Consider the following 71,475-nt stretch of genomic DNA (forward strand, 5'->3'; position numbering starts at 1 on the left):
ACAATAGCACTATGTCAAGTTAGATTATAGGGCATATCATGAAAATGTGGTGTTTTTAATGGTGTTTAAACAAATTACTTCAAATATCTTTTAATGTTTTTACAACATTATTCAGATTATACATTTATATGAAGATCTAAAATATATGAACTCCGTCAGAAAGATGAATGATGTTCAGTTAGTTTATAAAAGAATATATGAAAATATTTTGAAATGAATAAACAAGATATGTTGTAGCTTCAAATAGATTTTCTGTTTATTACAAAATGAGTGCGTTCTTTATATTTCACAGATATTAGCAAATAATTTAGATTTATTTCTATATAATTGGTTTTGTCATTAAAGCAAACAAAACGTCACACTGACTGACTTAGTGTTTGTCCATTTTTGTTCTCATTTTGGCCTCAGGCATTTATTTAAAAAACGTATCAGCACTTTATTTTAGTTCATTAATTAATTTATTGCACCTGTCTGAGTACAACACATCACTGGGAATAGACAAAAAAACTGCAAGTTATTTTTGATGCATAGTTCCAGTCTGGATGGATAAGTGAATAATGTCCAGTGTTTTTCACTGTGTTCAGTCATTTTTAGAATATTTCATCTCTTCTAATCTTCAGACTGGTCAAACCTGGTTGTAACCTCAGAGACTCACTTCTCACAGCCTGAGCTCTCTGCTGGAGACAGAAGGTGAGATCTGTTTGTTTAGAGGGACACACTGCCACCCAGTGTTACAGGCTGTGAGGCAGGAAGAACTGAAGTTTTTTTTTTTTTTATTATTTAATTTTCTCATTTCTGATACCAGTCACTTAAACAGCATACTTCTCAGTATTAATGATCCTAACTGATGTTAATTTAATCCAGAGGCTGTTGAGAATTATCCACTAATATGAGCTGTACACGTTAGAGTGAAATGAAAGACTCTGTTCCTCAACAGGTGTATAACTTCTAGGCCAAGAGTTAACATAGTATGTATCCACATCCAAATCTGTCTCTGACTCTGGCGACAGCATCAGTACTGGCCTATGATGCACACAGGATGACTGTCTGACTCAATGTCTGTGATCATCCTACCAACAGAGGGCAGCAATGTCACAAATGTTAAATTCCACAAAAAGAGGCTTTAAAGTAATTATTATAAATTAAAAGGATCCCGTCTCATGTTTACTTTTGACCAATAAAAAAAATAAACGGCGAGAATAAAGGCATGCACTTGTTTCCAGTCTTTATGCTAATCTGAAAAACTGCTTGCTCGCTCTATCTGCATTTAGCATCTGGATGTTAGTGTGGTACAGAGTGGTTCTTATATAACTTGCAGCAAGAAAGCAAATAAGTCTATTTCCCTGCAACTATTTTTCTTGAACCCTCAATGGTCCAACTCTTATCTAAAGTTTTATCTTCAGAGTGAAACAGGAGTCAGCAGGGTTCTGTCCTTGCTCCACTTCGCTTCAGATTATATAAAATGATTTAACAGAATCATGCATGAGGCAGGTTTTCAGATGTACGCAGATGAAGCTGTTGTATATGTATATGGTCAGACTAATCCCAGTGGGATCAAACAAAATGACTTTATTACATTTTCTTATATTAGCTTAAATAACTGTGCTCTTAAGGTTCTCAGGGAACTTGGTGATATCTGGTTTCCAATTTATTTGAGTAAGTTATCATTTTGGGTACTATTTAAAATAATACCCTAATAAATACGCTAATTTCAGCTAATTGCTGAAATGGATTCATGTTAATGAGTAGTACACTCCCTGACAGCTGCTATGGATGAAACCGAGGAGTGCTGTGTTTGTCAGTCAGTATATTTGAATATGTGTAAATCAGTCACGAGAAACACTCAGAGCTGACTCAGAGGTGCCTCAGAGACTTCATCATCAGTCAGTAAAATGGCTGCCGACTTCAACAGGTATCCAACCTGCCTCCCACAATGAAACCTTGATGGTTTCAGTGCATATGTGTCACAGATGCATAATGTTTCCTGTGAAGCCTGAGTGGTTCAGGTGCAGCCTTCCATCTGTTAGTCGAGATTCCTCTGGGTGTATTTGACAAAATTGAAGTGTGCGTGTCACTGCTTTATTCTGGCATTTCCACATCACATCTTTCAGACTGCTCATAATCTTAATACATCTGTTTTCACCAAATTTTGGAAAGATGCACACGCCCTTGTTGAATTATATTCTTAAAATTCACTGGTCAGCTCAGAGGAGTTGGTGGATTTTTACTAAACCTTGGCTGAATGATCATCACTCAACACCTGCATCTCGTGTTTAGTCAAAGTCCAAAGTTATTTATGTGCCATTCCATGTCATAAAATCTCCAGCAAAACTGATGTGATACTGACAAAATGTTGGAAATACTTCATCTCAGTTGACAGTCGTGTGGGGAAATAAACAGCTGGAAACTAGGTGAGTACATCTTTATATTCTCAGTGAAGTATTATTATTAGTAGTAGTATTAATAGTAGTATTAATCATAGAGAAATGATAAATTATGTTGTCAAGTCCTGTTATTAATCCACAGACCTTTTTCACAGCATCAACTGCAGAAACGATTATTTTATATATCATATTATTAATTATATTATTTAACACACAACTACATATTTGTCCGCATATTAATGGAGTGATAACCATAGCAGAACAATTACCCAGATGTTAATCTAAAACAGACATTTGTGTCCTGTAGTCAGTCTATTTCAGAAGGTCTGTTTTTTCTCTCTAATATAAAAACTATATCATTGATTCTGTTTCCAAAGTGTTTATTGTAATCACTATAATAAAAGCAATGCTCCTTTTTCAGACTGACTCATTAGACCTTAACTACCTCAGATCAGTTCCATTCACTCGTCGCTCACTGCTGCTGTCTGACTCAAAGGAACCACCTCAGTGACCCCCAGTGGTCACTTATCCAATCACTTGTCGAACATCAATATAGTCTACAGCCAAAATTTAAGAAAATAGAAAGAAAATAAAATAAAAAATAAAAAAAAAAAAAAAAATGAAATGAAAAGAAAGAAAATAAAGCCCACACTGACTTCAGATTTCACATTACAGAATCTTAATATTTTACTATCATATTATCACTGTAAAACACATTTTTTATGTATAGAACATGTGTTCATTTATTTTTTACATGTGCCACTTCCATCCAGATTCCTCTGCACTGTAATAAATTGTAATCTTGTAATGACTATAGTACTTTAAACTGGCTTGTGTAAGCCCTATCTGTACATTTTCAAAGATCTGAGAGAGCAGAGCAGACTATCTGGCTCTTAATTGATTCTTTTGTTCACCTCAATCCCCATCAGCAGGAGCCTAAACCTCTATTATTGGCCAAGAAAAGAAGGAGGGATGGAGAACTGGACAGATAGAGCATGAAGAGAGATAGTTAGTGATGGGGAGAGATAACGAGGAGGGCAAAGTACCCTGTAGGATTAGCAAAAAGGGTGGATAATAGGGAGAAAGTGTGACCGCAGATACAGTAGCCTATCAAGTGGGAGTGAAAAATGGGGGAAGGATTGGAAATGAGCGAATCATATGCTGTAACTTATCCTCCCAGTTCACCAGAGACCCAAGACACTTTGGTTTAGAGAAGCAGGAGGGCCAAAGTCCAGGTAGCCGCAGGGAGATGAGAGAGCATTTTTTCATGCTTGAGAGGGTCTTCGCTGTACCTAACTGGCCACTCTGGCCACCAGTCCTGTACACTGGTCCCTGCTTGGTGCTTTGTCAATGTGCTGTGACTAATCCAGGAGGGGTCCCGCATTTCTCTCACCCTAATTAAAAGAGGATTAGATGGGATGGAGCTCTGGGCCACTCCAACATGCATAGCCATCGTCCCCTTGCTTTCCCAGGATAATCACACTTACTGGAATTGCCTGGGTTTTGTGTGCAGGCCACCACCTGAACTCAACGAATGGGTCTGTCACTGAAATAGGCGGTGCCAGGACTAAAGGGGCTCACAGATATCGATCGGACCAAAAACAGGCACTGTAGCTATTCCCCAACTGGTGTAGACACATGGTATATAAACCCAAATTCTGCTTTGTTTCTAATGTTGTATCATTACTTGTGATTATAAAATGTAATCTTGATGGGATCAATTTTTATCATTATTTGTTCATGTGCTGTGGGGATATCGAAAGTAATTAAAAATACAGTGGCTTGGTTATTTTGTTTTTGGAAATACCCAGTTCTTAAAATCTAGAACCAACACTGAGCTTGGGTGCCATCCTCTACCCCAATTAATGTAGGGGAGTGTCCGACTTTGGGACCTCAGAATTGCATCTCTGCTTTTTGCAAATGATGTGGGTCTGACTGAGACCTTCAGCACGCACTGAGGCAGTTTGGCTTAGGAATCAGCACCTCCAAATCAGAGGCCATGGTTCCCTGCTGGAAAACAGTGGATTACCCCCTGTGGGTAGGGAGTGAGTTGCCCCAAGCGAAGCAAGTTCAAGTATCTCAGGGTCTTGTTCGAGAGCGCGAGATGGACAGGCGGATTCTTGTGGCACCAGCAGTCATGCTGTTGTTGTCCTGGACTGTCCCAACCCTCACCTGTGGTCACCAGCTTTGGGTAGTGACTAAAAGGAAGATGGAGAGCGCGGAAACAATTGGCAGAAATTAGCTTCTTCCGCAGGGTGGCTGGGAGTAGGGCCACTGCATCTTCGCATTGAAAGGAGCCAGTTGAGGTGGTTCAGGCATCTGATCAGGGTGCCCCCTCGGCGCATTCCCTTGGAGATATTCTTGGCACGTCCAACTAGTAGGAGGCCCGGGGGTAGACCTGGAAGACACTGGAGGGATTATATATCTCATCTGGCCTGGGAAATACCTCAGGAATCATCAGGAAGAGCTTGAAAACATTGCCGGAGAGAGGGACATCTGGACTACCTTCCTTAAGGTGCCCCCACATGATCACGATATAACCGCGCTGGTGGTGCCCAACTATGGGTGGCACACTGCTTGAAATTGCCGCTGAGTGTTGCGCTCAAAGTTCAGATTATTTCAACTTTCATGATTTTATGATTGTATGCTGCGTACTATTGCAGATATTCTGATTAGTCTCTCTGCAGAGGAAGAATGAGTGCTTCACTGTGCTCTGCACCAGACCTCCTGGTGACTGAAGAACACACTTCTTATCATCTGTAGGCAGCTTTAGCCTGCTGCCACTGCAACCCAGCAAGACCAGAAGTGAGTTTGGCTGCTTTTCAAACCTCTATCCCAATTTTACTAAACTATATACAAATAATGCTGCATGTCACCAATTCATAAATCTTTTATTAAAATAAATAAATAATGAAACCTAAATAAAACAAAAGAAAGCAAACTAAATAAGCACATAACTTGAGGATTAGCTGAATAAATAGACTAATTAACCAGCATTCCTGATACTGTACTCTGAACCCAACATAAATAGGCGTGACCAGAGTGCTCAGGGGCAATTCTTGGTCCAGCATCAGGACTTGCAGGCAGCGTGACTGGGACCAGCCTTCTGAGCAGCCACATACATACAGTACTACTGAAGCACATGGTCACTAAAATTAGATTTTTTATCAATATACTTATTATCGTCTTCATCCACGACTATAATTATTGATCTATGATTGGATTAAGTAAAAGAAACGGAAAGGAAAAGGCAAATTTTGTTAAAGTTTTTCGAATTGCCACATATATTCAAACTCATTAACACAGAAACGAATATGACACATATTTTCGAAATGTCCTGCCAATTGTCACTATGTCAGATTGTTTGCTTGCTTTTGTTATCAGCTATCATGAAATACTGTATGTCCAGCCCTGTCCATTACATGTCTTAAACAGTTGTCATCCTATAGATATTTCTCTTATGTAGCCAATACAAATAACCAAAGCTCTTTATTTACTTGCCACAAGTCAGGTGACAATTTGCTATATTGGGTATCTAAATTCTCTCAAACTTGCTGGACAGCTGACAGACATAAAAGCTGAACAATGACAAAGACACAACAGAAAATTAGTTTGAGAGATTACTAATAGAAGCTGCTTTCAGCTGTTATCTAATCCTGCACTGTGGACCTATAAATAGCTAGATGAGATTTGCTAGTTTCAAAAGCTGCCTAGTTTAGATACCAGCTGCCACAGAGCAGACAGCTATATCCCCACTGCACCCTTGGTATCTCAGGAAGCTTTTAAAAATGGACCTCGGAGGCCCTGACCTTAACCCAGAATATGTGTAGGCTACATTGTGCTTTCAGGCTGCGCAGTTTACTCCAGGACATAACATCCAGATTGCAGCACAAACCAAACACGGGAGGAAACTTCAACTATTTTCTTAAGTTATCAATAAAAAGCTCCAAGCAGTGAGCTCAGGAATTCATTACCATGTGACTGTCTGTGTCTGATTTGTGATTGTGATGTTTAGAAAAAATACCTCAAAACAATTGTTTTTTTTCCTCTGCTACTTTTGCAAAAGTATTTCAGTAAATTTGGTCTCCTATTGTGAAGCCTGAGCCGCGCCCACCTCAGTATTCCCGGAAAACTGGACTCCCCATTTGCGTCACAGAACCTGCAAGTCAAACTTAAGGGTACAACAGGCCCACGTTCAGCTTCAGCTTCAGCAGCAGCAGCAGCAGTTGCAGAGACACACACGGTCACTCCAGTAAACACAGGGCGAAAACCTCTTGCTGTCCACGGTAGATATTTATCCGATGTTAACTATGCATTCAGACAGCGAAGAAGTAGCGATGAGAGAAAACAAAAGACGAGAACGTCAAGACGGTAAGGATTGCTTTACTTTATAAGTATGCGTTGTGGTCGGTGGTTCGGTCCCAAAAAGCATCATAAATATCGTAAATGTAAAGGAAACACTATCTCCAAGTACATTTGCTTTGCAATTAACAGCACATAGCTTATAATTGTACGTCCACCTGTTGTGGAAACACTAGGATAATGTGAAACGCAGCGCTAGCAGTAGAGGGTTGTTTGCTAACGTTGACAGAAGCTAACAGTGATTAGCTGCAGTCACAAGCTAACAGGAGCGTCACGTAACTAACGGCCGCGTCTCTCCGTAGTGACTTTAACTTTCCAGTGCCAGAGAAACACCTCTGAACAACACAACAAGATAATAATGGACGTGTTTTTAAAACAACCTAGACTCTTAACGTAACGGTGTGGCTTTACTTTCAGGTTGTAATCATTCATAAATCTGTCCCAAAGAATCAAGCTAACAACGTTTACTAACGGCGGGAAACTTTCTGCTAGTTTCATACATGTTGCATCCTGAAGTGACAGCTTAGCTTGTTGCATCTGTGTAGGAATAGTTAGATACGCTTTTGGCTGGATTCAACTGGATTTACCCTTCATCAGGGTGGGGTCTGTTTGTGATGGTAATCAGTATTGATTATGTCGGTAGCCGGCAGTAATGCAGGCCAAGCGAGACACCATGGCAACTTGTCAGTGTCCCTGAGTCACTGTTAAGCTAGTACATCAATGCCTGCTGTACATGCCTACATGTCTACATGTCTACATGTCTGCATCACTGCTGTGACGATATTGCAAGTCGTGCAACGGCGTTTTGACTTCTAACCCTATCTGTAGGTCCAAGCAGGCATGATATACATGATATTGAAGGTACGGATCCCAATCATTGACTGGTTGCATGTTCTTATATTTGACTGAAGTAAATGCTGCTGGCTCGGGGGTGGGAATCACAGATAACTCACAAAGACAGTCACCTACAATACATCCCAATGTCTGTGTAACTGTAGAAGGAAGGATCCGACTATGCCTCACTAAAATCTGTGTAAATTCAATCAGGGTACATTAAGTCTACAGATGTTTGCACCACAAAGATTTATGAAGTAGATATTTCTTCAAGTCAAGCTGGCAGAGGAATCTGTTTCACTTAGACAGAGCATGTTTTAATACAAATATTAATAAATATATACATATCTAATCAATAAATATATATTTGGCGGCAATGGTGATATGATATATTGCCTCCATTTGCAATACGATAAATTGCCATATCTGGAGTTGTTAACTATTAAAATAATCTGTTTTGATAATATATTAGTCGTTTTCAGTCATTTCTCAAGAAATAGTCTTTGGCTTTGGCAAACACTGATTGACATGTATCACCATTTTCAAAGAAATCTTTTAGACCAATCAGCTAATCAAGAAAATAATTAACATAACCGGCAACGAACATAATGACTAGTTGCAGCCCTGGTGACTGTATTTTTTCCCACCCCCACTGCTGGCAGGACGGTTGATGTGATTCCCAGTGTTTTTTCTAACAAATGCCTTAAGGTGGTGGCTGTTAGGGCCGAGCTGACATTAAACCTGACTAACCATGTACATGTATCTACGAAAGATTGGTGTTCAGACATGTATCAAAGCTGCTCTAAAGGTTGATTGGATTAGCATTGTAGGCTTTTAGCAGGAGAATATTGGGAAATGCATCTGAAATAATTTGCTTTTTGAACAGGTTTTTGCAAATATACTAAATTCTGACTATATTAATCTATTCCCACGGGTGATTTGAATTAGTCAGATTTTTTTCCATCCATGTGTTTGTCTTCTTTCCCCCAGCTTTGGAGAATCCAGAAACTGACATTGGCTTGTGTGGCTGGCTGTTGGTCGGCTTGTCCCTTCTTCTAATGGTGGCTACTCTGCCCCTCTCCATATGGATGTGCATTAAGGTCAGCTGTGTGTCAAATCCAATGTTTATTTTCCACTTAACCAGAAAAGCTGGCTGGTACAGTACAGTACATTACAGAGGATGGCCCACTCTGTTTTGTACTGCAGACTCATCCCCTATATTATGTGTATTTATCTAACAGCCTTTAGAAGCCGGTGAACCATTGCTTTGCATTATCTTAATTAAATGGTATCCTTAGTGAGCAGAGTAATAGCTCAGTGCTTTTCCCTAAATCAGTATCCATAAGCATATCTCAGTATCCAATTACACCTGTAGGAGTCAAATAAAAGAGACTCATCAACAAGCTATTGATGTGGTTTGTCTCTGTACACAGATTGTGAAGGAGTACGAGCGAGCCATTATCTTTCGCCTGGGGCGCATTTTGCGAGGAGGAGCCAAAGGACCAGGTCAGAACATTTTTTATACACCACCATGTATTTTTTACTCCATCCAGGTCCTCAGTTCTTTTATTAAAATATACTTCAAACATGGTTGCAGTGTTTGTAAGTCCCCCTGGATTATCTTATGCACATCTTGATCTCTTAGTTAAGACGTGTTCACTGCCTGACAAGTGCTACATTTGACACTGTGAACCTGAACAGCCCAAGCCACAATGTGATTTAGAGCCGAGAAAATACTGAAAATTGCGCCATACGACTTCTAACTGTATTAAGCTCTCATCACAAAGAAACTTTTCTAAAAACTAGAATAGCTTTGGGACCAGTTCTTTTACACATTTAAGTTTAGGTTCTCTGGTTTTGTTAAATGTACATTGTCATTGTTTTCTCCCCTAAAGCCCATAAATCGGGGGTTCTCGCTTCCATTTTACATGGTAATTTTTTTTTTTTTGTGATGACAGCCCATGGAGGAGCACTGACTCATATCTAAACCACTTACTTCCAGGCAGCAGGAACCACAATAAAAGAGTGAGAGTGAGAGTTTCCTGTTTATCAGTTAGCTTTTAAATACAAATTTTCCCTGCAGATACTCTGCCAGGCTTTTACTACAACCATCTTTACTTACTGCTTCGTTCTTTTTGCCTTCTGTCTTCAGCACTGAAAAACACGTGATCCCTTGGATTAAATTCATGCAGCATAGTTTAAAAAAAATTTTACTCTCTGACCCTGAAAAGCTTTGTAGTTACCTTGCCAGTATGTTTAGGATTAGGAAATTTGGGGATTATGTTTAAACAGTCCTACACACCCAGTATGAAGTTAACCACTCTGAAACATTCTCAAAGCTGAAAATCAGCACTAACCTCATAGTCGTCATTTAATGTCAGTGCTGGTGTACAAAGCCAAACAGTAGTAAACATGGTGCCATCCAAATACCGTACATTAAAAGAAACAAACAAATATATACAGTTCATTAAAAGGCCCAAACAAATACAGTACATTAAAACAAACACAAACAAAAAGGCCACCAATTTATATAAGTTGGTGTCTACAAAGAATCCCTCAATGTTACATCATGTATACTTGTATATATTATATACTATATACTCATGTATCATGTATATAAATTTAATACATAATGTTGTTTCACATATCTGCGCTCATTAAGTATTGTTTGTATGTCACAAATTCTGTTGCCATCAGCTTTTTTTCAATTCCTAAAAAAAAACAAAAAACATGATTGCTCCATGAGGGAGTGAGCCTTAAAAAGTCTTTTGGAAAAAATTTGAAAACAAGACTACGACTGTGATGCTTTACATGGGCACAGAGATGCTTTGCGTAAAATGCTAACATCAGATTGCTAACATATCCTCACTAACAGAGCAAACATGCTGATATTAAGCAGTTGTGACCATATTAACATTTTTGGTTTAGCATATTGGCATGCTGTCATTTACTACGTAGCACAAAGTACAGCTGAGGCTGTCATCAGGTTTTTTGCAGGTATTTGGTCATACACATAAATAAATATATAAATATTGGATGAATTACTTTGGTGTAGATGTCTGTAGCAGATTTTGCGCCAATCCATTGAGTAGACATTAAGGTAGTTCGCAGGACAAGTGAAACCTTTGACCTGCTGCAATAGAGGAAAAGTCAGGAGGTCATCAGAGTCATTAGGACAAATCCTCCTTAGAGAACGAATGTTCATTAAAAAATATTGCAAAAAGTAGTAGATGGTAAGATATTTCAGTCTTGACCAAAGTGTTAGAATGACTGACACACAGTCTCACATTGTCATCCCTAGAGCTGTGCTGCATGTCTGGAAAAAACAAAAAAGGAGGGGGGAGGGCTTACTGTACTTTCCCACCCACCCTATTCCTTCTGGTGGGCATGTTGACAAAAGGAAACCAGTTGTCCAAATTGAAAAATGGAAAATATCCTGGCCTAATAATAACAAGAGGATGTCCCACCTCAAAGTTCAGCCAAGGCTATCACATAGATAAGACCCAACATACACCAGTTCACTGTGGCCCTGTTTATTTGTGCTTCCAGTCCACAGAACCATACTGTATGCCTGGCAGTGCTACTGCACATGTGTCTGTTCGCTGTCTGAATGCCTTCATCATTCTATTCTCAGTGATGTGATTTCTCTTTTTGAAAGGCAGCATATTTGTTTAAGTAAAAATACAGCCTCCCACGAGGGATAATTTGCATACATCTCATAACTCTCTGTCTCTTTATCTTTGATTTTCTGTTTTATTGGATCTAAAAACCAGACAGTGTCCTCTCAAAATGCTGAAATGTGACTCCTCAGAGAGCCAGGGGACCCTGTTTATGACAGTGTGGGGTAATAATAGCTCTCTGCCAGCGAACTTCACATTCATGAGGGGCTGGAGGAGCCAAAGCCGAAGTTTATTTCAGCATTTGGTTTCCCGTAATGCCCCATACCCTCAAGCTCATAATCTGGCGCCCTCTTCATCAACAACAGCTGCTATAAAACAGTGATTACAACCTTTCCCCTCTATGTTTCGTTTAAAACAGGCTCATGGGGATAGTCCACCATAAATGAAAAGAGTATGTTTGTGGAACACTTTGCATCTGTATACACTTCTGCCATGAACAGAGATGTTTATTCATGAACAAAGGTTTTTTTTTTCCAGGATGCCTATCAGTGGAATTTTCCACTACTTCACAAGATGGTTTACAGAGTCTGTGTGTGAGAGCAACTGAGGCCTCTTGTCTGACAGCAGCTATAATTGTTGAGAATGCTGGAAATGTCATGATAGAAACAGCACGTTGACTTGATTTCCCCTCCGGAACAGATGGCTCTGATCTCACCATTTAAACACACAATATCCTGACAGGAAATGCAGCCCAGTAGTCTCAAACTGGTGTGGCATTAATGTTTGCTAAATGGTTGCACACCTAGCACATGTCTGTTTCTCTCAGGCACATGCCTAGTATTGTTTAATGCACTAATTCAATCATTGCGACTTGAAACGGGCTTATGAAAGCTGCAAATATCCACAGCTTTGCCTCGCTGTCAGCACAGCTGCAGGCTTATAAAGAGAGCTTGACTTGGCCTCCTGCCCGAATTTCATTCATCCCGGTGTTTTCAAACATTTGTGAAGAAGCTTCCTCATTATTGTGTTTACAGGGGCTTTAGTCTTTGTTAAAACTATTTGCATTCTTGTGATTCCACAGGGCTGTTCTTCATCTTGCCGTGCACTGACAGCTTCATTAATGTGGACATGCGCACCATCACCTTCGACATCCCACCACAGGAGGTATGACATGCACACTCCCAATTACATTAAACAAATACTTTGTCACATTCACAGAAATTCAAAAGACATCAAAATAATTGTGCAAATTCTTGGCACAGTCCACCAGTAATGCACTCAGAACCATAACAATCATTTAAATGTGACACTACTTAGCAATTTCTATCTTTTATTACCTAATTTGTGTGTCCTGCTTTCAGGTTTTGACCAAAGACTCTGTGACAGTGAGTGTTGATGGTGTGGTGTACTACCGCGTCCAGAATGCTACCCTGGCTGTGGCTAACATCACTAACGCAGATGCTGCCACCCGGCTGTTGGCCCAGACCACCCTGAGGAACGTCCTCGGTACCAAGAACTTGGCAGAGATCCTTTCTGACCGTGAGGAAATCGCGCACAGTATGCAGGTAGAGCACTGTAAACGTTGTACACACAGGTAGCTGGTGTTATAATCCAAAACAACATGCTAGCACTTGGGGTGTGAATCTTTGACAATCTAATAATTTGATTTGATTTTGATTTTTGGGTGTCCAATCTGATTCAGAATCGATTTTCGATTCAAAACGAATCTTGATTCAAATTGATTATTGATTGAATAAATAGAAAAGGGGGCACTGTTTTCAGTCTTTGGCCCCAGACCCAGTCTGAATCACGGGAGACTGGCCATTCTTTGTTTTTTACACAACCCTAGCTCGCACTGATGTTTGTCACAAAATTACCAGGCTGGACATACTAGGGCTGTCAGTTTTTATTTAAAATTTGTACTTTTAAAAAAAAAAAAATGTAAATACTGGAACTATTTATGATTTGTTAAATTTAAAATGTACAGCCTATAATCGCAACAGAGCACTCTTAACATTCACTGTAAACATGCCCTATTTTTCTGTATGGAATTTTTTCCTGTTTTTGTGACTTTTATATAATTTATGAGACAATATGTTCCATCTACTCTCCAAAATGATCTGTCTTGCTAAAACAATGCTGTGATGCCAGTCCTTCTATAGTTCTGAGTCATTATATTGACATTTCCTTCACTGTGTTCCTGTGATTGTCAGGAAAGAAAATGTTGTAAATATGCTGCAACTGAGAAGCTGGACCCCTGAAGGAATGCACACTGCGGCATTTCGCAGAAAACCTATTATGGAGTCAGTAAAAATAAGTGTAGGCAATAATATGAGGCTCCAGTAAGACAGACTGACTGGTGGAGAAAACAGAATGGGGGATTAGGGTGCCACCTTGCTTCGAGCCAGGTTTGCCTGAACTCTGAGTTAAACTAACAAACTGCAGTTAAAATGTGCATCAGCTGTAAACTAAGAAAACCTGAGGTAATCCCGTGTTCATGTAGAGCACAGCTGTTAGTTTGCCTTTAGTTCAATAATTTATTTATTCATTAAACTTTTACTTCCAGTTTATGCTGAGCTTCTGTAATTGATTAAATATTAACTTCTGATGCACACACAGTCAGAAGGTTTGTCAGCGATCCCTCGGTGGTTCATTAATGTCAAATAGACTGTATGTGTTCAGGATTACAGTATGCTAATTGTTTTCACACTGATGTGGATAAAGTGTGAGACACTGCTCATGTGTCAAATTCTGTTGTCTCCACACCAGCGTTTACAGTTTCCAATTTCCAATGAAACACAGTAAAAGTAACCACAGCAGACACAGAGCAAAGCCTCACACATTTACATTTTGTTTTCACAGTAGGAGACTTTGTATCAAGTACAAAGACCAAACTGTTTTTATTTAAAGGCTCCTCAATTTAGGTTTTGATCTTAAAACGTCTTGATGCAATAAAGTGAAAATAAGCCGTGTGATCTGCTTCTTGCTCATCATTCAGTGCTTGTTATTCACAATATTATAATAATAATAATAATAATAATAACTGAGAAATGACTGCTGGTGCCACAGTGTTGTGTAATATTATGATTGTATGTTATTGTGAATATGCTTTAGCCATCATTCATAATTGATTAACCATTATTTTGTACTTTTACACTAGCTGTGCTCTAAATGTAATTTCTCTCCAGGAAAGAAACATAAACCTGGTCAGAGCTCCATCTGCTGGACGATTTTAAACAATGCAGCACAGTTGAATTCGAAACGGGAGTTTTCTGGCTGATCTTTGTCTTAACTTCAGTCTCTTAGTTAGACAATCTGGGCTAATAAATACAACTTAGCTTGTGTTCATTAACAAAAATATATTTTAATAGAGGCCTTGGAAACTTGGAACAAAACATGTTGAATAATGTTTAATAATAATGCACTTGCTTCTCTTTCCCCTCAGTCCACTCTGGACGATGCTACGGATGACTGGGGTATCAAGGTGGAGCGGGTGGAGATCAAAGACGTCAAGCTGCCCCTTCAGCTCCAGAGAGCAATGGCTGCTGAGGCTGAGGCCACCCGTGAGGCCAGAGCCAAGGTAAAGTGGTGCTGCCTCCCTGTGATTGTGATCAAATTAGAAGATCCTCTCAGACCTCACACCCTGACATACATCAGCCTTTTTGTCCATTTAATTAATAAAAATTGGATGAAATATCACTTTGCATTGCAGGATTTATGTAATTTGTAACCAAACATGTTGGTGTAATGCTACTAAATAATAAAAGTGTTTTTTTTCCTTCTAATCACATTGAGGTCTCTGGTTCAGACTTCCCTCACCGTCTATCACGTTCATTCACCTATTGTCCCTCCTGTTGTTCTTCTCTAGGTGATTGCAGCGGAGGGAGAGATGAATGCATCGCGGGCGCTGAAGGAGGCCTCCCTGGTGATCGCAGAGTCTCCGTCAGCCCTGCAGCTGCGTTACCTTCAGACCCTCAACACCATCGCCGCCGAGAAGAACTCCACCATCATTTTCCCGCTGCCGCTGGAGATGATGCAGGGGTTCATAAAAGGTTGAGGGGGAGTTTAAAAACACATGGCACGCACCACATGCATCACTCATATACACAAATTTAGGCCCCAAGTCTGTAAAGCAGTGCTAAGATGGTGCTTGGGAAGTTGTGCCTGTGGCTCATGATGCACCTGGTCACCAGTACTAACTGTTTATTTACTTTTTATTGCCTTGCCATGGCTGCTTGTGAACACAACTGACAAGTTTCTGCATCTTTGTGAGAGGGAATAACTGCATTCATCATCTTAAAAAAAAGAAAACCGCAACAAAAACTAACTGACCATTTTATAGCAAGTGGAACATTTGCTATTAAATTAACATTTTATTGTTTTAAAAAATCTTTTAGATTCCTCAGACAGCTTAAGCAGATTAGCAGAAAATGAAAATATGAAATCTAACTTCATGTGTTACATTTTATTTTAATGAAATTCTACATATAACTTCATATGTGACGTGGTTGTGTTGCCCATGATCTGTTGTCTGTTTCACTGATCTGTTTGGCTAAACAGCCGATGAGAAAGTTCTCTATCACCTGCTGCTTATACAGCACGCTCAGTCAGCTGTCTGCCAAGAACTGACCACAAGCTGAATTTATTGACTTTATATTGTGTATGAGATTTTACCAAAACCAGCCACAGTGCAGCAGCTGCTTCAGCTTTTATCCTGCGCTTTTATTTGTCCTTCTATTTAGGAATCAGACAGTGTTTAGCTGACCGTCAAAGCAGCAACAGGAAGCACGAACACCAAGTAAAGTTCCTGCTGGATATGTTGCCTTACACCTACACACACACACACACACACACACACACACACACACACACACACACACGTTCTTCCACTTATATATCTTATGTCTCCTCATACTGTGGTACTACTGCGACCACTGCCAGCGTCATAGCATCATTGTGCTCTGATCATTTTATACGTAAAAGTACTGATTGTCATGATAGCCATTCGAGGACTATGTTCACTCAGTTCTAGTGTTAAACCGATTCCAGCTTCATCTTCACTAACGTTGTAGCCTTGAAGGTTCAAACATGTAGCAGGACGTACAGTATACGCTCTACTGTACTTGACCTGCTCCGCTCTCCTACTGACATCAGGAGACTGAATGAAACAAACACTGGCGATGCTAAAAATACATTTAATATGGTGCTTAAACAGAATGAACTGTATAAATTGTAAAGGCACGAGGTGGATCCATGCAGCAGCTGCAATGACACAATCAGTACCACAACACAAACCGACACGAGAAATACAGCGATCTTAAAATAGCCTTCAAAAAGTAGTGATCAACCAGAGTGACGTATAGATAATGATCCAGAAACACACGCACACACACACACACACACACTTCTCCGGTTGTCAACGCTTTTGTCTCAGATTACGAGCTTAGCCTCGGCTGAGATGTTGACAGTCGTGCTGACAGACTAGATGTTACTTGTATTTGTTTACAGTATGCTTTTTATTCATGCACATTCATACTCGTGTTACATGTACAGGGGTGGCCAAAATATTAGTAATATTAGTATTATAGGGCTGTCAGTTGTTGCTATAATTTTGTCCACCCCGTCTGGCTTCACTGCTTAGAAGAACTAGGGGACTGTTAGAAAAACACTTAACCTAAATCTTTCTGCCAAAAGCCTTAACCTACTGCCATCAGTTCATTTTACAGCCTATTGCCACATTTCTATGCACTATTAAATGAAACTGACTGATTTTATGTACCTTTTTTTTTTTTTAACAGCACCATTTTATCACATATGCTCCTTCTGGGTGTAATCGACTAAGCCAAATACTCAGATATCTTTATTTTTAAAGCTGTAGTTGTCATATTTTTCCTCCTTTTTGATGTATTAAGGGAAGAAGTGTTGGTAAATGTATGTTACAGTTTCTAGTGTATGTGTGACTTGGTAGTATTATTCTATGTGCATATATTCATATACATATAATATCTAAATTTATATGAATGCAGTTCTGTATATTATACTGCAGTTTTGCTGTAGCTAGACGGGGGGTCAGAGTTGTCACAGCTGAACGCAGGTTTGAAGTGACATTATTTCTTTTATTTTATTTTGTAATACAAAGACTGTTACGTTATTTCACTGCAGTTACTGTTTCATGTGCGAGTTCTTACTGTTGACCCATGTTGATTAGTTGAGTTTGAGGTCTTTAAGAGAAAGAAGAGAAGTGAGCAGCTACTCGGTCATGTGTTCACCAGTAGATTGTGAGGGGACATTTTTGAGCTCTCTTATTATTTGGATTTCAAAACCTTGCTCATTAAAGTGAAGTCGTGCTTTAGTCTCTATCTTGTTATGAAAAATGTTACACACATTAATATCATTTCACAAAGTTTATTCCAGTTTTACTATGTTAGATTTTGCAGGTTACATATTTTTTGTACAGTTTGCTAATGTTTGATATGGGTTTATCTTGACAAAACATAGGTGAGACTTTAAATAAAGATTCTATCAAAAAGCATTTTTGTGATGGATGTCTTCCTTCTTAGATCAATGTTGAATTAAAGGACTGACATGCTTATTATCAGGTTAATACTTTTATGTTGGGTGTCTATTAAGAGGTGTTTACATGCTTTAATGTTAAAAAGAATACATTATTTTTCTCTATTCACCCTGTTTGAATGCTGTTTTGGTGCCTGTCTCTTTAAGGGTCTTCTCCCAACCATGGCCATGCCGGGGGCGTGACTGAAGGCGGTGGCTGTATAAGGGCGCACTCACGCTTCGCCCAGTTTCTTCCGCACCATGCCGAAGCACGGTCGTCCCTCCTCCCCACTCCCCTGCTGGGCTGCACTCGCATTGCTCCAGCTGCAACCGGACCTGAGCATAGTTACCTCATGTGCATACATCATCACGTCAAAGCACAGTTGCAGCACAATGGAGAACAACGAAGAGAACATGACTAACTTAGCTGACTTTTCTGTGTCTTATTTTGTGTCGTTTGGTCATAGACGGCTTTCTCACATTCCTGGGTTTCTTGATTATGCAAGATGGTGTAATACGAATCATTATACATCATGTTCACGTTGCGCCATGTGCTCACGCATGAGCAACTGTACCGTGCCAAAACACACCTCTTCCGACTGTGCCAGGGCCAAGGAAGTGTACCGTGGAAAAACCTTTTGTCAGGTTTGGCGCTCCCCACAGTTTCTTTGTCAGACATGACGTGGTAATCTCACTTTCTATAACATGGGACCTGTGAGTGTTTGTAAAAGCAGAGACATAAAACTCTTGTGTTTTATTTGGTTTTATTGAAATGAAAACGAGGCTTTAGGGAAACCTCAGAAAGTGTCACAGAAGACGTAACTGGATTGTAAAGCAGCAAAGCGTCGGTTTCCCGTGTAAAGGTTGGCCACTGCATCATCACATAATCTTCCTGAAAGAATCTGTGGCAGTTTTTTCAAAAATAAATATTATAAGAGGCTTCTAAACCGAAGGTGCATATAACTTACCTATAAAGGTACCTTTTTAAAAAAGAAGCCGGCTTACTGTAAACTAAAGGAAAGAATATTATTAAGGCATCGGTTGTATTGCTTTTATAAGCAGTGTTTGCTTGGCAGTGAGTTCAGATGTTGCAGCACACCAAGACTGTTTTCATTACTTCACTAGTGAACAGGTTCTATTGTCAACATATAAAATCAATGAGAGAAACTGGCGACAGTAGAAGTCGTAGTAGCAAACTATTTAGTGCAAAACCCTGACGGAAGCCTGCGTATTCATTGAAGCTCTATTGGTTGGTTTCATAACAGGTATAAAGGTGTCACTGTAGCGTGTGAGACAAAGTGAATTAAAACATGTCTCCTTTAAAATCACAACAAAAAGTAGAAAAGAAACTGTTTCAGGGCGTTTTGGCAGATAAAAAAGTCTTATGACTGGAGCTCAGTGCTTGCGGCAGAGCAGGAGGGAGGGTCAAAGGTCAGGGCTGATAGTAACAAAGGCAGGGTCAGGTGAGACCTCACAGGGTCAGGTCAGCCATGGCGCGCTCCAGGGGGTCGGTGGTCCAGTACTCGTGGTCCCAGCCCAGGAACCAGCCGGTGAAGGTGGGCGGCTCGAAGCTCTGCTTGATCTTGACGATGGGCGTCCTGTGGTCTCTGTTGGCCGGGTCTGTCTCGATGTAACGGACCGCTGAGGGAGATCAGGAAAAGATGGCATTAGTGGAAGTCATTAGCTTAGCCTAGCATAGCAAGATTGGAAACAGCCCGCAGCTGTCCAAAGGTGAAAGAGACACACCACCACAACCTTCGAAGCTTCCCCATGAACACTGTATACTTGTTAAATCTTTACAAACGCTGAATTGTAAAACGATCAAGCTGTAGTTTTATGGGCAGTAATGAACTGATGAGAGCAGCAGCTTCCTGCTGGTTGGCTGGTGACCTCACGTCACTGCTCCTGGCCAAGAAATAGTCCCACGTATAACAAGAAGTCATTGTTTACACACTTCAGTTTTTTCCAGTGTGCCTCTAATCAATTCAACAAACTGGAAAAAGTGTTATTTGTGTCTTCCATAATTTAAAGGTATCACTCTTGAAATAACTGAAGCCATCTAGTTTTGCCTTGGATGTTGGAGATGTGGGTCCAGCAACCGTCCCATGACCCTGCACTAGGTTAACTTAACAGCAGCCTGACAGCAGTGTTGTACTGCCCCTCTGTGGCTCAACGTTTTAAGCCTGTTTCACCTCCAGCTCTGGTGGGGTGTTGTCAGAAATGTGCTTTGTTGCACCTGTAACCACGCCCACTGATGATGTCATGTTGAGGTTTTCTTACCAGATGCCATTGCTTCAGTCTTCTCTTCCTCCTGGGCCTCATTCCCGATCCAGACGAACACCTGAAAAATGGGAACATTTGATGCATATTTGTTTGTAATTGCAGTGACTGTGCTTTGAATCCATGTAGTACGGCTGAAGTTTTTCTTTACCTGCTCCCAGGTGTCCAGGATCATGACGTCATCGGTGGCGAGGTCGTCTTGGGTCAGCTCCCCGGGTACCTCCTCGATCTGAGAGGAAGAGAAGCATTTGGTGCGTTCAGAGGCTGTATAATAATGTGCTTCTTATTCAGTCTGATTTAAAGGGTAAGTTCACTTAAATTACTGAAAGAAAAAGAAAAAAAACACACGCCAAAGAAAAACGTGTTTGTGTCGCATTTCCAAAAGACTTACGATGAAGTTTCCAGTCTTGTTGGAGCAGGCGAACAGTCTGGGTGGATGAGCGTCCATCTTGTCCTTGAGTCTGGTAGAAGTGCGGTATTCTGTCTTTCCTCCCAGAGCCTCCCAGAACTCATCTGTGAAGAGGACAGACACACTTCAAGTTATCATAGGTCAGCGTGCAGTATCGAAACATCTAGAGGGCTTCAAGCAATAGTTTGACATTTTAGAAAATATGCATATTCACTATAATGAAGCTACAGATTAGCTCCAGATTAGCTTAGCACAAAGGCCTGAAACCATGGATGTGTTAAGGAGAAAGCTAGCTTTGTTGACATATGGTAAAAAAAAAAAAGAAAAAGCAGGATAGTGAGCAGGAATAATTTCCACAATGTCAAGCTATTGATTTTAGCTGCATTTACAGGTTTTTGGCAATTTAGGAGTAGAAGAAGCTTATTTACACATCCAGCAGACAAAGAGCAGCATTAGCTTTAAGCTAAGTCAGCTTTTTGTTTGATATCCAATATTATTTTTCGCTCCAGTTTGGTCATGCATTCATACATTTTATTTCCTCCGTTTTCCTGAGATAATGGGATAATTTTCTCGAGATCTCGAGATAACGAAACGTTGTTTTCCCGAGATAACGATATAATTAATTCGAGATCTCGAGATAATGACTGTGATATGATAGGCCTGATAGACGCAGTGATCGATACTCCTGCTCCTCTGACATTGCTACACTGAATGATGTTTCCTGCAATGATTTAATATACTACACTATCGTTTTGTTTTCTCAAGATCTCAAATTAATTATATCGTTATCTCGGGAAAACAAAGTTTCGTTATCTCGAGATTTCGAGAAAATTATCCCGTTATCTTGGGAAAACGGCAGTTGTTATTTCGAGATAATAACTCGAGATCTCGAGAAAACAAATGAAATTAACTCGTTATCACAGGAAAACAGAGGAAATAAAATGTATGAATGCATGGCCCTTTAGGGCTTCCGTATCCTTCAACTCCTCCTGAAAAATTATCTTGCCCTTTAGCTGCTAAATGTTTGGCTAAATGTTAACTAGCCATTAGCAGCTGCCTGCAGCTAGCTAGCTGTCAGTTAGCTCGATGAGAGCGCTGAGACTGTAAAACACAAACTAAATCTCTTTACATCACACAGAGTCGGGTGATCGATAATTGATATGACAAATATTGATTAGTGTTAAAGACGTACAAAGAATGCTGAATATTTAGTGTCAAAGCTAACTGTCGTTCACATTATTACATATGGAGGGTTTTAAACGCCGAAACTAAACATATGAATACATAAATAATCCTATAATTGAATGCTTAAATAAATGAACACATATATAAGTATCTAATAAAATGATAAGATGAATGAATGAATAAATAATCCCAACATGTTTGTTATCTGCGGTTCACTGTGTGGATGTTGTGTAGTAAAGATGATGAACTATCAGCTCACAGAATCAAAACGCTGAGTTTCTCCTCTGTTGTTTTCAGCCCTCAGCTGAGTCCGGCCCTTAAAAGCAGGGTGCTTATAAAAAATTGACTCTGTTTTGTTTTAGCCTGAGGTTTTATATTTGAAATTGCGAGCAGAGAGCTTTGAAAAGCGAATCACAAGATCGCTGATAGCATCTAAAGGGCTGATGCAATCTGCTCTCGTTTGTTTAAATATAGATGAACACAAGCACTTTCTTTAGCTAAAGTACAAAAAGACGAGTATCCAGCTTCACATTAAAAAGCTCTTCTTTTAACAGCTGGACCGCAGTTTGTATCCAACACAGATACGACTGTGAGTATGTTAACTGGTAATGGGTTTCAGTTTGCACAGAAAATGAGAAAATTGTTATTCTGTCTCCATCGCTTCTCCTCACCGCTCTCTCCTCCCTCGGACAGCTCGGAGGCCGACACTCCCAGGATGCCGCACAGCTGCTGAGCTCCCTGCTTCTCCGTGTCACTGGCGCCCACTCCCACCCACTGGAAGGAGCCTCCGGGGGTCACCAGGAGGAAGGCGTCATTGGAGTTCAGCTGGGATGATGCCGCGTCAAGCTGCATGGACGATAACACAGGTTCATATGTGCAGTTCTTTGTGTTTCCAGCTGTTCCAGTTCATATTCAGTCAAATTCAGTACATTACAAAACAATACAGGAACAAAATATTACATTTCTGATTCCTGTTTATTCACTTCATTTCTCCCAATGCTTTTGGGGAAGGTTGTAGATGACGCTGGTTTGTTTTAGCCGCAGACCAGACCGTATTATGTCACATAAGTGCACGGTTGTATGGTAAAACTACAATTAGGTGTTCCACAGTCTGCCAAATGAAATACCACAATGACATGTTGGGTTCCTTTTAGTGCGATGAGTATTTTAATGTGCCAACAAAAATCTAAAAATCTAGGGTCGCACATGTTAATGGGAAATGACTGACTGGACACTGTGGCACTGATGTACTGTATGCTGACATATTGACCAAAAACCACAATGAAGCTAAAATCTAAATCTTAACAAGCTATTTGGTCAATTTCAGTACATAAGTAAGAAGTGTCACAAAAAGCCCACCAGTGTAGTGAGATTCATTTGGGCAGCCATCAACCTTATTTTCTCTTGTTTTGTGTTTTTTTCATTTTTACAACAAGGAAACCCTGAAAAACAAGTTCAGACAGAGTAAGCCCAATAGTTACAACTGAAACAGGCCACAAACAAATGATGGAGCTCTACGGCACAGAGGAATGAGATATACCATGCTTACATACACACACAATACAAGGATCAGCTCATGCTTGGTTTTGGTCTTTTCATGTGATCTGTAGACGGTAAGAATAATTCAGAATATCACCAGACTTGTCCTTAAAAACCACCTGTTGCAGTGATGAAGTTATAAAGTGTGCGTTGTCTTACCTCCACAGCTCTGGTGTGTCCAGCAGAGTTGGAGCGCACCTGGAAGAGTCGAGTCTCTGCAGGAGCCGACTGACCTCCGTCTCTGGACGTTCCTCCCTTGTACACCACCATGGGCTGTCCTCCGAACAGACTCATCAGATGGGCCGGCTCTTTCCCCTGCATCACCCTCACCTGGGAAACAAACAGCAAAGTCAAAACTTGGAAATGACGAGACGGTTGTTACGGTGATATCATCTGCAAACACGCTCATGCATTTTGACGTGTGAATTATCCCAAAGTGGTGCAACCACATCACACCAGACAGATCCTCTCTTGTTGTGTCCTGTGAAATCTGCAGCATCAGCGAGTGTAAAATGGCTGCTGCAATCCCGACTGCGGACACAAGATGGCAGCATGGAGCTGAGCCACGTGTCCACAGTCTGTGCCGCAGGGTGTCGAGGTTTGTGCAATAAGCAGTGATGACAGAAGTTGTGTTTGATGAGCGTCTTCAGTCTGCAGCCTTTGTCATAAATATTTATGGCTGTCAGCAAATCAAGCTTATCCTGAGTTTATATGACAGGATGGAGAGAAGGCAATGAATCATTACAGTTTACATATCGTTGTCCAGAGTACACGTCCAAACTACAAACGTTCCCAGCACTTGTGATGGTGCATCCTCTGCTACAGTAAGAGAAACAGTCTGTCAGTCTGCAAGCTTTCTGTTGCTCATCCGTGTTCAAGTCGTGTTCTCTTATTTTACATCTGTTGTGAAATAATTGTCAGGTTCTTTGTTTTTGGTGTCTAAAAGTTTTGCATGTTCTCCACTCGAGCAACAAATCAAAGGTCTTCTCACGACGCCTGGCTTCAGCCTCTAACCCAAAACTAGACCCTGTCAGTCAGAGCAAAGGGAATCAACTATTAACCGAATTCACAAAATTCAATGTTTGCATGTCTCCTGCAGTTTTAGCTCATATTTCACATTTGTTGTGACTTGTGGTTGCTGATATAACTTCCTGTTTCTGGCATCTCTGTGTGTTGAACCTCAAATCCTTGTTTGCACCTGCCAAAATGTGTCACTACCACACAGCATCAACAAGTTCCCACTTAATGCTATCTAGGATTCATAGTCTGAGCATACTTATTCTTATTTATTCTATTTTAAACAGGCAATAGTTGTTTGCCTCAACATATCATTATGGAGTAAATGTCGATTGCACAATGTAACGGCTATAGAATAATGAAAATCAGCAGTAAGATTAGTTCACTATTAACCTCACATCTCCTGAGAAAATGAAGGCTGACTGGAGATGCAGTCAGGCTGGCAGCCTGGCTCCATCTCTCTCTGCTTTCACGTCTCCAATACAGACTAAATGAGTGAGTCGTCCTGTGTTGTTGGTAACTGATATCCAGTTGTCTTTGTCACAATAATACCATTTGGAAACACCAGGGGGGAGAAGTTGTCTGTTTCTTCTCAAGCAAAGTTCTTCTGCTGAGACATTTACTGAGATGTTTGGCTTCTTCTGTTAAATGAAAAGTAGGTTTTGTAGAAAAACTTCTTCTCATTATATAGATTTGGTATTTGTGCCTAAACTTCAGGTACTGTATCAGGACTAGTATCAAAAATGACATTTGCAGGACAGCTGGTGTCTATTTTCAGAGCAGGATAACATCTGGAACAAAGAAACAGGACTCGTGCAGATGTTTGAAATACTTGATCGTAAAGTTTAAGTTCACAATTCTTCAAGTGTGGAAAAAGAAAGGGAAAACTCCTCGAGCCTGTCGCTGTAGCATCCATGATTTCAACCTTTAGAGCAGTTTCTCCCCTATTTTATTATTACTATTTTATTTTCTTCCCTGTCTCTTCACCAGTGCCATTTGCAACTTTTTATAAAACATCTTCTTGACCAGAAGCAGCTATATCAGCGAAAGTGGTGTAAAATAACTCTGTTTAATCAGAACAACGGTTTGTATATCTGCAGAGAGATATTTCCTTTCACACAGACGCAGACCAAACAAGCCCTGGTCTTTGCGGTGTGTTCAAGTGCAGCTTTTGTCGCAGCTAGTTCACTGATGTCAGTTTGGTGTGTCAGGGCCTTAAGAGTTTTCCCTCAATAACCTTGTATTATTGTTGTTGTGCATGATTTATGATCTTAATATGATTTGCTCAGTATGCGCTTTATAAGTTGGTGGCTGGCCCACCACAAGAACAGCCATTCCCCCTTATAAACACTTTATAAATACATATCTAGACATCTATTCTTCTGTGACAAAACAACAAACTACAAGTGTTAATAGTGTGCAAACAACTCTACATTAAGTCTTTCTAGCTCGGACTATGTCCCCCCTCTCTAAACTGGGGTCTTGCTCATGACTAATTCATTAGTAGAACCTGTGTGGGTTTTTAAGCGTCACGCTATTAGTACAGTATATATAAATTATAAGTAGGTATATAAAAGAATACATTCCAAACTAAAACTGACAAATCAAGTGAGTGTCCTACTTGTTAGTATCAGTTTCCCTCTGTCCTCTAACACACACACAGAGTCATGCACGTACACGCAAAACAAAGACACACACGAGTGACGTGCGAGTGCAGCACACAGAAATGCATGAATGAGGACTCACATGAGTCCAGAGCCAGGACTCACTCTAAACAAGTCTACACACTGATCCTGTTTTATGATCTCCACAGTCATTTCTAGACTCCAGCATCAGCACCCATTGACAAGTGAAGAAACACATCATAATACCTCAGAGTCTGGAAACAGGGCTGTTGTTTATGTGGAGCAGACAGAGTTGGCGACAGAGGAGGAGGAAACCTCCTATAAACATCCACAGCGGAATGTCCTGTTTGTGTTTGGTTTTACTGAAACTCATTAACACATTAATTAAGTCTTAACGGAGCCAAAAAATTAAGATAAAGGCCCCTTCCAAACCAAGATAGTCACGTGTATCTCGAATGTGTGCAAAGAAGAAAACTGTCCGTGGCTCTGGACAAAATCATGCGAGTCATTTTAGGAGGACGAGGAGCAGGGGAGGAAGGGGAGAATACCTGAGTGGTTATAGGAGCACCGACAACCTGAAGACACAGAAAAGTTGGGAAACCAAGGAGGACAGAAGCAGCAGCAGCAGCAGCAGCAGGGAGAGGAGAGGAGAGGAGACAGAGTGAAAGGATGTAAAGGTCAGGGAGGAGGTGACAGCGCTGAGTGAGCCAGAGGAGGGACGGACTTTAATAACATGAACCATACGATGAATTCAAGCTGATGAAAACAAAAGACATGACAGGATCCATCAGCTTTACCTGCACAGGACCACCGCCCAGCTCCTCATCCAGCTGAGAGCCGAGGATCGCACAGGCCCCGATCTCATCCTGACTGGAGTCCATTCCCTGCCTGGAAGACAGATGTAACACATTATCATTACAGTGACTATAATAAGAGGCCAGGGATGGGATGTAACTAAGTACATATACTCAAGTGCTTTACTGAAGTACAAGTTTGAGGTAGTATTTTCATTTTATGCTGCCGTATATTTCCACTTTATTACATTTTGGAGGCAAATATTGTACTTTTACTCCACTACATTTATTTAATAACTTTAGTTACTAGCTACTTTCTAGTAACTACCTACTCTGATAATCAGAAAAAAGCTGAATATCAGATTTGATTGTCCGATAATCAGTAAACCCATAGTATACAGTAGAAGATACATGTAAATTATACTTTTACGTGTACTTAAGTACATTTAATATCAGACTACACTTTAAGACTTTCACTCCAACCAAAGTAATATTTTAACATGATATCTTTACTTCTACTCCAATACCACTTTTGGGTGCTTTATACAACACTGTAAGGCTCAAACTGGGGCTCAGTATGTGTTTATGAAACAGCTCCATATTCAGTCAATTAGTTGTGAAACTGGAAAACAGATTTTCATGTTGCACTCCTGGAACTCACTTCAGAGCACTTTTAAATGTTAACATGTTTCATTGCGTCATGAGCCTCCTAAATCTGATTGTAATTGATTAGATCTGATTTGTAAGCTTGCTAATGTCTTGATTCTATTTGTTTATATTTTCCCTAATTGAGCTGTTTGTTCACTGGCCTGATATTTAAAAACACATGCACGTTATTCTTAGTAAATACCAAGTGCAAATCGACTACGTGAAAAGACCAGTCCCTTAAAATCATCGATGTTTAAACTCGGAACAAATATTTTAGAGATTGGACGACCACATCTGTATATCATGAGATAATAACATGTTTTGCATCAGAAGCCTGAGTATCAATTATTACACCATGTAAACACTGAGCTGCTTCTGGTGTTGGAATAATTACCCAAAAGTCAAACTTGAGTAAAAGTAAAGACATCATGTTAAAATATGACTTTGGTAAAAGTGAAAGTCAGCCATACGAAAAGTAGTTGCGTTGTTAGCTTCTGTATTTGCTTCCTTGCAGTCTTCTTCTATCCTGCCTTTTTTTGCCGTTGCCGACACCTGCAGATCAGTTGAATGTGTGTCGTGTCACCCACATGTTAGTGCTTGTGCATATGCCTCCATGCGTGTGTGCTCAATACAAATGAATTGGGGAACCGCTCTTAAAAGCTGTGCTCCATTGTGCTACTCGTATTCTCACCACATGTAGATGATGTGTCCCTGACGTCCTCCGTGACTGTAGTTGTAAAGGACGATGTAACTGTCTCCACCGTAGAACTGTCCGTATGTGGAAGGATCCACTGGCGCCTTGTCGGTCCCCTCAATACGCCAGATCTGTAAAACAAAGAAAGAAAAGAAAAATCTCTGTGAGGTTCAGGGACTATTATCGTCTTAAATGTTTTATCTCATTTACTGCAAATGACATCGACATCACAAACGTCCAGTCTCAATCCTCTCACCTGCTTCTCTCCGCTGCCGTCGTCCACCATACCATGCTGGGCGGCCATGGCGGATGACTCGTGCAGGCTGGCGGCGTCGAAAGGCACCTTCTCGATCTTGGCGATGCTGTTGGCGATGTAGGCCACGCCCAGGCCCTCCGTCTGATCTTTGTCCCGCCAGTTCTTGAAGAACTGTTTGAAGAGCGGCGTCTCGCCCATCTCTGGCAGGATCTGGACCTGAGTGTGTTTGGGGTAACCCATCTTCTTGATGAACTCCTCCGCTGCTTTCATCGCTGCCTTACGCTCGTCCATGTTGGCGTCTTTGCCTGCAAGCAAAGAGAAGACAAGAATGTTGATACCACTCTCAACATGTAAATATAAAGCTACAGCCAGCAGCAGTGAGCTTAGCTTAGCACAAACACTGAAAGCAAGGGGGAAACAGTTAGCCTGTGTCAGTCTGAAGGTGTTTCTCCCTCAATCTTTGCCCTATGGTAAGATAAGCTAAGCTAGGCTAAGCTTGGCTAAACTACCCGACTCCTGTTATGACTCCTTTTGTTCACCCTGAGATACACGTCACTGTAGTAGAACCTCTGTTAAGTCAACATCCAGCTGGAATCTGACGCAGCACCCTGAACTCACCTTTCCAGACAAAGATCCGTCCGTCGGAGCCGTGGTCCAGGATGAAGCAGTCGCCGGACTCCAGGGCGCTCTGGGCGAACGGGTTCTCCTCTGCCACCAGCGCGATGGTCATGCCGCCACTGGCATTGGACACCTGAATGAAGGGTCGAAGGAAGAGAGAGGATGATCACAGGGATGAGGATTTTTTCTTCTTTTTTTCTCACTAAAATGCTCAGACTTTTCATAAGAAGAGGTTTGTTTTTGCTCCCAGAAGACACTGATCATTTAACAGTTTGATCGTTATAACAGTAACAATTGTGTTCTTGCAGCAAATACAGATAAGAATGAAGAGCCTCACTGGGAAGAGGTGTAAAGGGGCTGCCGATTATGCATCACAGCCCCTTTATAAATAGAGATTTATAACAAGAGATGTTAGAGATAAGAAGACAGCATGTCCGTGTGAGTCTCACCTTGTACAGTTTGGCCATCTTCCTGTTTGCAGCGTCAGCCAAGATGTCATCAGAGCCTCCAGGTGCCAGATCTGGTTTAGGACCCAGCACCTGAGGACGGGAGCAGCCATTTTAATACAGGGGTCACTCTTTAGACATTATGTGCTGTCAAAGTTCACTGATCTCACCTCCAGCATCTTCTCTCTCTCCATCCCCTCGTCACAGAAGTAAAGCCGGGCCCTCCCGTTGCGCTCGTTGTCACGGATACCCTTGGCGACCTGAGTGGCCTTCAGCTTCTCAAAGCGGTTGCTCTGGGAGCCGCACCACTGGTAGATCTCCTGCAGAGAGGAGAAGAAGCACAGATGGTCAAGTTGGATGAAACCTCTTCTGAAGGTCTCATCATATTATTATAAATATCTAACACTGATTAATCTGCTCAGTGTGACTCACGTCTCCCAGGTCCAGGATGAAGCAGTCTCCCTGGTTGAAGCTGTCCCAGCTGACCGGCACCTCCAATGCCCTGACAGAACGGCGACCTTTGACCTGGAACACCCGCTGCACAACCACCTCATTGGTAACAACGTGCTTGAACCCAGACGCCACGCCCCCTTTCTGGAAGATAACAGTTGCATTTCAAAATAAAATACCTGCCTTTTAAGAAAAATGGCTCTGATCTCAACAAAATTAAATAAATAACAAAAGAGGATGGATATTTGGAATTTTAAACATTTTACCAACCAAATAATGACATTATAACAGACTAATTATGCTTATGTTTTATCAGTTAATGATTGTTGTAATAAAAAATAAATAAATAAACATAGGAGGGCTTTAATGTATACTTGACAAAGTGATTAAATCTTCTATTTTACAGATAACAAAAAAAATGCAGGTTATGTTTTAAAATATGATGAAGTATGACCTTTAAAATACAATAAAGAGGCAATAATCACACTTCTCATGTAACATTGCATATGCACGATCAGATGCTCCAAAACAAAAGCAGAAATCCTCACAAAACATGCACCTTCTTCTCTGTAGATTCATGTGTTGCAGCTACATACATGACATCTTACCATGTATTTGATTCCAGACTTGAAGTAGCCAAGAAAGGTTTTGGACTCGTGTCCCTGGACCTCGCGGTACTGGATGGGTTTCCCCCCGAGGAAGTCGTCCATTTGGACAGTAAAGATGGCCGCCGAGCCGCTCTCATCCTGGGTGCATAAATCACCTGCAGCAGAGGAACCACAGACGTGCTTCATGTTAGTACTGCTGCTTATTTTATCTCAGCAGTCATTCTGTACATCTACCCACACAGCCACATTCTGTGTTTGACCAATTCCCACAGTGAGGACTCAGTGAGTCAGGGGATCAATATGCTGGAGCAACAGGGGGTCAGAACACATTAGACACATTAATACATGCAACATTATTCTATTTTTGGTCATAGAAATTGGTTCAGCAGCATGAGGGAGGGTTACATCAGATCCTGCTTATTGGAAAATGCTGTTTCCATGATCAATTTGGCTGACTAAAAGCACATGAAATCAATAAAAAAAGACATAACTCCGCTTCTTGATTTCCTGTTTGCTTTAAGCAAAAAAAATGACCCAGTTGGGCAACACGTCTTCTGTCAATACACAGGACTGATCTTCATGTTTTGGCTGATCCACATACCAAATCAACCCCTTATGTAACTGATATAAATTTGGATTTGGATGTTAAATTGACGTTGCTGTGCAGTGAAAGCTGATTACATGGTTGCAAGATTAAAGCTCCCATATTATGTTCGATTTCAGGTTCAGTCTTTTATTCTGGGTGTCTACTAGAAAATGTTCACATGCTTTAATGTTGAAAAGTTACTGTTTTATTTTGTTAGTCTATTTTTCTCATACTGTCCATTGCTGCAGCACCTCTATTCACCCTTCCGTGTGAACGTTACATTTAGTGCCCGTCTCTTTAAATCAAAATTATGTCACTTTTTTACCTTATAATATCAGCTTCAAATTAATTTTGATGGTACAGTGTCTTGTAATAGGGTGAATGGTGTCTCTGTCTCAGCCAAATTTTGTGGCAATTTCTACATAATGTTGCTTTAATCCACCAACAACATTAGATTTATGTTCGCTGAGTGCTGATCTAGACAAAACCCTTGTGCTGAAACCAAAAACATCATGTGTACCTTAAGAGATTTTAGACAATCGAAAGAATGTCAGCTATGAAACTCGACTGTATGAGCTGATAACAATCACCAACACATCTGTGCCACACTGCTGAAAAGGAAATAAGGTACGTCACAGTCTCAGAGGCTGATCTGAGAAGGCAGGATGAGATGCGGCAGAGACATGAAACACAGCAGCCGCAGCGGTGGAGTAAACACTGCAACACTGTCATGAGACATTACTTTCCACAAGCACAAATTCAGCTTGTCATCTGCCCTGCAGGTCAAACAGGTCGTAGCTGCCCTGGAAAACTGAGATCAGCTCTTGGCTACATATCCATGGAAACAAGCAAAATACACACACACACACAAAAAAACCAGATCTGGAAATATGTGTCTCTTGTTGCTTTAAACTCATTTTTAATATGCTGAAGTAGAATCCATTTGTAATAACACATCATACTGTAGCACTCACCCAGCCAGAAGTGGAGGTCGTACTGCAGGTTCCCGGAGCGCTGCTTGATGGTGTTCATGACGAGGTAGGCGTCTCCGGTGTAAAATCCCCCATACAGGGCCTCGGGAACGGGCACCAGGTCAAAGTTCTCCACCCTCCACACCTGGAGGCCCGGCTTCTGTCCGGCCTGCTCAAACTGTGGGTGGTGAGCTGCCATCCTGCCTGCAGCAAAATCACACAGCTGAGATTTAGTACTTTTCTACTCTACAGCCCAAAACAAACAGATGTGTTCACGCGACAACAAGCTCTGACTCAGTGGTCAAACACTGCAGAGATTAGAGTCGTTACGCTGTGTAATAACCTTTTAAAAGTGAGACTGGGACTCCCTATTTGTGAGGCGTTTGCTCAGGAAAAGATAAAGCCACTCCCCTTGAGGCTGAGCTGTTGCCATGGATACAAAGATAAAGTTTAGGTTTACAGTTAGATATTAATGCACTGCAGGGTGAGTCACTGGTGCTCTGTGCTCAGGGCTTTTCCTCCAGTGGACGGGAAGAGGAAGTCCTGCCACTTCTGACTCAAGTTGTCATAACTAAACTGGCAAAAGAAACACGGTCTATAATTACATACAGGAAAAGACTGGTGTATCACTGATCCTGTTCCTCAACTGTCATAACTTTATGCACACAGCAACAGGACATGGACACGGGATCTTCTATCGCAGTTGGCCTGTATCAATCAATCAATCAATCAATCAATCTTTATTTGTATAGCGCCAATTCACACAAAAGTCATCTCATGACACTTTCCAAATTGAGCAGGTCTAAACCATACTCCTTGATTAATTTATTCTACAGAGCCCCAACATTTCCCCCATGAGCAAGCACTTGGCAACAGTGGCGACTAAAAACCTCGGAGCAGAACTGGACTGTTGGGCGGCCATCTGCCCCGACCGGTTGGGTTGAGAGAGAGAGAGAGAGGTTTATCACAATTTAATGTGGTAACTTTTGACTCAAAGTAAAAGTAAAGTCAAAATATTTAGAGTAAAATAACCACATGGGAATGTCTGTACACTTGAGACCTGTAAAGACATCTAGCATTCAGCTAAAATCTGCAGAATACTGAACAATAAATAATATGATTAAAACATTAGAACTGCGGTGGAAAATGTTGCCAGGTCCGTCAGGTCTGAATACTGACCATTTAGAGCAGTATTCTTACCTGAAAGACAGAAGCCTCTTGACTTCTCAACTCCATCACACTGATGTCCAATTATTGCCATAAAAGTCATGGTCGTTGCCAGGCTCAGCCTAGTGCAACCAAGGGGAATTAGAAAGTATGCCAGTAATTTGGAGTTAGGACATTTCCAGAACGTCACGTGACTTCTGAGAACAAATCATTAATATAAATAGAGTGGTCAAAATTGGTCAAGCTCCAAAAAAACTGGATCCTGAGGTTGTCAGAGATATTGATACTCTGATACTTTTTTGATCTCATGACTTTGAAACAATACAATATCCACATTGGTGCCTCTCTCCGCTCCGCCATCAGAGAGCAACAGTAGCTAACATTAGTTTAGCTAGTTTAGTTTAATTCTGCTCTTCTAATAATGCAACTTGATAGCATCTGTTCGATCAGTGTGTCACACAGCCTTTCTACGAAGAGTCTGTCGTCCAAGTCCAAGCCAATATGCTCCTTGTCAGGATTCATTTTCTCAGACTTCTCAACAGCAAGAGCCACAGAAGACATTATACAACTGTTTTACGGGCTCTTACAAATTTACATCGGAGTAAATTTAGTGGAGTGCCCCTTTAGCAAACCTCCACCAGTTTACAAATCTCTATCAGTTGTTCAGAACATGAAAACCTATTGCCCCGATGGCACATCAGCAGTCAGTCATTGGTCCAATCACAAGCAAATTCACCAACACTCACACCCAAACATTCATGCACACACATGCCACACACTTGTGTCGTATCTGAGAGTATAAAAGACAACTGGCGCCATATGAAGAGTTTGAAGTAGGTGTCTGTGCTGCGTTGGATTACAGCCCGCCGGCCCCTCAGCAGCATGTGTGGATGTTTGAGATTTGTAAGATGGGAGTTGAGCATCCTGTTACAATCTTTGTTATGGCTGTCTGAACACTGTTTGTACAGGAGTTTATGACATCCAATGAGGAACTTCGTTTAGTCTGGGCATGTTTCAGATGGTATAGGGTTAAAAGAAAAAAATGTAAAAAAGGAACTCAGAAATTTTTGAAATGCTGAATTACCCAAACACACAGTATGGAGCAATCATTTTAAACAATTATGCAAAAAGTGAACAGATGTTTCTTCTGAGAAGTTGCTGCAGACTCTGACCCACTCCAAGTATTAATGCTCCCACACCGAACACAGAAACTGTAGAGAGAGTGAAAACAAATTCTCTGAAGTGATGCAGTGTTCCCAAATTAGAGCCTGACCCTCTGAAAAGGCCTTCTGTGACCTGTCACGGTGCATTTCCTCTTTATTTACCTATTTAAGTAAATGACGGTGTGATTATAAGACAATCAAACCATCAGTGTTCCTAACTGTGAAGAGCTATTGATAAAGCTCAGGTTCGGGAACTAAGAAAAACATTCAAAACTGGAGGTCATGTAGTTCAAAATGGACACAGAATCCAGTTTTCCACAGGAATGCTGTTTGGACCGGCTGCCTCTCAATTTGCATGACTAACTGTCCACACTGAAGCAAGAATGGCCCATTCTTCTATCGGCCGTCTGCCCACAAACATGGCAGGAATCTGCTCCTGACCCTGAAAGAGGGAAGTGGCCCAGAATTCACGTAACCGGGCCAAAAAATGTGGGGTTCCTTTTTTTCCCCAATTTCTCCCCTCGCCTCTCATCCAACAGCCCGACTCACTGCTCAGTGGAATGTTTCAGCATGGAAAAGTAAGTGGATAGTTTTGGCAATGACCATTTGGTCACATGTGGCTGGATGGCAGATGTCTCTAAGATTAGTTTTCTGAATAGAGACTATCAAGACTTAACACCTTTATACTTCCTTCGGACTTCACAGGAAAACTGACCCAGTCACAACAGTGAAATGCAGCCAAAACGGCCGGGAAGCCTGGAGTCAAACCAGGTCAAGCACCGTCTGAGCTTCCATGACACTGCAGTGCATGTGTCAAAAGTTTGGCTGGACAATGAGAAACTGGGGCTGCTGCACAATGCGGAAAGCTGAATTTTCCTACAGTGGCTCTGAAGTAGCCTGGTGGAGTTTCCAGTCTGGAGAAGCTCAAACGCCATAAAAGTCAGACAGCAAATCTGCAGCGTCTGTGGTCACAAAGGGAGATTTGTCTAAACCCCAGGAGAGTACTAGCAATGTTTAATTTGTAATTTGTTGAGCCTGAAAACAAAGATTCTGTTAGATTAATAGTAGTTTCAACGGAAAAAGAGTTACACTGACGAATTGATTTAAAGGGTTTCTCAAAAGGAAACATTGAACACTCGTGTTTTGGGGCATGGAAACGATCAAACGTGGAAGCTCTGAATACTGGAACATAGAGTTATTAAGTGTTGACGGAAAGAGGGTGTCATATGCTGCAGAGATTTTTATTTAATAACAACAGTGACTAAGGAACAGTTTTAGATGTGGATCATCTGGCTTTTATGCTGATCCGGCGCTGATACTGATCCAGCATATCTGGGTAAATCTCTGCCCCTCTGTTTCTGTAAGAGCCCATTTATTAAAGAGCAATCAGCGAGAGTTCCTGTTTGATCTCTGTTCAGCCCAGTGATTGGACAAAGTTGACTGGAAAGGTTAGATAAGATGGCTCAGCACTTTAGGATACCAAAATCTGTGTGTTTAAAGATATAATATATAAATTCTGCATTAAAATGTTTAACGACGAGACCTTTGTTCTATATTTTGTTGAGTGTGTTTGACTTCAGGTCAACTCTCACTCAACTCAGCACTCACCAGAGACTCCTGTTCTCTCTTTTCTTTTTCCCCTCTCCTCTCTGTAGTGTAACGTTCATTAAATAGAGTACATTTCCCCTCCAGCTCCAGTCAGGAGTCAACATTACAGTACATAAACACCCAACAATGGAGGTGACCTCAGCAGATCGTTGCTGCTGCAGTCAGGTTGATAAACAGGAGTGAAGATAAATCCACTTTGTAATCTCAAAAGTTAAAAAGTAACCTCTGAGCTCTCCTCCCGTTGGTTAACGGCTCCAGATAAGAGCAGAATCAGATGAAACCCTGTGTTTATTCCTCCAGAAGATCTGGATCTGGACCCAACTCTCTCCTCTAGAGCTGGCCAGCAACACCAAAAGCAATTCATCATAGGATGTTTAATGTATATCGGTGGAGTGGTAGACTGTATACTGTCTGAAATATTGAAGAATTGATTCATTATCTCTAAAATGTGCCTGTATATTATAACTTTAAACTTAGAGGAATAGCTCGAGAGTTTGGAAAATGCACTTATTTGTTTTTCCAAGAGTTGGATCAGAGGCTTGATACCACTGTCATGTCTATGTGTTAGGTACTAGGGGTCGACTGGTATGGCTTTTACAGGGGCAATACTGATACTGATTAACAGAAATCAAAGAGACTGAAAACCGATATTTGGGACCGATATTCATTTGCAGTAAAATGAAATTCTACATGTCAAGATTTTGAAGTGTACTCAAGTACTGTTCTTAAGTACAGTTTTTAGGTACTTTAATTGATTACCATTTTCTGCCACTTTGTACTTCTTCTCCATTACATTTATTTGACACATTTAGTTACTAGTTACAGTGCAGATTCAGATTATTTTGTGTTTACAGGCTATTAATTGTGATGTGTTAGCAATCAGATAGTGTTGTGGGCGGGACATTGTGTGAAAGGATGATGCATCAGATGATCTGAAAATGCTGAATATCTGCCAGAATTGATAATCAGTCCAACCCCATTAGGTACAGAGTTGAAATTTTGAAAACCAGAACCTGTAAAGCTTGCTGATCACTACGCTGTATCTTGTTTGTTTGATCCATACTGGAGCAATAATGCAAGAATGACAATGTTTCAAGGTTTCCCTGGAAAATAACACGCTGTAGGTTGCCTATTTCTTGCCAAACAATAGCAGGAGTCTCAAAAAGAGTCTTGCTGTCACAGTCAAATTGCCAGTGTGCCAGTAGTCATCAAACAGTGACAACACCAAACTCCCTCTAAAACCACAGATGGTCATTTTGAGACGCTGGTAGGTGTATATTTAATCTTTGGACAGAGCCTGGCTAGCCGTTTCCCCTCTACTTCCAGTCTTTACGCTCAGCTAGGCTAATCACCTCCCATCGCCAGCTCCGTGGTCTGCACACAAACATGACGGTGGTTTCTATCTCCTCATTTCATGCTTGAAAATAAATCAAACGGGCGAGGAGGCAAGCCAAGTTATTTCTATGACAATAGAAGATACGACATAAGTGACTCCAGTTAACGTCCCATAACCATATTTGGTGACAAATCCTCCTCACTGAGTAGAACACAAAAGGCTATCTGAGATGCATCTAAATGAGGTAGCTACCACATCCTCCTGACAGATACTTCCTCCTAAACACGACTGGGGCGAAAGAATACAATAACTTTATGTTCCAAAAGCAACTGGTAATAAATCAGTAACTTCCCATTGCCATTCATTTACTTAAACTGGCACACCCAGCAATATGAAAACAGCTTGAGCTCAGGGATCCTCATTAACACAGAGACAGACGTACAGCAGAGACATTCACTTTCAGGTCTCTGGCTGTAACACAGAGCTAAAAACTGTGGTCATGTAAAGAGAAACAGGAAAACTTGTCACTTCAGTTTCCACTTGAAGTAAAGTTTTGCATCAGTGCTTCTATGTAGTGTAAGTTTCATGACATGAATAATCCCCATGATAAAGGTTCAAAAACACACTGCATGTGTTGCTTCTTGCCTGAAAATAGAGCTGCTTCTCTTATGAAAAAGATCCTGAAAAGCTAACTTGTTCAAGAGGACTTTTCATCCGGCAGCAGACGAATACCTTCACTCTGAAACATTTCGCCCATTGAAAATATCACTTCTGTGCGACTTCGCATTGTGAAGATCTTTGTTACGGTGGCACTAAACAAACATGGCTGCTGCCTTTGACTGTGATCTTCTCCTCAGATGGAGAGAACTGTTCCGTCTGTCTCGGCACATCAAAGCTGTTTTATCCCACAGTTAGGCAAGACGCTCGTACAGTCTGTGACTTAATAAAGCAAACATCAGAGGGGATACACGGCATCTGGATCACCTCGCGCTTTGAATAAAATCAAAGCCGGTATTATAAAAACATAATAACTACTCTGATAAAAGGTAGATGAGAACAAATGTAACGAGGAATGAGAGAGAAGGTAGTCGACGCCGCAGCGAGTTTGGAGTTTTTGGAAGATTTTTCGAGCAAAGTTTTGCTGAATGAAACATTAACTGTTAATGTAAATACAGCAGCTCCAAGTTGGCTAAAGTGACTCAAGGAGGGGCAGTGTGTTACTCAGCACACACAAGCTTAAATAGAAACACATCACGTGACTGCTGGGTAGTGCTTCTTCACAGGCGTGCTGGGAAAAGCAGATGGTGTCTGTCTGCAGGCCACCCGAACACCTCTGCCTGAGCTGAAGGTATTTGTCGGGGCCTCTACCCCCTCACTGCAGGCTCTCTGTCCCCACAACACCTCCACACAAACATGGAGTGAGTCTGTCATTCCAACCCCTCCCCCTTTTTTTACCAGCCTCTCTTTTGTTCGTGTCAGCCCCTCGCTCGAGGCCTGCGTGAAAACCTGATCCGCGGTGCAGATAGCAACACTGGATTCATATGATGGGAAATTTTAAAGCCCCTTGTGATTCGTCTGCTGGTGTCCCTCTTCAAAAACAAGCGCATAATGGTTTAATCTGTGAAATCTGAAATTATGGCCTTCTGTTCCAAAAAAGAGATTCCTCCTACAGGAAGGGGGGCTCTGAATGACTCATTTTCTCCACGCATGCTGCTCCTGAGTCTCTCGAGGACTGTGCAGCTGCCCTCTCCAGCTCGCTCAGGACAGATAACACCCTGCACGGACTGATACTCTGCTTCACTTTTATCTGTTTACACGGTGTAAGACAAAGACAATCAAAATGACCGTTTATGACTTTGTAAATAACCGCCCTGATATATGGATGGTTATTAAAAGATATGAGAGGGCTGTTTCAGGAGCAATCTACCTTTAGTCTGCGTCTTAACCCAGTTCTGTAGCCTAATTAATCATATGAAGCATACGAACACGTATTTCTGCAATCTTGTTAATAGTTAAGTAAGCATTTAACATGGGATCTGACTTTATTACCTGCAGATAATGCCCTAAATGTAGAGCAGCTAGAGGAAATGATGTGTGTTTTGACTGAGAGGTGTGGCTTTTTTCCCTATTATTTGAAAAACATCGACCATATTCAAATTAATGGGAAATCCCCAAACTTCCTAATACACAGTGACATTATATATTTCTACAACTTCTGGTCTCGGCTGCAAACTTCCTCTCTTTAAAAGGGTGTTTTGTCTGAGATTTTAAAAGTAGCTCTGCTCATTTAGAAGCTATTAAGACTTAAACGAAGGGTAAGTTTGAGGTCTTTTGAGTGCCCCGCCCAACCACGACCCATTCAGCTATCTGAAAAAATGACTCATATGAGTGTTTTTATGATTTGCCACCACGACGGTTAATGTCTGGTTAAGTATCAGCGACTAAAACCGCTCAAAGACGATTGCATTGCAAAGGAACCAACATTGCACATTTCTTTGTAAGCACTGATTGAATGAGTGCCAACCCACTGAGCAGAAACATATCCAAAAGACTTCAATTCAACGCTTTGACAACGTTGTATTGACGTCCAATGGAGAGCAAGAACGAACGTTTTTGTGACGTCTTTTTTAGAAGTCTTTTCAACGTTCACTATTAATGTACAAGTGACATCCTTACAGTAAAAAAGTTTTTATAATGTAATCTTAGACGTTTTTTCGACTTCAGTCACAGACGTCTAAAGAACTTCTTTTTTTTCTTTTACTCCATGCAACAAAAGCTACAAGGTGTATTCAAACCCCGAGCCTCAGCCTCAGCAGCCTGCATGAGGCATGAGCTTTACCTGGGGAGCTATTTATCAGCTTTATTCAACACCATGTTTTGGTCATTCAGCCTTCATCAGGTAGGCTAATGTTCAGAGGTCGGCTCGACGTCATCAAAGATGTTGAGTTGATGTGTTTTGGTTGTGTTTTTGCTCAGTGGGGAAAAACATTTTGACATTTTTGTTTAACATTTGGCTACATTTGTTGAAAGGTAAAAGGTCTTCAGGTGTCTGAGTTAGCTAGAGTTTCATATGCTATATTTCTATATAGAGTCCGCCCCAACACTTTCTGTGGCATTACAGTAATGTCAGGCTTCAGCTTGAGGACATGGAGGACAGTCATTACATGACTGCATGACCGCAAGAGAATGCTCGTCAGGAGAAGCAAACAATGTTCACAATTGAATTAAAGACTCATGCTGTCATTTTTCGTGTGAGGACAGTCTCTTAAATTTGGTTTTTATGGCTCCAGCAGCTGACTTACATTACAGCGACCAGGAGCCTGAACTTGAGACTTCTTAATGTCCCCTTTGAAAACTTTTGGTGACATCACAGACAATGCACCAGAAATGTGACTTTCTAGTAAAACAAGACCAATGTTTTCTGTCTTTACTAACCTGGTTTCCAAATACGGGGAACATGTTGGCATATGAACGTCCACTGCCCTGCGCTCGTGCACACATGCGGACAGAGAGCCTTGCACACAGTTGTTGGAGGCTTATGTCTGAATCTGAGGTGGGGTTTAGTACAGTCGGTGGGTTCAGGCATCCTGTAATCTCTGCCCATCTAACAGCTGAATGCGGATCTGACACAGCGCTTTCTGATTGGCTAACAAGGGTCCGTCTTTATCCCTTCCTCACACACTGTCTGACACACTCTCCTCACGTCTGCTGTAACAATCCACCCCACACAGGATACTGTAACCAACTTCCTCAGTAAACAGCCTCACTATTTGGTTGTGTGTTCCTATGGCAACCACAGATGTTTCTAAATAGAGATGAGCAGCTGCTGCTGAGGAGAATAAGTTATGGAAATGAGACGCTCATTCAAAATTACTCGACTTTCTCTCCTGTAATGCAACAAAACGCAGCATGTTAATGGTCGCTTTGGGTTTGGCATCACATCATACCAGCCTGAAGTCACTTTAAAGAGTTAAGAAAGTATGTGACTGAGAGTCTGTGGCCAGTTTAAGTGGAACCACAGCATTTTGAGTCATCATCCAGGGTTTCCACTGCCTGTCCTTATATGGCAGCAGCTATAAAAGCAGGGTTTACACTTCTTACAATGAGCTATAAACTATATCTGCATTAAAAAAAGAAGCCAAGTCTGCCTCTCTGTCCTTCTTCCCAGCATATCACGCCTTTGTTCCAGCCTGCAGCCTGTAAGTAACGGTTCACTCCTCTGCAGCTCTAATTAACAGATCAGATGAGCAATCTGTGCCCCGGGCTGCAGTGTAAGACTACCGTGTCAGTGAAGAAACGGGGTTTAAACGTACCTGAAGGTGAAGCTTGTGATCGGGGACGGACGCACGGACTGCTGAGGACTTGACTTGAGCCGCGGTGAGCGCTTCTGGCTGCAGCGGGAGCAGAGAGGCGTCGAGTCGGCGGGGCGGTGCAGCTCAGCGCCGCTGTTTATGCTGCTGGACCGGGACACTCCCCGTTACGACACTCCCAGTCCCAGGGCCTCCCGCTGCACCGCCCGCACAGGGGCGGCTGGCACGGGGGCGCGCACACGCACACGGATGTCTAACCCACTATCTATCTATCTATCTATCTATCTATCTATCTATCTATCTATCTATCTATATATAAGGTTTTTTTTGCTGAATTCATGTGCTATGATTGTGTCATAAAGGACTCATGTTCCTCTGATTTATTAGATATAAACTATAGGAACATATAGGTTTATACACACACACACACATATATATATATAGGTATATATAAAATTAATGTCGCAAAAGGTAAAGATTTCAGCATCTCAGTGAATAATTAAACACTAAGGTGTGTTTTTCTCTTGCAGGGGTTGTAACTTTAAGACCAGGACCAGGAGTGACTCCACACTTCCGGCCTCCAGCAGAAGGTGCGTCTTGAACAACACTGCCCCTGCCTGGTGCTGCTGTGCCACCGTGCTGACGAGGCAAACCTGATGGATGCCATGTGAGTGAGCCCACCGACTCAGTGTTGACCATAGATACAATAGAGATCTTTTACTTAATGTGGTGAATGTGACTCAATTCTCATGCAAGTCCCAAGTTATGTTTGGGGGGGAGGGGGTTAGTCAAGTGGAGTTGAGTCCTTATTTAAGGTAAGTCAAGTTTTAAGTTCCTCCCCAACCACCTGCAGCATCTGGTTTTTGTAAGAGGAAAGACAATGTGTTAATATCTGCAAACAAGAAGTAAATGACTGTATTAAAGCCTATGTATTTCTTAATTTCTCCTCAATCAAAAACAATTAATGAAATATAAAATATGATATATAAAAAATCACCTTTGCTTTTGGACAGTGAAATACTGACAGACTAAAAGCTAAACTAAACTAAAAACAGAAAATGAACACGGACAAGTCATTTGAGTTATCATGTCTCAAGTCACTTATGTCCAATTTGAGTCATTTTCTTACTGGTCCAGTTGCAAATCACATCACATCAGGGGTTCACGTCTCTGATAATCAAGAGGCCTTTATTGTAAATGGTCGCTGTATAAAATTGTATGTATAGAGAATAAACATCCATCCACCCCATGTGCACATATTTATCCAGTGTTTATTTCTTGCACTACTTGTATTGCTTCACAACACACAGAGCAGTTGACTCGTGATGTAAACTTGTAATGTACTGGTCACTGGTGATTTTAATATACTGCATACACACCTACTTTCTCTGCACATGCTATATTGTACAGCACAGTCCTGTACTACCTTTAACTCATTAGTTTAGTTCTAGTTGTCCTCGTTGTATGCCTGCCTTTTTTTGAAGTGATTACTGCACACTGTTTTTGTAATTCATCAGTTACATCATAATAATTACATCATCCTAATGTGTCAAAATGTTATGTAAGCACCTGCATGAGACATCAGATGTGCAATTTCATAATCTGTCCCCCTCTCTGTTAACAATATCTAATAATAATGAATCTGAACAGGTGGTGCTTTCACAGATATTATACTGAGATGCTGAAAACATCCAAGGTTGCATCTTGGATTGATGTTTCTATGCACTGGAAAAGCATTTTTGTTGATTGTGCATTGAATATGCAACACCAGAACACGGTTTTTACAAAATCGAAACATTTTGACTGATTACTATAGAAATCTCCAGTTCACACGATGCTTGTGCACGACTGTAACATCTACACCAAGAGTCTGAACACATATTGCAAAACACTTCTCTTTACGCCTCGAAACATTAAGCAATAGGGGGAAGTAAACACAGCTAAGAACATGTATATTATCATTTCTGAATGTTTTCTGTCTGCTCAAAACAAAGATTTGTCTATTTGGCCACCTGCTCGTTGGGAAACCCAGCACTGTGTGGTGTGGACAACATGTTTATGTTTTATTTAAGTATCATCTAAAACTGGATAATAAGAACATGGAGCCATCTGTAGCAACGCAAACCAGCAAAATGCTTTTTGGATGGAAGTCAGTGAACAGTCCCTGTGGATCTGTTATCAGGCCTCGAAGCTTGAAATCTTTTTAATCTAACGGCTCCCATACAGGTACAAGTCATAGTGAGGGAGTCATTGACCGGCTCAAAGCTGTCAAGAGGGCAGAAGACACTGTCGTCCATTATCACAGAACACTGAACCACCTATGATTTAACCTTGTTGATGTTTCACTTATTTCATTGTCCATTCATGGACTTAATGGATGCAGAAAAGATGTATTCCATTAGCATTGAGTACACTCTCTATAGTAGTGAGCTGCCATAACCGGGCGTACTATCATGTAGCAAACACAGCCACTGACAGAAATCACTTGCTGTAAGTGTTTATATTGTACAGCGTTATAAATACACATGAAGGATGAGAGAGAACACAGAGTAACCAGTCGTCAACACTGCCAGACTGCCATCAGATCTGTGGGGTTTATATTGTTGAACATTTCTTTGTTTTTTCTGTCTTGTGTCTCATATACTCTGATACTACACACTGATACTACTGCCAATAACAGTCAAAGTCACTTGTAATCTCTGCAATAGTATTTATTGTAAATGTACAGAGTTATGAGGCCCAGACCTTATGGATGCAGATAGTGTCCAACTGAATGAGCTTCAATCGTATGACGCCAACCCAAGTTCAGCACTTTTGACTTTAAAAGTCATCAAATTGAATGCACCCCCTCCCACATTTTTCATTAAGGTCTGTTGTGGTATTACAGTGGTAAAAAAGAAAGAAAAAGGGGAAAAATATCCCCTTTTTCTTTCTTTTTTACAGTATATTGATTTGTAAATCCCGTAGTATTTGATTCATCATAGTGATAATAAGAGATGGTTGCATTTATTACTTACTTATTAGTGCCTACCTTTTCTGTTATTAATAGTTATTTACTATTAATTAATTAGTAATTAATCATTCTAGTGTGTATTTATTTATTTAGTTATGTTCATTTCTTTTTATTTAGCCTATATGACATTTTCCCTTCGTCTGTTGTCTTGTGGAAATTAAAAGTGAACCATGACTATGTTTTTATATAAAAATGAAAAAAGAAAAAACAAAGAATTACTCACTAATCCTATTTTAAACAAAGAATGTACTCATATTCAGTATGTGGTGAGGAGACCCCCACCGTTAACCCGGTGGCCTTTAACCTTACTGTAACCCACATTTTCAGATCTTGGTGGCCCTCTAGTGGACACAAACAGAGTAACAGAGGCTGACCTCCACTCTTCCCTTGTACTGGCATGTTTACTAGACAAATAAGAGACTGCTGACTGAACAAGAAAGGTAAGACAGGGTGGTGTTATAAGATGGCTGCAGTCTTTACATAATAGGACATCTGATTTGAGTGAAAAATAATGTACTCATCTGACATTTAGTCTTTTACCTCCTTCAAGTTATTTATGTAAAATTAAACAATATAATAATAATGTTATATATAATAATAATAAGTATTCTGTGATAATAAAGAATGCAGAGTGATTTCTTGCTTTACATTCTTCTTGACACTATCTTTCTTTTCAAATTCTTTTTATTGATTTTTTATGCAGGTATTGACAAGTGTACAGGATAGTCTTTAGAGGTAGTCACAGTATTGCATGTTCAAACCCACCCCACCCCTACACTCAAAGAAAAACAAAACAGAAAAAAAACAAAAAACAAACAAACAAACAAACAAAAAAGAAAAAAAAAACAAAAAAACACAGAAACTAAAGAAACAAACAAAAATAAAATAAAACAAACATAGACACAAGTATATGTGTAAAGGAATGCAAATAATACACGTATGAATGAAACAATAGTGGTACAATAGGAAATCACAGTAGGACAACTGCTATAAAGGTATACAGTAGTTCCATTTTGGGAGCCTGGTTTGTGGGTCTTAGTGCTGGAATATCAAGGGCAGTGTTGGGAGTATCACGGTTCAATTATAACATCAGGTCTTTCAAAATAAGCAAGAAGCGGTGCCCATATCCTATAAAACTTTTGTTCTGATTTACGAATAGAGCAGCGTATTTTTTCTAACTTTAGGCAAGACATGAGGTCCTGTAGCCACTGGGAGTGTGTGGGAAGGTGAGCTCCTTTCCACCTGAGCAAAATTGACCTGCGCGCCAGAAGAAGAGCAAACGATAGGGCAGCGCGTTTGGTTTTTGGCAGCCCTCCGTCTTTCATGACACCAAAAAGGGCCAAGAGTGGATCAGGTTCTATGACAGTGTCTAGGGTCAGTGAGAGGGTCTGAAATATATTTCTCCAGAACTTTTCAAGGCTAGGACATGTCCAGAACATATGGATTAGTGAAGAATTTGGACTTTGACATTTGTTCTTGACACTATCTAATAACGTAATTTATGCACACACTGAAGAGCTCCAGTCAAGGATGAAAACATCCAAACAAGAAAGTCCTGTCTTTGTGCCTTCACTGCAGCGTGAGGCAGCAACACAAGCTGCCTTCAGTCTGACAGGAAGTCCAGCAACCTTTAACAGGCAGAGCTTTACACTTGAGACTTCAGACTTGAACATGAGCTCACCCTAATCACAAAAACATATTTTCCCATGAACCCTTACTGGTAGCCATGCAGATCGTTTTGATTGTATTCGACAAAATTACAACACATGAGCCTTAAACGTGATGCTTTTATCACTGTTTTCTAACAACTGATGCCTTCCAGGCTGAAATATCTCAACAAACCATGAAATGCTGTACAGACAGTCGTGCTCCTCTGAGGATTCATCTTACTGAGTATGATGATCTCTTGACTTTTCCTCCAATTCCCACCTTGGGTTCGACATTTGTGGTTTGAGTGAAATATCTCAAAGGCTATAGGTCGTATATATGTTAACTTCAGGTTGAATTGCTTTAGTGATTCCTGAACTTTTTATCTAGCGTAGAGCTGCCCAATGTAGGGCCCACAAGGTCCCATAAACTATAGCGTTTAATTTGCCCTGCCTGATGTTTCCAGTAAAAAACAAACAAACAAAACAATAAAGATAAAATTCTAATATAAATTGCTGTAGCTGCAAATATCCTAACTACTTTTTATTTTTCATAATCTGAGCACAGCAGGCTGAATGGCACTTTGTGACATCAGTTGATCCATTGACCTAAGGGTTTTAGTGCTATAGACATCCTGAGAGGCAAGCGAATACAAATCAAGGAACTTCGGAAATATATCCAAACCTATTTTGTCACCTGTTTGACGTCATGAACACGGGAGAGAAACAATTTGAGGACATGGGTCACCATGGATTTGCCTGTTGGGGCTTCTGTGTGGCACCAACTATCACTAATTAGCTACAGGTAGGAGGCTAACCTAGGATAGAATACACTGTTCACATTATATCTGCAAAATATCATCATGTTAGCATTGTGACCTAACCACAGAACAATGTGAGGATGGTAGCATGCTAGTGTTAGCATTTAGCTCAAAGCAACGCCGCGTCTACGAAATGGATTGTGACCTAAAATTGACCTTGAAATTTGATTTGTGACCTAAAACCATAAAAAATTACACTTAAAAACTAAACAGCAGTGTCTCCTCCAGTTACTCTAGATAATCCACAGACCTCACTGAACAATTATCATCACAATCTTCCCATCTTCTTTCAGTGGGAACACCGGTCCCAGTGAAAGCTGCTGACATCCAGGTCTGAGGCTTATCCTTAAGCATGGATACATAAAACTGAGACTGCCAGCTGATCGCAGGGGTGCCCCCGTTCTGCTTCCCCTTTCTCTTTGCTGAACGTTGTTTGTGCTGTCTGTCTCTGTGATGAGGGGCAGGTGCTGGGCCGACAGAGGGGCGCACTGCTGCTGGCGGTTTGGAGAAGATCGAGGGGGATCTTGTCTTAGGAAACGTCAGTGAAAGGGTTTGAAGCCACTGACAGGTGAAGTGAGTCAGAGTGAGTGTCTGGGAGTGAATTGACAGCTTTACTCAGTCTAATAAGATATTGCACTTGGCAGATTTGATAGCTCTAGCAGCCCAACCGATCGAGCTCCCAGCTGAGATGTTCATCTTGGTGTCTTGTCTCAGGAGCTTGCCATCTGATTTGATGCTATTGCTCACATTCCTGCATTTCTTAGCAGGCTGCAGCTTAGCACCGCTGTGTTTTCTCTTCTCTTCAGTGGGCACGCTTCCTCTGAAAGAGATAAAGGATCTGAAGTGTCCATGTGGGTGGTGAAACTATCACTTACACATCTGAAGGCCTCTGTGTTTGTGGTGCTGAGACGAGCTCCTCACTCTCCAACACACTGTGGTTCCTTTACTGAGGCTATACATGACTTGCTGAAAATAATGTGATGAGAGGCAGATCCTGTTCTGACAGGCAATAAAGGACATGACTGAGGTACATTTTGGATGAATGGAAGTATGTGATGTTCAGAATGTGGATAGGCTTACAGACATAGTCCTTATAGCAGCTCCACGTAGTGACTGAAGCGTTAGGTGACTTTATTATCACATTACAGTTAATTAACAGTGTGTGCAAACAGCCTTTCTTGACATAAGCACATTCAAGTGTATCTGTGTCTCTTCTCCTGCAGTCTATGTAATTTCTCCGTCAGCTCACCCACTCAAACCCAGAGAATCCAAAATGTCCATAATTGCTGTGATTGTCTGGAACATAGTCTTGCAACACTAATTGTTGTTCTGGCCAAAATCCAAAACATTAATCTGGATCTCACTTAAAAAAAAGGAAAGCATAACATTAGCACAAAGAGAAGCAGGTAGGATTTTGTCTCACATGTAGCAGACAAAGATCTGTTATTGCTCTGTTTCAGTAAAACTTAAGATAGTGTCACTGAGACTCTCCCCCCAAAACTAGAAAGGGTACATTCCTGGTAAGGCCTCGTAAATGTCAGTATAACTCAGCAGGGACGGGTATTTTTTTTTCTGTGTGTCATTTTTTAGTAGGCGTGGGGAACAAAAGGGTTAATGCTGCAAAGATTAAAATGATGATGATGATGATTCCGATTGGGCTGATGTGTGTGTGTCACGTGTGGCAAGTAACTGACTGCAAACGTGAATAAATAGCAGGTTTGACATTATGATGTCTGTGTTCCAGAGATAACCACTGATGTTAGCATGCTAACCAGCTAGCTCTGGCCCATCCAGAGTTCCTCTGCTAGTGTTGTTAACACCTACACTCCCCTGGTCTCTGAGCTCCTAGCTGCTAGCTGCACAGCTAACTGAGCTAACTAGCTAAGGGCAGCTACAGTTAGCAGAAGTTTGCCATTACTTTCGTGATACGTTACCCCCTATTTGTTTTGAATAGGAATTTGACAGGTGGCTAATTCTTACATACAGCACCTTTAAAGGGGCGGTGTGTTGTTTTGAAAAAAAAAAATTCAAACTCATAATTTTGACATTGACAATATTAATGAGGTCATAACACAAACTAAGAAATATTTATGTTTTCCACACCTGAATAAACAAGCTGTTCTCAGAGGGAAATAAGGCCCCAGAACACTGTTTGAAGCTAGAAAGGTGGCAGGGTCCGCCACATATAAACAAAGTAAAACAGTGTGAAATTGTGCAGTCCTTTAAGGCCAGTTTGTTTATTCAGTCATGAAAACAAACAGTATCTACGTATACGTGCTCCAGATTGCTGCTGCCTTTACGGTAGCTCAGGTGGGTGCGCAAACTGTACGGATAATAACTTCCTGTCTGCTGCACAGAGGTGGTTTATGTGCATGATAACACTGGAGAGTGGGCCTGTGTGCAGCACAATGTCTGCTCAGAGTCACGCACACACACACCGACTCTCCAGCCATACCGCTTCTTCATGTGTGCACGCGCGCCCCCGTGGATCTGCCATGCTCTGTGCGCGCGCATTATAAAAACCCTTTGGTTCACGTGCGGAAAGAGCGAGAGAGAGCAGAGGGGTGGGGAAGAAGTGACTTGTGGGATGCGGCAAGAGAGACGGAGGGGGAGAGTGACTGACAGAGAGGATCCAGTGGAACAACAGCGAGAGGAGCGGGAAACAAAAAGGAGGAGAGCCATCAAAATAACCGGGGTTACGGTACATTTCGGCGCCTGACATTCGGGGTTTTGCGCAGGCAGACGGCGGACAGATTCAGCGGAAGAGAAAGTTCAGATCCCACGAACCAGCGCGTGGGAGTGGGAAGCAGGATCGTGACTGACTGAGGCAAGCTCCACTGTCTGTCTCGTCATGGCAGGTAATTCATTTAAACGGCACACACATGTGAACACGCAGCGAACAGGGCCGGCCCTTTTTCTTCACAACGCGCCGCTGTTCCGACAAGCTCTCTGCCCCGACGGGTGCAAGATTTCGCTAACCTAGCCGAGTGTCAGTTTAGCTAGCTAACGCAACTTAGCTTAGTGCTAACGTTAGCTAGCCAGCATACTCGAGTGTCATCGCCCATCTGGCCTGCCCTTGCATGCTAAAGCTAGCTAGTTAGCTAGCCAGCTGCTGCTGCTGCTAGCAAACGGTAGCTGTTTACCATTATCGCCGGCCCGGGACCAGTCTTGCATGCTAGCCGCATACCGTGTTAGCCAAACAAAGCTATCCGCGACACTAACATGAAGCTAACTTATCGTTGCTTTGACGGCTGGTTCTCAGACTTGTGCACGGGACTGAACCGACACAAGCCACTCATTGAAGTAACACGATCTGCATTTAATGTCGGAGCAGAATGGAAATAGCTAGAGGCGAAGCTGGCGGTTTCCACTCCATTGCACAAATTTCTCAAACATGCCATGACTGGCTTGACAAGCCAGGCTAGCTAACGTTAGCTAAAACTTTGACATTGCCCACATGCAGGCTAGCACTTCAGGCCTGCTGCAGACTGAGTAAGCTGTTAGATATTCAGTGCGATTTCAGAATTAAAGGACTGTAAAGTCAGTGGAGCCAGTGTCGGGACGTAAATAATTAAAAGTGGAAAAATCCCCCCTCAGCTAAGACCCAGATGGCTAAAGGATTTGTTTGGCCTAACGTAGCATTTCGCGATTCATTCATCAGCTGACACTAAAGCAGCGAATGTTGGTTATGACAAAAATATACGCGATTTTAGCCCTTTGTATCCGATGGAGATTGATGGGTATCTATCCACTTTGCAAGAAATGGGTCAGAACTATCACATTCAGTACATGTGTTTGGTCCATTTGGGCGGGGAAATGGCACTGGTCTGTGGGCAGAGGAGCACATCATCCTCTGGTTGAACTGATGAGCTGATGTGAACATTGAAGCACCTGTTTGCTCTGTGCATTTTTATTGTGCAATAAATGAAGGTAGCCTGTTAGAGAGCTGCATTTCGTCCTAGCCAGGATCAACCCTGTCCCTGCCTTTTTGTTTTAAATCATGAATCATTTCATAAAAGGGGTGTATGATGAAGCCTCAGTGACTCATAAATGTCCTTGATTATTCTGCAGAGCTGTTGCACTACATCTTGGACATTGTTATCGACAAATCCGACCAGTTTTCGTTGTGCAATGGCAGAAATGATTGTGTGTAAATATGTAGAGGATTAACTTCATTGAGCAATGAGCTGTGTTGATGAAGAAACCTGTTTCGGCGAGCGATGGTCATTATCAAACAAGGAAGCATGTTTTTTCTTGTTGATATTTTTAGGAGCCTGGCATGAGAGCATCTCCTGCTGGTGTAGGAGTCGTCCAGGCTCAATATAAAAGACTGAATTCACCTCCTGTTAGCATGATCATAGTCCAGTCAGTATTTATGCACATGATTTGAAGTTTTCCCCCTAAACTAAGAGAACCAGAGATTTGGTGGATGCATTTAAAATTAATTTGATATCATTAATGTGCTCTAAACTGAGTTTTTCTTTTGAGCCTCGACTTGCAGAAGCTGTCAGAGGATGTGTGCACACTGCACATGTATGACAACACACATTTTCGCAACGCGGCGGCCATCTGGCTGTTGTTCCAAAATCATTTTAATTATCCCTCTCAGCCTCAGGTGAGACTGTGCTGAAGGAAAAGCTTATGCTTTATAGAGGCGCTGCTTTTCAATTACTTGAATGTGTGAGCAAGAAAGGTCCAGCCACACAATCAGTCCACTGTTTGGACATCGCGTAGTAAATTATCGCCGAGGCAATCGGCCAAAAATGTAAAACTCTGCCATCAAAGTTTATCACTTGTGCATCTTAGTCGATGTCCACGGCGATGCGGCGAAAAATCTGGGAAACGTTATGAGGCTTGAAATTAAGTTACATGTTGAATACTTGCAATCTGCTGGAATTTTACTTAATAATTATTTGTTGAATGTCTGCAGGACCTGGAGGTGACATGCAGTGGTGCTTCTCTCAGGTGAAAGGAGCCATCGATGACGACGTAGCTGAAGGTATGAGCTCTGCCAAGAGCTGAGCATTTACAAGTGCACAGCACAGATGGGAAGTGGGAAAAATGTTATAGCTGTTGGGTTATACAAACAACTTGCAGTGAGTAAGCAGATAGCAGTGTCTTCCTCATTTGTTCCATTTCCACCGGCTAGACGTAGCACAGTTTTACCATGCTGCGCTGTGGCGAGCCGTGATGCTACGCACTTCAACTACACACACCCATGCAGCAGGACAATAAGATAATGAGTCTTAACCTGAACTGTGACTATCAACCGCATGTGTGGTCACTACGCACATGAGAGAGAAAATGCCATTTTTAAAAGGCTCGCTGTGTTTTTCAGCTGCCATGTTACATAGGTCTATATGCTTTCTTTCCTTTTATCTTGTTTCTTCTCTTCTCACACAACAGCCTGTTTTGTGATTCCTTGGCTGTATTGGAGTTGATTGTGAAGGTAGTGCTAATGCAAACCAAACACTTCCTGCTGTTGCTGCGTCACATTTAAAGCGTTCCACTGGTGAGCCACAGGAAGGCTTTTACTGCTGCAGGAAGTGCAGCCTTAATTGTCACTGTGGTCGGTGACTGACTACAGTGTCCTTTTATAGATCAGTCCAGCAAAGTATCGACTAAAAACCACGACAGTGAGCTGGGCAGATGAAGAGAAGACAGCAGGTGCCACCTGTGCTTTGGACACCATGAGCTCAGAGTCCATGATGCAGGCAAACTATAGGGAAATGGGAAAATAAGGGATTTTATCCTTGACCTCGTGAGCACTCATGTATCTGACTGGCCATTGCATTACGCTCAGTTGTAATCAGCTTTCAGAAGCGTAGCATCTTTTCCACATTATTTAATAGTTTACGAATTCACAAATGTCGTACCTGTTCAGGTGTCTGTCCACAGAAAACGGACATTTTTACCGACTCACACAGGGCTAATATTATCACGGGAGCTTGGTGTTGGGTGAAATATGGTAGATAGTTTGCAGTGGAATCTTTACTTCATGGCAGATTCGGGATTAGATCAGATGTCCTCCGCAGTTATTACAAATTACTAGAGGTTCACAGAGGTGATGGCAGTCCTAAAGAAAATAGGGATTAATACACCACCAATTGTTAAAGCGTGTAATGTTTTTTCTAGAACCTGTTTTAAAGAGACGTTCTGCCCTCATGGACAGAAATGTTGTGGACAAAATAGAAACACCTGTCAGTGTAATGCACCACAAAGTACATCCTAAAAACAATGACCATACAGCTGAATCATAACCTCTAAAAACTTTCAACCAGAACCTTTTTTACTGGACAATCCTTTGTTTCTGCTGGAGCCCGGTATGGTGGCACCTCTCCTGTCCCAAAACAGCTGACTCATTGAAATGATGAGGAAAGCTCTGTTTTTGTTTTAATGGTGTTTGATTTTCCTTCGGGACGACTGCTTTTATTGGTCTTCCTGTCAAATTCTGGCTGGTGGCTTCTCCCCGAGAGATGCAACATATTTTCCTCACACTTGATGCACCTTGGAGAGAATATGTCCCTTTTTTTAATGAAAAAATATATCATCAGGAGAAACTATTTATTCTTAAATTTTATTGGGCCAGTGACACAAATATTGTTTTTTTCTTTTCTATCCACAAATGAATGAAAGATCTTTGATAATGAAAGTCTTTGTCTAGTCTGTTGCTCTGAAGACACTAAAGACGAGCGTGAAGCTGGAATCTAAAGATGTCAACATGCTTCACTGTGAGGCAGTAACGTTCAGTTCATGTCACCTCTGCCATGTTTCAGCACAGAAACACATCTTTACAACAGAGTGACGGAAAAACAGTCCGTTATCCTCAGCCTGCATTCTGATTCTCACCGTTCTTGATTCATGCAGCATCCACAAATTCTGACTTCCATTAATAACTAATGCACTTTACTGATGGGGTAGTTGCTTTGCTGTGTCCGTTGAGTTTTGCTTTTACACCACTGATGGGCATTGCTCATTATTTCATACATATTGACTAAATTTTTGAATTAATACAATAAATAAAATGACATCTGATTGATAATGAGAAATAATTAGTTGTTTCCATAATAGAAGATTTAAGTATGTCCTCTCAAGTAGCCTTGCCTCTACGTCTAATGTATTACCCCCTACTTTGGGCCTCAGGGAGTATAACGTACACAAAGACCTCCTGCTACAACCTTTTGCAGCATTGTCTTTCTGCTCCAGTGGGCAACAAAGGGTTAAGTAAGCGTGTGTGTGTGAGTGTGACAGAGTTTTGTTTTATAAAGCAAGATACTGCTGCTGGGGGAACTTGTAACGCTGTCTGACTGATGGAGGGGGGGAAGGAATGGAAAAACTAGGTTACTGATCATTTTCCGTCTGCTCTACATGCTCTGACATCCTTCTGCATCTCCGGCCTCCACACTCGTCCATCCAGCGTTTTGATTCCACTACAGATAAATCCCATCAGTGAGGAGGAACTGAGCGGTGCTTTATTGTCTTTAGTATTAGAGAGACGTCATTTTTAGCCCTGCTAGTCAAAGTTAACATTAATGCAGATGCAAGTTTAAATGTCTGTCATGTGTTTTTTCTTTTTTTGCAGCGGACATCATATCTACTGTTGAGTTTAACCACACAGGGGAGCTGCTGGCCACAGGAGACAAGGGAGGACGTGTAGTCATCTTCCAGCAGGAAATAGAGGTACAGCTGCGAGCTGAGTTTTATTACTACAAACGTCAAAATCAAAAAAAAAAAACAGATGATTTTTTTTTTTCTGGAAACCATTCTGTAAGCAAAGAGTAGTTTTAAATTTTAACGAGAGATACACTATGCATCCATGCCTCGGTTAAAGAAGCTGTCACTTCTTATTCAAGTGATGGATACTGATTTATCAAATATAGAACAAAACCGATCCTCACCGGCTCGTTCTTGTCTAACGTCTGCTCTTCTCATCTTCGGCTCCCTGCAGAATAAGAATCAGCCTCAGTTCCGGAGCGAATACAATGTTTACAGCACTTTCCAGAGTCACGAGCCCGAGTTTGACTACTTGAAGAGTTTGGAAATAGAAGAGAAGATCAACAAGATTCGCTGGCTTCCTCAGAAGAACGCTGCCCAGTTCTTGTTGTCAACTAACGGTGAGTTAGTTAACCTTCTCATTGAGTGCGTACCCTGATAATCGTTAACACCAATCTGCAGTGACTTTTAAATGCAAACGGGGATCATTACAACCATATTTAACAGAGAAAGTAATTATTGCCCCTTTTGATACTTCAGTCAGTTGTGAACGAGAAATGTGTTTTAATAATGAATGTAATGTAGCCATTGCCTCTTCCTGTTAACTCGAACAGTAATAAGTGAGATCTCCCGTTGTCTCCCTTGAACACAGTATCCAGGCTCTCTGCTCCTTTGTTGGACCATCGTATCCTGAATGATTGCATTCTTTTAACTGGAACAACTGCTGTTAACATGTTCACGTGCTGACAGATGACTACTCAGTAGTGATTGCCACAGTGTTACGAGGCCACACCCGCGTTCAAATGTGGCCTTCATTTTGGTCTCAGTTACACACCTGTAAAGTTTCATGAATCCATTTTGCACAGATGTGATGCAATCACATTGACAGCAGACAGACTGATGGCTGATGAGTGTTCAAAACTCCTTCAGTGTTAGTTCACGCTACAATCGGTTGCTTTTGTGCTGCCACCTGTTATTTGATACCTTTGAGAAAAGGCTGCACTACATGGTAAAAAAAACAAAAGAGATGGCGAGTTGACAGTTATTACAGAGAACCCAGAGAATCCAGGGTTAGAGAACCCCAAATTTAAGGAAAAATGACAAAATAAACCTAATCTGAGTCAACAATGTAAGACAGGCATGCTTCTAAAATGCTCCGGGTGGGGTGTGAAGCTGCGCTGTTGCACTCACAACATCATAGAGATGTGCCCAGGGAAAGCAGAGCATGTTAGACTGTTCATTTGTTGCTGTTACTTACATCATTTCTTTTATTTTTGACAGATAAAACAATCAAGCTGTGGAAAATCAGCGAACGGGACAAGAGACCAGAGGGCTATAATCTCAAGGAGGAGGATGGACGCTACAAAGACCCCAACACTATCACGTCACTGCGGGTCAGTCCTCGAGTCAAACACAACCTGAGGGGCATTTCAGGAGATGGGATTACCAAGCCGGATCAGGGTTTCAACACAGAGCTGAAAATAATCTCTACACATATATTTGATACTTGATATACAGTAGTGAGAGAGCTGTGCTGCCAAGTTTAGTAGGTTATCTTCCTTAGGTAATCGACTGCTCAGATTACCTGCCTAGTGTCTTACTTATGGTAGAATCACCCTGAATAGCCACAGTTATTCTGGTTGATTACACTTTATTTAAAGTTGAACTTTGTGAAACTTTGCTGGCAGTTTGCTTGGATCGCCAAATTATATATTCAATATATTCAAATAGGTGTCACGGCTGGAAAACACGAGGCATAGACGTGATGGTACCTGCTACGATGTTCGTCTTTGCAGCGTCGCTTCACGTTGTGCTTATTGAGTTTTGCCTCCTGATAATGAGGTTGGTTATGTAAGGTTTGGAAGCGTATATGAACTGTTGATGAATTAATTAACTACACCATCCTGGATGCACATTGATTTGATTTATTTGAATTGGCAAACACCCGCATGGTAGCTCTGCTACGTCTCATTTCGACTTGTACATTGAGGTGTTTAGTTGAATCATTTTTAAACACACTGTGCTCATTTTTGTACACACTTCTTATGTAGTTTTTACATGTGGAAGGTTGTGTAGGTGTACACAGAGAAAAAAGACCTGACACGAAATCCAGCATGGGTGCACGTGGCTTTGGTGGTCAGTGGAGCAGCTTCAGTTGATCATAATGAAGGCGCTCTGCTGCGAGCATGCTGCGGCAGACGAGTGGCGCTGTGCTCAGCTCCGTGCAAAATAATGGATGTGACAAAACTAACGGGAGTGTTGGTCAAGTACTGCGTATAGGTAGAGGTGTGTGTGGGCTTTAACTGTGGGTGCAAAGGCATTAGCTTTATATAATGTACAAGATATATAAGGTTGTGACTCGAACTTGAGGAAAAGCCAGAAGCCATTATTTTTAGATCTACATCCACTCCAAATCTGATGCTCGGATGCAAAAGTATTAAAATGGGTGCGTTATGAATCATGAAGGGCGACTGGTTTTGATTCCTTTTCTGTTGCCAACGGAAAAAGATAACTGCAGCTCATAATTTGATCTGCTGCCGTTGCTCTTTGAGCTCATACTGGGACTCCTTGCCAAAAAAATTAAAGAGAGAGCAATTCAGGTTTTAATAATAAAGGAAACTTATTACCTACCCCTCACACCTTTTTCAAATTCATTCTTGCCTTGAATATGAGTTTCAAGTGATGTCCTGTTTGTTCTCATCTCAGGTACCAGTTTTAATACCCATGGACCTCATGGTGGAAGCCAGTCCACGGAGGGTGTTCGCCAACGCTCACACCTACCATATCAACTCTATCTCAGTCAACAGTGACAATGAGACCTACCTGTCTGCAGACGACCTCCGCATCAACCTCTGGCACCTCGAGATCACTGACCGCAGCTTCAGTATCCTTTTTAAATACATGTGGCCATTTGTGTCTGTGCACCTGCCTAATCCATAAAACTCTGTTATGTAATGCCAGATGTTGATCAGCAGTATTTTTTTTATAATGCAGCCTCGCATGTTTTGATCACCTGACATGAAAACGGCCGCTTTGACAGGGAGAAGGGAGAGAATTCAGGGGAATTAACAACGTTGGCGTCTAAATAACATTGTCACACAAGTGGAAAACAATTCTGAATAGCTCGTCTTTGTCGAAGCATCGCATTGTTCATCTTTCATGTCCAACTAATAATTAGGCTGAAAAAACTAATTGTCATCCTTGATGTTTATTTTGCTTCCAGACACTGGTCCATTATCAGTCTGAAGTCTTTGTTTTCTTTTTTTTCTCCCTGCGCAACTGCTCTATTCAGGGAAATCACCAAATTAGACACTTGCCAAAGGATACTGCCCTGATTTTCAGAGCATAATTTAGGAAATGTTTTTTGTGCTGCAGAACAGAACAGGACAGATTATCACGTGCGCTTTAACATCCTAATCGCTGGAAAGGTTTATTCCTCTTAACTCCGCGCTTCTCAGATGTTGTTGACATTAAACCGGCCAACATGGAGGAGCTAACAGAGGTCATCACAGCAGCAGAGTTCCACCCTCATCAGTGTAACACCTTCGTCTACAGCAGCAGCAAAGGAACCATCCGGCTGTGTGACATGAGGATTTCAGCGCTGTGTGACAAACACTCCAAATGTGAGTATCTGATTTGATCTCTTTTTTAATTACCAATCCTCTACCTTGAAAGGTGTCTTAGTGCTCGATGAATTGAGCCAAACTCCCCAATTGTCACAAAACTACACATCTCATACTACACCGTTACAAACATTACATAACATTTACAAACCATTGAGAAGGCTAACGCAGCAGGCAGGAGGAACATCTTGCTTGAAACCAGGATCAAGGTCCTGCAAGTTTCATCATATTTAGCAACATTTAAGTTAACTTATTTATTTTACATTTTCAAACACATAAAACTAAAAAATAAAGCAATAAATATCTAAATCGTCTAATTAAAACTGCCTAATATCAAGTTATGCCGCAGCGACTGTAATGACATGACCCTCTCTCCATTGCCGGTTGTCATAATACAAAATACTTTCCGGCTGCGGGACTTTTCAGGAGCTCAGCTGTCAGAAAAATGGTGACTGTCAGAGCGGTGACGGGAAGGTTTGACATGGTAAACAGCTCGATGAAATGCTGATACATCTCAGCCCTCAAAACAGTCTGACAAGACTGAATCTGCGCCAACTAACAAGACTAAAATCAGACTCCATACTTCTTGTGGTATTGTGCATTCCCGACATATATCTGTGATCTGGCTCTGTCATCACTGGTATGCATGAAGACCAGACGCCACTTGTCAGTGGCTGTGCTCGCTCACAACATCAGAGTGAAGAAAGTATGTAGCATCAACATACATAAAACACCTGCTGTTTACCTGCTGCACACATTAAGAACACAGAACCTCCTTCATTCTGGATATTATATTTGTAAGGTCGGCATGTATGCAGTTTATTCCATATATATCACACACTGGAAATATCTAAGTTGTGTTACATAACTGCAGAACTCCTATCAGATGACTGCAGTGTAAATAGACAGAGCTTCACTCATAGCACACCGTGTCAATAAAGGATTTATCAGCCTCACAAGATCATGAAGTTAGATTCTGCACACCTGTTTGGGTTTTCTTAAAAAAATAAGTGTATTAATTAAGTGTAACTGTTTCTCAGCGTTACTTTTGTGATTTGTTTAGTTTATGGCATAAAAACATCATCTGGTGTTAATCTCCAGATCTCAGTCATTCTGGCTTGTTATGTAACCCCTGTGTGTGCTCTTGTCACTCAAAAACCTGTCTGTACTGCAGTCATTTTACTTATTTTCATACCATCTTCCTTTCTCTCGTCCAGTGTTTGAGGAGCCAGAAGATCCCAGTAATCGCTCCTTCTTCTCTGAGATCATATCCTCAATCTCAGATGTTAAATTCAGCCACAATGGACGCTACATGATGACCAGAGACTACCTGTCTGTCAAGATTTGGGATTTGAACATGGAGAGCAGGCCAGTGGAGACCTATCAGGTGAGACTGGCAGATGCACAGCAGCAATGTGTGGTGTTGGGTTTGTTGCACAACTGTAAACAGGCTATGAGGGATTTATCATTAGCACTGGATTACAAAGGACTTGTTGCTACAGATCAAGGAATAGTCCAACATTTAGAATGACAGTCTCATGTTGGCGATGTTGTAACATCAGCAGTGTTAGAGAGTGTTTGTTTTATACCATACAAACAGAGAAATGACTTTGAATATGAGCTTCATGCGTTTAAATTGAACCTGGTCAAAAGTCACCTAGGCTTGCAGGCTAAACATGTCATTATGTATGACCTAGTGTCTGAATATAATGAACATTGATCTAAAGTCAGATGACTTATGGTTTTTCACAGTCTCAACGAAAAATACACACGGGTAGTATACTGCTCAAAAAAATGAAGGGAACACTTTAATCACATCAGAACGGGAAAACAAAATCATTAACCCACTGAGGGCTGATCAAAACTGTGTGAATTTTATCACGGCAACTCGTAATGTGACTCAGTAGTGTGTATGGCCCCCGCGTCCCTGTATGCACTCCTGACAACATCTGGGCGTGCTCCTAATGCATCGGCGGATTGTGTCTTGGGGGATCTCCTCCCAGACCTGGGTCAGGACATCAGTGAGCTCCTGGACAGTCTGTGGTGGTACTTGGCGGCATCGGATGCACCGATGCATAACGTCCCATAGGTGCTTAATTGGATTTAGGTCAGGGGAACGAGAGGGCCAGTCGATGGCATCAATGCCTTCGTCATTCAGGAACTGCCTACACATTGTCCTGCACCAGGAGGAACCCAGGGCTCACTGCACCAGCAGTCTGACAATTGCTCTGAGGATTTCATCCTGGTACCTAACGGCAGTCAGGGTATTGTTGGCTATGACATGGAGGTCTGTGCGACCCTCCAAGGATATGCCTCCCCAGGCATCCCCATCACTGACCCACCGCCAAACCAGTCATGCTGGATGATGTTCCAGGCAGCATAATGTTCACCACTGTGTCTCCAGACTCTTTCACGCCTGTCACGTGTGCTCGGTGTGAACCTGCTCTCATCTGTGAAGAGAGCGGGGCGCCAATGGCAGACCTTCCAATTCTGGCTTTCTGGTGAATGCCAGTCGATCTTCACCGTGCTGGGCTGTGAGCACAGGTCCCACTAGAGGACTTCGGGCCATCATGCCACCCTCATGGAGTCTGTTTCTGACAGTTTGGTCAGAAACATGCACACCAGTCGCTGGAGGTCATTTTGCAGGGATCTGGCAGTGCTCTTCCTGTTCCTCCTCACACAAAGGAGCAGATACCGGTCCTGCGGCTGGTTTAAATCCCTTCTCTGGCCCTGTCCAGCTCTCCTCTTGTAACAGCGTGTCTTCCGGTATCTCCACCATGCTCTTGAGACTGTGCTGGGAGATGCCGCAAACCGTCTTGTGACCGCACAAATGGGTGTGCCATCCTGGAGGAGCTGGGATTACCTGTGCAACCTGATTGGGCTGCAGGTACCGCCTCATGCTACCTGTAGAGAAAAGGACACGAGCAGAACACAAAACTAGAGAAGAATCATTCAGGAAGGTTTAAGAGAGAGCAATTGTCTGTGGCCACCACATGCAAAACCATTCCCTTTTGGGAGGGTTGTCTTGCTTTCACCTCTCCATTGCACCTGTCGCCAGTTTCATTTGCACCAAAGGAGGTGAAATTGATTTACAATCACTTGTGTTTCCTAAATGGACAGATTGATATCCCAGAAGTTTAACTGACTTGGTGTTATACTGTGACGATTAAGTGTTCCCTTTCTATTTTTTGAGCAGTGTATTTATTTGTCCTGTTATTATTGCCCGTGTGGTAATGTATCTACAGCCTGTAAATAGAACATTACATTTATTTTATTTTGATCTCATATTTAATTCAGTGGGTGATGTGCATGTATTCTTAATAGTGATACTGTGTTGTAGTTGCATTATTTTACAAAAACACCGTTAATGAAAGAAAAAAAATGCAGGCTTTTTTTCAGTGACCACACCTTATTTGAGTCTTCCTTGTAATTTTAGATATTGACCACTAGGAGGCACCATAAATATGTGGTTTTGCTGTGCTCTGGCTTTGTTTGTTCCATTGTGATGAGCTTCTTTATGATATGAAGAGCACGTAGATGGCTTATGTGTCGGTTTAAGTCAGATTTTTTTTAAAGTATATCCTAATCTGCAGTGTTAATAGAGATCTTTGACACACCTGCCTCTGATCATTACAGGTTCATGAGTACCTGAGGAGCAAGCTGTGCTCGCTCTATGAGAACGACTGCATCTTTGACAAGTTTGAATGCTGCTGGAATGGAAATGACAGGTGAGGACACGCAGATGAAATAACACTTTATGAAAAACTATTTTACACTGTCTTTGGTGATGTTTCCTTATCTGCGTTTGCAACACAATGACATGATTTTCAAGACTGATGCCCTTATTTTACATTTTGCAGTTTTATGCAGGGATGCACCTGCAAATTAGGGCAAAGATGACTTTACCCTCCAAAGCTCTGTTAGTAATGACTGCAGGACCTTTGAACAAGTTATTTTATATTCATCTCTACATCAGCTGCATACCAATGGTGCATTTACTTCTAGCCTACTACTCTGTTCACCTAAAACATGTTAAATACTTGAACTATAGACATTATGCCAAAATTACTGGTGTTAAAGGCTCTGACACAGGGTCTGACATAGCCAATGGCTTGATGGCTCGTGGGCCAATCATCGGCCTGTATGGACCAGTCCACTGGTCCCCCAGTTTGCTTATGAAAAGAACCCTACCTAACCCTGTTTTTTCTCTCACTGCTCTATCTGTATTCCCTGAAATATAATCATAAATGATGAGGTTATGGGGAAAAAGTTATTTTCATTTTTTGGCTGGCGGGCCAGTGAAAATATACAAGGGGACAGTAAACCTCTAATCTACCGGCCAAGTGGACAGGTTTGGAAGAAATGTTGTATTGGACACTGCTCACACCTTTCTCATATTCCCCCTGACAGCGTGGTGATGACTGGCTCATACAACAACTTCTTCCGGATGTTCGACCGTGGCCAAAGGCGGGATGTAACTCTAGAAGCGTCCCGGGAAAACAGCAAGCCCATGCAGGTCCTAAAGCCCCGCAAAGTGTGCGCTGGCGGCAAACGTAAGAAGGATGAAATCAGCGTGGACAGTTTGGACTTCAACAAGAAGATCCTTCACACTGCGTGGCATCCCCAGGACAACATCATTGCAGTGGCGACGACCAACAACCTCTACATATTCCAGGATAAAGTGAACTAACTAGGGGGTGAGCTCATGTGGGATCTGGCGTGGGTGACTTCATGTGTCATCCCACCTGCAGCCTCGCAGCCTCATCCAGGGTGATCTGTGGTAACGCCGACAACCAGCATCCCTGTCCGTCGCTACTGGGTGACCAGTCCTTGCCACTTTGTTCTAGATGTGGACAGAGGAAGCCTCGCTCTTGCCCATCGTCAGCCTGTCTGTGGCAGAGTAACACCCGCCTTGTTGTTTAAGTGATGTTGTGCCAATTTATTTTTTTCCCCCTCCCTTTTGGTATGTTTTTTTTTTTGTTGTTGCCAGCCCACCTGCCCCTTTTCTTCCCCTGGGTTAACATGGGTAAACCAGTTTAGTTTCCTTAAAATTCTGAATACAGACACACTTATTTTTATAACTTTTCCCCAATGGCTCTGTGGTAGATAAAGAAAAACACTTATTTAGTATGTCCCCTTATTGTCCTGTGCCATTCTAGTGTTTATTTTTCTAAGAAAAAGACATTTTTTTGTGTATACACCTTTTATTAATTCATCTGTTATACTGTCAAAGTATTCGTTGAGTCTCTTCACATGTCTCCCATCTTTCATTAAACCATGCATACTCAACAGTCACAAATGTATGCTGACAGTTTTCTTTACACACTTAACTGCTCATGCTGGACAGCAACACATCAGCGGTTGCCTCCAGGAGTTTGAGACATACAGTGTGTTCACAGATTGAAAGCCTGGCCCAGTGAGTAGTTCTGCTCACTCTCGCTATGCCTCAGATTCTGGGTGGCCAAATAAGTCCAGACTCCAGAGGAGATGTTTTTTTTTTTGTTTAATTTTCTTTCTTGGATTGGCTCTGTGTCTTGACATCTTCTGTGCATTGGTTCCTCTTCCTCCTTTTGTTTGTGTTCAACAATAGTCAGGTATAAGAGATAGCCTATTCAAAGATAATTATTATGATTGTCATATTTATATTAAAAAACAGTTAAAAATGTCACCAGATTTGTTCCGTCCTATTTTGTGAAATGAAGCTGGACCTTGCACATATCTTTTTTTTTTTGTTTTTTTTGAGTGATCTTAAGTATTGTCTTCCCATGGTGTACCACAGCTCTGAAGCCGTACTTCACAACAGGGAAAAACCTTTTTTTTGATTTGACACTGGACTCTTACTGCACCAACTTAAAGTACTTGGATGTGTTATAAGACTGCGGTTTAAAAAGAAAACATTATTTGAGGCATTAAGTCACTTAAAAGTGTTTGTTTCAAACTACTGCAGACATTATTACTGCTACTGTATGTGATGGTACAATAAGCTGCACGAGGATTTGCAGCCGTTGATGTTTCCACACCGTATTTAAAATGTGGTCAGTTCAGACTATGTTGATGCCTCTAGTAATGTATAACTACAATTTTAATCTATGACAGTGAAGATAATAAAGGAACTACTTTTTGCATCCTTGTGATTGCCTCATGGTTGATGGGATCTGATGCAATGCTGTTGTTTCATGCAATGTTTTGATGCCTCTCAGTGACTAGTTGGTGATCCTCAAGGTTGCCAGAGAATAAGACACCCAAGAATCATGTTTACACTATAACCACACTGGACCAGCTGATATCAATGATCAGAGCACCTCCAGCTGGAGACTTTCCATCATTAAGCAATGAGTTTACCTGATATTCAAGGTGTGAATCTGACAAGTGCTTGAGCCACTGAGGGTGTATTGAGATCAGCTGGTGTGTGTGTGTGGTAGACTCTAATTGGGCACACATCTGCCTCGTGTCTTGACTGGCGTGTGCTGTGTACGTGTGTGCACGCACGCCTTCTCCTACATGGGCAGACTGAGCTAGCAGCAGTCACTTGATGGACAGATGCCCCAGTGTTTGAATTTCTTAATTTCGATCCACAGTCGATGCTAACAGTTCATGCATGCCCGTCGCATGTGCTGGTGTTTTTGTCTTGATCTCGTTATGTAATTCATGTCCCTCTTTTGTTTATCAACGGGACAGTCTGACGTCATCAGCCAGCTCCGGGGGGTGGGGGTCTGAGCGGCTCGCGGCTGGCTGCTGCTCACAGACTAGCTTACGGACGCAAAACAAACAGCAGCGGTGCTTTAGCTTAGCTAGCCGCTGTCTGAAAAACGGGACAGAAGGCGAAGGGTCAGTTGTACTAACGCACGTCTGAATGTGTGCAGATAAGGTAGTGCACGTTTTGCCCTGACTTGAGTCTTTTATGCAACCCGCCCTGCTCACCAGGCACAACGATGTCCGAGGCTGCTAGCGCTACTTCTACAGACAACAACGGAGACTCCGGGCTAAACGGTAAGCTAAATGTTAACATTATGCTAGCCTGGAACTGCCTGTCAGTGTGTTTTTCGCTGAGGAACGTATCTAGGTACGTGGCTTTGTGTTTATTATAGATTAATTGAGGGTTTTTAATCATTTAAGATAGTTTATTGTGCACGTTAATGTTTTTTTGGTCGCTGTGAAGCTACATTGGAGGGGGGCGAAGTGAGAACGCTATGTTCCGTGTGTTTATTGACAGTAGTCGGACCAATGGAGTTTCAACGGGCAGGCATTGACAGGCAAATAAGCCAATCAGCGATTGAGGCGGAGGGGCGGAGGCGGGTTTAAGCACTGTCAACAAGGCGAGATGAAGAAGTCAGAACTAGCAAAGATGGGGGCACAGAAATTATGACAATTTGCACGTACTCACTCTTCGTGGCGAATAAAGTCTTTATAAACAACATGAATCAGCATAGATATCTAATGTTTATATTTTCTTTTATCTTTTTATATATCATATTTTCAGAATTCTTATATATGAATATCCATAAATGAGTTATTAAAAATAATTTATTTCAAAGTGATAGTGATCTGTTTCTGAATTAATACCTAACTCAATTAGCATTTGGCAAATACATTTTTTTCTCACTGGATCATTTTAAGTAAGTGGAAATTTGTCACCTTAGCATTCAGTTGTTGAAATGGGAGAGGCTGCATATAAGACCAAGACTCTCACAGGCCATTGGAGACGTAAACAAAGGCTTGTTTATTGCACTGCTACACTGACTCAGGGTCTGTGTAAAGAGCTGCTCTGGTTTAAGTTCTACCACACTATGGGGGGCCGTGACTCGGCATGCTATTTATGGCCACAGTGACAAGGGGACAGACGTTTCGGACGTGAGGTCGGTGGGGAAAGTGTTACAGCACACAGCCCTGTAGGAACATGGAGGCTGGGTGATCCAAAGCCTCAGTCTGGGCAGGAATCAAACTTTCCAACCACTTGTCTTACTTTCAGACACGCATTGATTTTATTAACAGGGTCGGATAGCCAGTGATGGATGGTTACATTTTTTAAAAAAAAAACTTACCTGTGATGTGAGCAAGGTGCCAGCATTTGGGTGGTGGGTGGTAATGTTGTTTTACACAGGTTAACAACTGTTATATGTACATTTAATAGAATGTGAGGCTGTAACTCCTGTCATTTGACTCAGAAAGCAACAAGTGTTGCTTTTACTAGAGACCATTTTGTCATTATATTCAAGTCTAGTAGTTCTGCTGTGCACCTTAGAACAATAGTGCTGCAACAATTAATCAAGTAATTGATTATTTGCCAATTGATAGATTAATCGCCAGCTATTTTGATAATAGATTTATCCTTTTGAGTAACTTTAAGAAAAAATAAGTCAAATTTTTTTGATTCCAACTTTGTAAAATATGAATGTTATCTGGTTTCTTTTCTCCTCTATGACTGTAAACTGAATAAAGTTGAGTTGTCACAAAGACATTTGAGGACATGGTCATGGTCTTTGGAAACGCTAATTAACATTTTTCACCAATTTTTGATATTTCCTAGACCAAACAACCACTTGATTAATTGTGAAAATAATCATCAGATTAATCGACAATAGGGGTGTCGTAATATACCGGTATTGACAACAACCGTGAATTAATATGGAATATTGATATTACGAATACGATATACTTTATTGTCCCCATATTGTGTTAATGATACTCACAATAACATTGTGTAAATATTTCAGTGCCCCTTAAAAAAATTGAGTGTCTTTCTGTTCTCACCTTGTCAAAGTAGGTGGCAGTAATGCAATGCTGGTTGTCACTTTCCATGAAAAAAAAAGAAAGGATGCAGTAATTAGCTAATGCTGCATTCCATTGCACTCAGAACTCAGAAAAAAACAACCTCTGACACAGAAAAGTGCAATGGAATGGTCATCCAAGTCGGAAACTTTGGCAAGATCCACCAGGCCTGACTTCTCTGATATAAACACAGATGATAACACAGTAGTATGGCGGTGCACTTTTTACTTAATGTAGTGTGTCTGTTGTGAAACGTGCTGTAACAGCAGTTTTGTAGTTGCTTGGTAGACGTGTTTGTGAGCATGCAGTAGGAGTCGACTACTCCTTTTTTTAAAGTGCCCTAATTTGTTAAATCAGCTGCTGTACCTGCTTGTGACGTTCACAGACTTGCCATACAAACATCAGTATGCTTTGGGCGTCCATGTTTTCCACAGCAAACGCACTGGGACGTAGATTGGAAGTCGGGATTACCGACGTGGAAACATCGACTTCCGACTTGCACTGGATTGCAGCGCAATACCACAGTGCGTGGCTACTGGGATTCTTTCACACAAAGTATTGAGGGGAAAAGATGATGGACAAGAGTGATACACTCTGCGGGTAGATATAAGGATAATATTGTTTGTTATCATAAATTCTTTTGGCCACGTGTAATTGTGTAGTGAAATCTGGTATCGTGACAGCCTTGATTGACAATGAATTTTGAATATTTTGAAAATCTGGCTCAGAGAAGGCCTGAAAACATACCAGAAGGATCAGACATTCTGTTTTGTTTGGGGCCCCATAATCCTCTGCTTCCACAACATAGACCCGGCACTATAGTTGATTACCATACTTGTACATGTTGCTGATAAACTTAGTGGTCACAACATTACATAACATTTGATAGAGCCATAATACTTTTATTTATAAAGTCTTACATTCACAGCAGGCATGGCCAGGACATAGACTGTAACAGTCCCTCTGAGTCACAGCTTTAGGGACAATAAGGCCTTGCACTTATGAGATGGAGAGGCCAGCAGTGAGCTCTGTTATCTGAGACTGTGTTATTTTTGGCCTTTCTTGGAGCTCTTACGCCAGAGTCATAAACATTTTCATCTAATACCTGGAATCTTCAGGCGAGAGGCAGCCTCGGCGCTCCTCCCTCCTGTCCGAACCTCGGCATCAGTAAATCAAAGAGGTCACATCGTGTCTACTTCCTCTAAACCGACACAACAGCTGATAACGGCTCTGTGGCCAGAATGTTCGGGAGCGTCAGCGCCATGGCAGTGTGGTTTTAGTCCATGGAGCGGAGACAATGGGCTGTCGACAGCAGCTTGGCTCGCAGTCCGCCGTTTAATCTGCAGGATGGGTGCGAGTGCTGAGTCCAGGCCTGTTTTGGGAGGGGGAGGGGTTGCATCGTTTGAGTAGGGGGTATAACTGGCCTGATGCCTGAACGGTGAAAATAAGTCCCATGAAAGCTCATGTGAACATGGTGTTTACTTACTGTCATGGGATCATGTAACCTACTCAGTATGCCTTCCTCTTTTTTTTATTTTGGTGAGAAAGTGTTTTTAAAGCTGCACAATGAGGCATATTAGATAATTTCTCTCCCCCATTCTCCAAATTGTTGCCCTGGATAACCTGCCCCTCCTCTATATTTGAAATCCAGCTCTGACATGTTGTGCCTCCTCAGCTGCCAGCCCCTGCCAGAGCTCACGTACAACCAGGGAGAGCATCATATATCACAGTCAAGGTCCACAAGACACCGCCGCACACACGGCCAGGCATTTACTGCCCTTTCATCACACAGCAGTAAATAGAGCTTTACTCTTGAACTTCTGTGACTGACAGGCTCAGGCTGTACGTCTTGTTGTCTCGTCCCAGCTTAGGACCAGGAAATCATTTTGACATCTTTCCTCTCATTTTCATCCCCCTGCTTTTCTTTGGCTTTCGAGTAAAGGCCTTTTTGCTGCACTTTGTGACCGCTGTGGCTTCTGGAACATCCTGCACTTGTCGCTGACATGTTTTGACATGTCATAGCAAGAGAAGGTTCAGTTGATAACATTAACAATGTTTGCAAATCCATTTATGTGTTCCAGTTCTCAGGACACTGTATTGTACATGCTGGCTCACCAGGACACTAATAAAGAGCCAGCATTAATCTTATTAGTTACACCTGTGCTTGTCCTGCTATGACACGTCAGTGCATATATTAACATCAGTGGCTGTAACTGAACACAAGAATGGATTGGCAGTGCATACAGCCACTGCTGCAGAGGCAAAGACTGGCTATTATTCTGGAAATGTTACCAAAACTGTGGTAATATGCACCCAAATAAAACAAGGTAACAGTTAAATGGCACTTCCATTTGCGCACTAATCATTTTAGTGGTCATGTAAGAAAAAAGCCTGCAGCTTGGATTATATCTGATCTGCACTGAGCAGGATATTGACCTTTTAGTAATTGATATGGCTTTACTGGGTCCGTCTTATCAGTCGATCATGACACTTGTATCTGGACATGTTTCAACAGAGAAACTCTTTGACAAGCAATGCAAAAGGTTTCAAAACTAATGTGCAAATATTTATGTTAATGTAGAAACATACTCATGCAGTTCAGCTCTTTTTCATAAATTCAGTTCAAGCACTTCTTTGTAAAATAGTTGGCTGCAATGCAAGATATTTTAGACTCGATATCATCCAACAGTGTAGTGTTGTCAAAGATGTTATTTTTGTACATATGCATATTTTGAATAATTGAATTGGTTCAATCTCTCATTATCTGCAGTATAGACACACCACTACCAGCTGCACTCTCTCACTCTCTCTTCTCTCAAACACAATCACATAATTTTAAAAGGCGTGATTTTAAAAGATATAAAAACTAATGTTTCTAAAATGTGTGATATTTAATGTTCACCACAGCCATTCTGCTCTTCTCTGCTATTAGCCAAGAAAGGAAAAGTTGTACCTCGTTGTCATGTTATAGCCGTCATATATTTACCTTTGAACAAAAATCTAAAATGTTATGCGTTCAGTGCTGTGTAAATCTTTCCCCGTGGAATCGAAAATGATATTGAATATCAATATTTTTCAAGGTATTGTATTGAAGTATCAAATTCCAGTATTGTGATCATACTATAATAATGGTTCTTTACTCTTACATGACATGCTCATGCAGTATTTACAGCTCATTATTTTAGTTGTTAATAAAAATATTTCTTTAATGTGTGTTTATTTTTGGAACATAAAGATAAAAAGAATTGACAAAAACAATAACACGAAGAAATAGTTTAAATAATACCACTTGGAATATAAACCATTTTTTAAAAACTTTTTTATGAGGGGACGTTGCGTAATAAAGTATGTTGGTCAGCGTCTCTTTGGAGCAGGAAATGAAACCACTGAGTGTGTGGGTGACCTTTCAGATAAATGTGTTTGTTTTTTTGGTAAAAATGATAAAACCACATCAAAGCACTGACTGAGATGAGTGAGTGAAAGTTGTGTTTGTATTTTTCCCACAGGGTCCTGGGTTGAGTTAGCGATGAACAGAGGCACAGCCGGATCAGCCCAGTCACCCTCCACAGAAGGCCAGGCCCCGGGCCTGCTGCCCCTCCCTCAGGTGGAGGAAGAGGAGGCCATGGTGGGGGGACTGGAGCACGTCCCGTCATCGTCCTCAATCCACAACGGAGACATGGAGAAGATCCTGCTGGACGCCCAGCATGAGTCGAGTCGCAGCAATTCCTCCTGTGACAGGTAGTGTTGAAGGGGAACTCCACCGATTAACACATCAAAGTCTGTTTTCAGGTGTTGGGCTACTACTGAATATGTGGCAACAGTTGTGTAAATATTTATGGCTCCAGAGGGAGCTGTGTGAAGTTGGATAAACCATATCAGTGCCCAACCTCAGTTGAAGATTACTTGTGTGAAAATAAAAAAAATCTGTGGGTGTGGAGTTTGAAAGAGATGAGCTAACCAGACATCTTTAGCCCGCTCCTCATTTCTGCTTGAGGTAAATAGCTTGAGGCTACATTAACCGCTACTAGCAAATCTCCAACCGAGTCAGTGGTGTGTAATGTAGGTGCCAGGTTTTATTAAAGAAGAGGAGTGCGAGGAATAAAAACAGGCAATCTGTGCTTCTGTTTGATCCTTTTTTTAAAAATCTTTTTTTAACAGTACTTCATGAATCCCACAAAGTTCTGGAAACAGAATGCTAAATTGGTGGAGCGCTCTCTTCAGAAGCTTCTGAAGGTGTTTTGAAGCAGTTGTTCAAAATATCCCAGGATCTGAAGGGAAGCTGAAGGGTCCCCATGAAGATGCTTAGTCCCCAGTAGCTCCAGGGGTTCTGTTCTATAGACTACATAAGTAAGACAAAAGAAAAAAGTTAGGAATATTTATTTGAAAATGCAATAAACCATATGAAGATAACAAATTGTCCATTCACTC

General features: G+C 41.5%; 4 protein-coding genes across 8 annotated transcripts in view; 3 read left to right on the top strand and 1 right to left on the bottom strand.

Annotated features, from left to right (window-relative positions):
• The first annotated feature begins 6,566 nt into the window (after positions 1 to 6,566).
• stom (stomatin) lies at positions 6,567 to 17,732 on the top strand. 2 transcript variants are annotated; one of them, XM_073477812.1, is made up of 8 exons: positions 6,620 to 6,755; positions 7,575 to 7,607; positions 8,571 to 8,680; positions 9,014 to 9,086; positions 12,282 to 12,364; positions 12,562 to 12,765; positions 14,646 to 14,780; positions 15,069 to 15,330. In XM_073477812.1, exons 1-8 carry the CDS (start codon positions 6,686 to 6,688, stop codon positions 15,255 to 15,257), a joined length of 897 nt encoding a protein of 298 aa, XP_073333913.1. In that variant the 5' UTR covers positions 6,620 to 6,685; the 3' UTR covers positions 15,258 to 15,330. The 2 variants fall into 2 exon arrangements, with proteins under 2 accessions (XP_073333912.1, XP_073333913.1); XM_073477811.1 differs by lacking the exon at positions 7,575 to 7,607 and having other exon boundaries at positions 6,567 to 6,755; positions 15,069 to 17,732.
• Positions 17,733 to 18,499: 767 nt separating this feature from the next.
• On the bottom strand, positions 18,500 to 41,632 carry gsna (gelsolin a). 2 transcript variants are annotated; one of them, XM_073478219.1, is made up of 16 exons: positions 41,466 to 41,632; positions 31,882 to 32,082; positions 30,322 to 30,476; positions 29,696 to 29,857; positions 29,434 to 29,583; positions 29,267 to 29,356; positions 28,818 to 28,950; positions 28,200 to 28,504; positions 27,941 to 28,074; positions 26,605 to 26,695; positions 23,325 to 23,495; positions 22,298 to 22,472; positions 20,424 to 20,545; positions 20,184 to 20,261; positions 20,033 to 20,093; positions 18,500 to 19,393 (listed from the first exon to the last, which is right to left on the bottom strand). In XM_073478219.1, the coding sequence occupies exons 2-16, from the start codon at positions 32,075 to 32,077 to the stop codon at positions 19,224 to 19,226; spliced, it is 2,193 nt and encodes a 730-aa protein (XP_073334320.1). In that variant the 5' UTR covers positions 32,078 to 32,082; positions 41,466 to 41,632; the 3' UTR covers positions 18,500 to 19,223. The 2 variants fall into 2 exon arrangements, with proteins under 2 accessions (XP_073334320.1, XP_073334319.1); XM_073478218.1 differs by having other exon boundaries at positions 19,138 to 19,393; positions 20,033 to 20,261; positions 41,466 to 41,547.
• Positions 41,633 to 49,491: 7,859 nt separating this feature from the next.
• Positions 49,492 to 64,403, top strand: ppp2r2ab (protein phosphatase 2, regulatory subunit B, alpha b). 2 transcript variants are annotated; one of them, XM_073478464.1, is made up of 10 exons: positions 49,492 to 49,800; positions 51,873 to 51,941; positions 54,525 to 54,622; positions 54,891 to 55,056; positions 55,937 to 56,049; positions 57,362 to 57,539; positions 58,114 to 58,278; positions 59,496 to 59,665; positions 61,915 to 62,006; positions 62,689 to 64,403. In XM_073478464.1, exons 1-10 carry the CDS (start codon positions 49,794 to 49,796, stop codon positions 62,966 to 62,968), a joined length of 1,338 nt encoding a protein of 445 aa, XP_073334565.1. In that variant the 5' UTR covers positions 49,492 to 49,793; the 3' UTR covers positions 62,969 to 64,403. The 2 variants fall into 2 exon arrangements, with proteins under 2 accessions (XP_073334565.1, XP_073334564.1); XM_073478463.1 differs by lacking the exon at positions 49,492 to 49,800 and having other exon boundaries at positions 51,863 to 51,941; positions 62,689 to 63,058.
• A 338-nt stretch (positions 64,404 to 64,741) lies between these two features.
• bnip3lb (BCL2 interacting protein 3 like b) overlaps positions 64,742 to 71,475 on the top strand; it is a 16,461-nt gene continuing 9,727 nt past the window's right edge. Inside the window, exons 1-3 of one of the 2 annotated variants that reach the window (XM_073477745.1) lie at positions 64,742 to 65,106; positions 65,203 to 65,268; positions 70,554 to 70,785. In XM_073477745.1, coding sequence (XP_073333846.1) covers positions 65,211 to 65,268; positions 70,554 to 70,785 — 290 coding nt within the window. In that variant the 5' untranslated portion in view covers positions 64,742 to 65,106; positions 65,203 to 65,210. Of the gene's footprint in view, positions 65,269 to 70,553; positions 70,786 to 71,475 lie in introns of both variants that reach the window. The other variant, XM_073477744.1, reaches the window with a different exon arrangement.

The sequence above is a fragment of the Pagrus major genome, chromosome 12 (assembly GCF_040436345.1).
Source record: "Pagrus major chromosome 12, Pma_NU_1.0".
NCBI classification, from domain to species: domain Eukaryota; kingdom Metazoa; phylum Chordata; class Actinopteri; order Spariformes; family Sparidae; genus Pagrus; species Pagrus major.

Coding starts and splice junctions, on each gene's coding strand:
- stom (XM_073477812.1), top strand. CDS start 6,686: ATGTTAACTATGCATTCAGACAGCGAAGAAGTAGCGATGAGAGAAAAC. Junction 7,608..8,570: donor TGATATACATGATATTGAAG/GTACGGATCCCA, acceptor TCTTTCCCCCAG/CTTTGGAGAATCCAGAAACT. Junction 12,365..12,561: donor TCGACATCCCACCACAGGAG/GTATGACATGCA, acceptor TCCTGCTTTCAG/GTTTTGACCAAAGACTCTGT.
- gsna (XM_073478218.1), bottom strand. CDS start 32,077: ATGGCAGCTCACCACCCACAGTTTGAGCAGGCCGGACAGAAGCCGGGC. Junction 29,357..29,433: donor AGAGAGAGAAGATGCTGGAG/GTGAGATCAGTG, acceptor TCCCGTCCTCAG/GTGCTGGGTCCTAAACCAGA. Junction 28,075..28,199: donor ACGGCAGCGGAGAGAAGCAG/GTGAGAGGATTG, acceptor TTTGTTTTACAG/ATCTGGCGTATTGAGGGGAC.
- ppp2r2ab (XM_073478463.1), top strand. CDS start 51,863: ATGTCTGCAGGACCTGGAGGTGACATGCAGTGGTGCTTCTCTCAGGTG. Junction 51,942..54,524: donor CGATGACGACGTAGCTGAAG/GTATGAGCTCTG, acceptor CTTTTTTTGCAG/CGGACATCATATCTACTGTT. Junction 55,057..55,936: donor GTTCTTGTTGTCAACTAACG/GTGAGTTAGTTA, acceptor TATTTTTGACAG/ATAAAACAATCAAGCTGTGG.